The 60948-nt window shown below is 37.4% G+C and overlaps 1 protein-coding gene, 2 non-coding genes and 2 pseudogenes across 4 annotated transcripts; 4 read left to right on the top strand and 1 right to left on the bottom strand.

The window, feature by feature from the left end:
- Positions 1 to 2746: 2746 nt before the first annotated feature.
- On the top strand, positions 2747 to 4274 carry LOC113316394 (molybdopterin synthase catalytic subunit-like). 2 transcript variants are annotated; one of them, XM_026564585.1, is made up of 2 exons: positions 2747 to 2903; positions 3128 to 4274. In XM_026564585.1, the coding sequence occupies exon 2, from the start codon at positions 3208 to 3210 to the stop codon at positions 3805 to 3807; it is 600 nt and encodes a 199-aa protein (XP_026420370.1). In that variant the 5' UTR covers positions 2747 to 2903; positions 3128 to 3207; the 3' UTR covers positions 3808 to 4274. The 2 variants fall into 2 exon arrangements, with proteins under 2 accessions (XP_026420370.1, XP_026420374.1); XM_026564589.1 differs by having other exon boundaries at positions 2758 to 2903; positions 3137 to 4274.
- An 810-nt stretch (positions 4275 to 5084) lies between these two features.
- On the top strand, positions 5085 to 5166 carry TRNAS-CGA. The gene has a single exon. It is a non-coding gene; the product is annotated as a tRNA-Ser (tRNA).
- Positions 5167 to 18808: 13642 nt separating this feature from the next.
- On the top strand, positions 18809 to 18890 carry TRNAS-CGA. Its single transcript has one exon. It is a non-coding gene; the product is annotated as a tRNA-Ser (tRNA).
- A 510-nt stretch (positions 18891 to 19400) lies between these two features.
- LOC113360567 lies at positions 19401 to 20767 on the top strand (annotated as a pseudogene).
- Positions 20768 to 26910: 6143 nt separating this feature from the next.
- On the bottom strand, positions 26911 to 30024 carry LOC113316387 (annotated as a pseudogene).
- Positions 30025 to 60948: the final 30924 nt, after the last annotated feature.

The raw sequence follows: 60948 nt of genomic DNA, 5'->3' as shown, positions 1-60948 counted from the left end.
TTCTAGTTTTCAAGATTGGTTTGTTTAGAAAAGTGGTGTAAGAACCCTAAATCCTTCCTAAGAGAAGAGCCTTCCAACACTTTGTTATTTCCAATTTGTAATTGGGTAGAAATTTCAATTTGTAAAAGATGCATCTATTATCTTCTAGTTTCCAATCCTAGGATTGGGTAGAAATTTGAAGATTATTAGAGAAGAACCTCAAATCTTTGTGTCTTCCTTGTTCCAAGGGTAAAAGAAACATTATTTGAAGGTTGGTTACTTTTATTTCATAATGTTTTGTTATAATTTAACATTCTAATTTCAATTATGAGTACTACTTTACATTAGTTGGTATCAAGAGCTTTGGTTTGATTTTTGGGGGTAGGTTTAGTGAAGATATTAATTCTTAGTAGAGACTACTTATTTGATAATCAATTACATTGGGTTGTGTTTAATTTGCTTGATAATTTGTTCAGATTGGATGTTTCAATTATATAGTGATTACATTATGGCATCAACAAGAAGAATGAAAATGGATGGGAAAGTAATACTAAGTAAAATTCAAGTAAAAGAATGGTTAGATAGAATAAGACACAAGATGTTTGATGAAATGTGTCAACTAGTAGAAGAGAAAATTAAGAAGTTGGAAAGCATTTATATGGACTCATTTGAACTCTCTAATGATTATGAAGATGAAATGGAGTTAGAGAATTCAATTTCTATTTGTGGGCATGAGAATCAAGAAGTTGCCTATAAGGTGTTTGATAAAATATCTCTACCAAAATTTGATATTTTTTCAAGTTGTGAGGAAGGTGAGATTGGTAATAGTGTTTATTTTAATCCTACGTCGCCACCCATATTTGATGAAGAACCTAGTGAAGAAAGAGAAGAAGAATTTATCACCGGTTATCAAATACAAAGACTGGATGTCGTAAAAAAATACTCCATGCTTGAAATTGACAATGTTGATCAAGGGACAAGGAATGATGCATTCCAAACCACTTGTAACATGGGAAGAAAGGTAAGCAAGCTTGTTAATGATTCCGATAGTTATGTTTATGCCTATCCGAAAATGTCATTAAAGAGATGAAATTTGAAACAAAAGTTCACCCACTAACAAGCTCTTTACCAAGTATTAGCAAAGAAAATGAGAAATTAACTTATGATGATCCAACTTGGGATTCCTTTGAAGACAAGTATAATAACACTAGTCACATTCAAAGTTGGAAAAACTACTTGATGGTTGTTTGCTTCTTGGGTATGCACTTGACTATTACCACAAGAGGCTAGACTTGGTGAGTAACTATAAAGGAAGAAATCGAGGTCGAGTAGTTTCCAATAAGGGAAGAAGTTCAAGCACTAGTGAGTTCATTTTATTTTTGGAGAATTTGAAGACATAAGACCAAGTTTTATGCAAGGCGGAATTTTCTTACAACCATGCGGTAAACCGGAGTAGTGGTTATTCACCATTCATGGTGGTGTACGGGTTCAATCCAAGAGTACCACTTGACTTGTCTTTAGTACTGGATTTGAAAATGCCAAATGCTAAGGCGGAAGACTTTGTTTCTCAACTCCACCTTATACACGAAAGCACCCGAAAGCATCTAGAAGCTTCATCAAGGAAATACAAGAACAAGGTTGTTCAAGGACGACGCATGGTTGAGTTTGAAGTAGGAGATCTTGTTTATGTGGTTCTTACTAAAGAACGGTTTCCCATGGGTGAGTACAACAAGCTTAAGAAAAGGAAGACTGGACCATTTCCAATTGGAGAAAAGATAAATGATAATGCTTATTGACTCAACTTACCAAGCTATGTTCGTATGCCCGACGTCTTTAATGTTATGAACTTGGTTCCATATTGGGGTGACAAGTCTATGGATGAAGAGATGGACAATTCGAGGGCGAATTTCACTTAAGGAGGGAAGGATGATGCATAATGGTTTTTCATATATACCATTTATTTTGTATTTACTCTTTTACCCCCTTCTTTCCCTTATTTCCTACCTTTGTCCTTTTTGTTTACTATTTATTGTTTAAACTCTAGCTCTTCTAGTTTTCAAGTTTGGTTTGTTTAGAAAAGTGGTGTAAGAACCCTAAATCCTTCCTAAGAGAAGAGCCTCCCTACACTTTGTTATTTCCAATTTGTAATTGGGTAGAAATATCGATTTGTAAGAGATGCATCTATTATCTTCTAGTTTCCAATCTTAGAATTGGGCAGAAATTTGAAGATTATTAGAGAAGAACCTCAAATCTTTGTATCTTCCTTGTTCCAAGGATAGAAGAATCATCATTTGAAGGTTGGTTACTTTTGTTTCATAGTGTTTTGTTATAATTTAACATTCTAATTTCAATTATAAGTATTACTTTACATTAGATTTTAATCGGAAATGTTATTCAGCACTCCCTTCACAGCTCTATTTAGCACTCAATGCTAGGTGTTGAGAGGGTATTGGTTCAGGTTGTTAAGGAGGAATTCACGGATGGATAAAATGGTTCACCATTTGATAGATGTGGGGTGTAGATGTTGTTGAGCTGTGAATAGTGCGTTGTCGTAGAGCTGTGAATAGCATTTCGGTTTTTAATCAGAATGAACACGACCGTATCTAAACTAGCATGTGTATGCTATAAAGGAATGCCAGATCTGGCAGTCATTGAGCTAGCTGCTAGGAAGTCTAGGACTGAGAGTTAGCGGGGCATAAAGGTCTGGATTCAAGAATGAGCCTATTTGAACAGGCCTGGTCCCTGAGCGGCTGAGTTGGCAAATTCCGACCCCTCTCGCAACTAGCAAGTCAAAGTAGGATCTTATATTCTTATCACTGTTTCACTCTCATCCTCTCCTTCTCTTTCAAGTTTCAAGCCGGATTTGATTCTTAAACAGGAAGAATCGATTCGTTGTCAAGCTGGGTTTTCAAAGCTTATTTAAGGTATGAAACCATTTCCCGATTAATCTTTTCCTTCAATTTTTCAGTAATCTTGTGAATCAAACAGAGTTTAAGTTTAGGGTGTTGAGTTTCAATCGAAAACTAGGATTAGGATTCACTCCCAATGTTTAATTAAGTTAATTTTATAAGTTCATGGATTTGTTAGATATCTAATCAGATTATGCCGTAGTGTTAAAGATTGTTAAATTGTACTATATCAATTTCAGACTTATCAGGTACCAATCACTTCGATTCATTCAAATTTCACTCTCTGTAAATACCATCAAGAAGGGGAGCTTATATAGAAATGGATAGCGAAAATGAGAAAACTCTGGTAGAAATTTTGGAGGCAAACATTAAGGTTGACATTGCGAAATATATAAATTTTGTTAGTAACCCGCAATCAGGTGCAATTGCAACCTTCTCTGGTACTACACGTGATACGTTTGAAGGGAAAACTGTTGTTGAATTACGGTATGAAGCTTATGTACCAATGGCTGAACGTCAAATTAAATCCATTTGTTCTTCGGCTCGGTTGTCTTGGAGTTTGGAATCGATTGCTGTTGCTCATCGTCTTGGGTCAGTGCCTGTAGGGGAGACTAGTGTTTTTGTTGCTATCTCGTCGGTTCATAGGGATGATGCTTTGGATGCGTGTAAGTATGTAATTGATGAGCTTAAGGCTTCGGTTCCCATATTTAAGAAGGAGGTTTATTCAAATGGAGAAGTTTGGAAGGAGAATCGGGAGTTTTTGGAGAGGAAGGAAGAGTACAGCAGTGGTATTGGTGCGGCAGGTGGTAAAGTTTGTTGCGGGAGCAAGGTTAAAGAAGTTCCAGCTGCAAAGGAAAAAAAGAGTTGTTGCGGTAATAAGACTATGGTAAGAGATGAGGAAGCAGAATGTACTAGTTAGCATCGCTAATGGATATTTTAGTTGACTGGAGGCGTAACCAAATGGAAAAAAGAATACTGGAATGAACTTTACTAAAAGATTGAAAATAAAAATAGTTTGGTGCTCTTATCGGGGATCCAATTCTGGTAAGCTCTCAGTTTTATGAAATCCTTGAACTAATTTGTTCTTAATCTGTGCAATTTAGCATAATTCACCACTGTTTTTTCCCACAAAACATGAGAATATATGTTCTGGTGTTAATGCATCATTGGTGGCTAGAGTTGTATCGAGAAATTTAAACTGATTGAGTTTCTGCATTGTCTCAAGGACCTACTTATTTATGTACTTTTCCTTGTGTTGTAATAGGAGATTATATACCACAATCATGTAGGATCTGATGATCCACAACTGCAGATGCTGCACTCAGATTTGTTTTCATTTTTTGTTGTTCGTTTTCGCATATTTTTATTTCTGACTGAGTTATTTTTCTCTATGTGCTCATGTATATGAAGCCAATTTGCCTCTCAATGTTTCCCCTATAGAAAGGTAGGGGCTTGAGTTCTGCCACTGGTCCTTTTGTCCAGACTCAGTAAATCTTGAAAAGCTTAGATTTTAGGACAATTAAGATTGTTAGTATATAAACAAACAAGTAAGTAATTAGGCATATGGAGAAGCTAAGATTTTGGGACACATGGAAATAACATTTGACTGAGATTTTAGACATGTATTGTTTCTTTTTCCTTGTTGTTCTTTACATCCAGTTCTTTCTTCTTTTTTCTGGCATCTCAACATATGTCAGAATCTGTGACTTTTTGATGATCTGGTTTTATGAAGTATGTTGGACCAAAAGTTAACAAAACACAATTGCATTCAGAATCAAGTACATAGTGTGAGTGACTTCAAGGACGCTTAAATATGTATATGTGCATTTGGATACTACCTTGCACCAAGGACTTTGGACATTGCAGTCGATTATAGCTCTACGCTTCTGCAGCACTATTACTGTTACACCTCTTTCTCCAATGTTGTTATTCAGCCAGAAAATTGACTACTATTTGGTTCAATATGAAGGCAATGTTAAAAGAGGAGGCCAATGATCTGTTGAGTGCATTAATCCAACAAAAATTCAACTGAAATGACATAATAAATTGATTCTCGCCAATACTAACAGTTACCGACTAACCCACAACAAGTGTGAGATGCCAGAAAAAACTGAAGGAAAAAAATTGCTCTCTTGAAGCTTTAAATTTTGTGTCTTTGTAATAAATAAAATTAAATCGGATATAGGACCAAAACATGTCAACATGTCCGAGTGGTTAAGGAGACAGACTCGAAATCTGTTGGGCTTTGCCTGCGCAGGTTCGAATCCTGCTGTTGACGCTTTTTTGGAATGATTTTTTGGGCACCATGGTTTTATTAGGCCACCTTTCCTATAGCGATAAGGGGTGTCCTAAAACGTTGAAATGACTAACCTACCCTTAACCTAATTTAATTTAAAACCAACCTAATAACCACCTCTATATATATATATATATAACCACCACCACTTCCGATTATCACCACGGATTACCACTGATGAGTGCCAAATATTGTATTTATTTATCCCTTTTTGTTGGCATTTAACTCATCTTTTATGCATTAATTCTACATTTTATCCCATATTCTGTATTTTCATTGTTTTCAAGAATAAATATTTTTATTAATTAATTTTGCATTTTTAGGTAATAAATAAAGTCTGGATGACTTGCGGAGCAAAAAGAGCAGAAAAGTAGTGAAAAGCCGGGAGAATTCACGCAAGGAAGCCGCGAAGAATGGTGCGCACAACCTCATTTTCTACACACAAAAACGCCTCCGTTCTCAGCCATCAGATCAGTTCTCAGAAGCATCCGACGGTCGCTCCTTCATAGAGCATCAAAATCCGAAGTCTCTGCCAAGCACCACAGCGCTGAAATTCCAAGCCTTCAGATTAGATGGTAGTTGAATCCAACGGTTGCTCCCTTGCTGTTCATCAAAGTTTGATATCTCCGCCTTACACTACAGCACCTAACCTAATCTAGCACCGTTCGTTTCGTTGTATCACTTCATCCGACGGTCGCTCCTCGCTTGCCTCCGCATCACCGTCCGATCTACCTACCAGCTCCACATCTCACGGCTTAGTCTCGCTGAACATCAAAAATCGATGAAGCCGCCACACACTGGAGCACCCGAACCCTATGACCTAACCAAACACCCCCCTTCTTCCCAAAACAGTCGAGCTCTCCTTCACCACCATACCCTGTGTGCAGAACCACCTTCTCCACCGTACACCACCACCTTCTCCACCTTTGTCACCACCATCTCTACCACCTAACCTCCACCAAATCACTACCAAACACCACATCATCACTCCCTACCTATCTAGACCCCTATTCCCTCCATCTCTCACGTTTCATCCATGAAACCCTAGGCGTGAGAGGTTGATGAAATAGGTGACCTAGAGATGAAATAGGAGCATGGGAAAGGCACCAGGAGAGTCAGAGGAAGAATGGGTCGAGTTTAATTTGATGTTGCTACATCAAATTAGGTAAAAAAATCAAACCCTAGTCTACTGTTAATTTGGGAATTTTTTTTGGGTAGAACCCTAATTGTGTCTGTGGGTATAAATAGCCTTGTGGGTGTTGTTGTAAAACTTTATGCTGGACTAGCCAGTGTCCAGAACTTTCAAGTTCTGTTAATTTTTAATTTCAGTTCTTAAATTTCAATTTAGGTTTTGCAATTTACATTCCCTGTTTAGTAGTTTAAATGTTTGTTATGTTCCTGTTAATGTGCTTGTTTTAATTTCATGTTTTAATTTCCTGTTTTCATATTCTGTTGATGTTCCTGTTAAATGTGCATGTTCCTGTTGATGTTTGTGTAATGTTAATGTTTAGTTCACTGCTGTTAGTTTAATGGAATGCTAGGCTAGAAACCTTTGAAGCACTGAATTGATTGAGTAATGGAAGAAATCAGTGCTCATAGCAAGCTGATTATCTTGCCATTCCATTTTTGTATGCTTAGGTGCATTGTGTTGATTGAGTAGTGGGGAGAAACTAGTGCTCACTAGTGACAATGAGCAAGCTAGTTCTCTTCCCACTCTAGATGAATGCCTTAGCCTTGCTCTGTTAGCTTCACCATCTCCCTTGCCCTTGACCTTAGGTCTTGGTTCATTTATCTTGTTCACACTGTTTTCTTCATTGTCATCTTTCTTTTGCTGTTTAGTTTTTAGTCTGTTTAATCTTTGCTGTTTTTGCCATTCTTTTGTTCTCTGGTTTGCTTCCAATTTGGCCTAGAGCCACTGTTTACACTCCTCTTTTGCTACTAAGCCAGAAGCCCTTGTGCTGTTGCTTTTGCCCTGTTGTTGCTTCCCTACCCTGCTACTCAGTGCTTGTGCAGCTGCTCTCTTTGCACTGCTGCTGCTGTTGCTGCTGTTTTCTCCAGCTTTGCTGCTGCAGTACTGCTGCTTTCCTTCTTCTTTGCCTTGTGCTGCTGCTGCTGCAACCCTGTTGCTGCTGCTGCTCCCCTTCCCCTGCTGCTGCTGTTGCTGCAACTGAGCTTGGCTCACAGCAATCCCAAAAGCCCAAGTTCAGTTCACTGTTAGCCCAAAGCCCAGTGCAACTCTAAAGACCAAAAGCCCATAAGTTCACAGTTAATCCAAACAAACCCACTAAGCCCAAAGCACAATTAGAAGCCCAATAGCAATTTAGAGCCCAAATAGCTAGAAACAACAAAACACACCCGATCTCTGTGGATCGACCCGTACTTGCACGAGCTACAACCGACGACCGTGCACTTGCGGTATTACTGTAGGCCCGCGTTTTTATCGCTTAATTTTATACACTCCTCCGGGCCCACCAAGTTTTTGGCGCCGCTGCCGGGGACCATTTTGCACTTAAATATAACATCTTTGAGGCCTACCAAGTTTTTGGCGCCGCTGCCGGGGATCGAACCCGGGTCACCCGCGTGACAGGCGGGAATACTTACCACTATACTTACCACTAAAAAAAAAAAAAAAAAAAAAAACGATGATATATTCAAAAAAAAAAAAAAAAAAAGAGAAAAAAAAATATCAGAAAAATACAAAAAAATCAAGTACTTATCAATTCCATCATCTCTTGTTCCAAAAATAAAAAGAGAATAGTCAATGTAAATAAGAGTCATGTAAAGAGTCATCTTTTGTTGTTTCATTGTAATAAGCAAGGAGGGTGTATGCCATTGATGTACAATGCGAGTAATTGTGAAATACCTCCAACTCATTCACAATTCTCGTAAAGTCCGGACAGCTAGCTAGATTTCGACCTCAGTTCTTAGCCTGAGAAACTATCTCTTGGTGATTAGTAGTCATAACTTCAGATCTTTCTTTACACATGTGTAGATACACTTTACACTCTTATCACATGTCTTTTTTGTTATCAGTGCTAGGATTGTGCCTTCGATAGCTAGATTGACATCTCCATTTTGCTGTGAGCTTAAACTGTTTTGCACATGTCACATTTGATGGAATCTGAGCTTATATTTTGACCTAGAACTTTGTAGGTACGTTCTAATCAAACCTTCACGAGACTTCAACTCGTCCACTAGGGACACTTAGTGGTTTAAAAGGCTTAGTGCATACGCTAAATGCATTCGAGAGACCAGCGACAGTGGTATAGGTAGGATTTCCTTAGTTTTGTTTTACTTGAGGACAAGTAAAATTCAGGTTTGGGGGTATTTGATGAGTGCTAAAAAGTGCATATTTCTATATATTTTTCTTGGCATTTAACTCATCTTTTGTGCATTAATTCTACATTTTATCCCATATTCTGTATTTTCATTGTTTTCAAGAATAAATATTTTTCTTACTTAATTTTGCATTTTTAGGTAATAAATAAAGATTGGATGAGTTGCGGAGCAAAAAGAGCAGAAAAGTAGTGAAAAGCCAGGAGGAATTACGCAAGGAAGCCGCAAAGAATGGAGCGCACGTCCAAAAAGCTGGAAATGGGCTCAAGAAGAAGAAAGTTGTTCTTAAAGAAGAAGTTGGCTCAAGGTTTTCCAAGCCCAAACTCATTTCCCAAACCCATATTCTATACCCAAAAGCCTAAAACCCAAATCCATACCCGCTTGCGTCTTCAGCCGTCAGATCAGTTCTCAGAAGCATCCGACGGTCGCTCCCTTGCTGTGCATCGAAGTTTGATATCTCCGCCTAACACTACAACACCTAACTCCATCTGGCGTCGTTGATTTTGTTGTATTATATAATCCAGCGGTCGCTACAAGCTTCACTCCATCTCGCCGTCAGATTATTCTACCAACTCCACATCCCACGGCTCAGCCTCGCCTAACATCGAAATCTGATGAGCCCGCCTCACACCCGAGCAACCTAACCCTATACCCATCGCCAAACACTCCCCTCCTTCTTTCCATCGACTTCTTTCTCCCTCACCCTCTGCAACCACCATACTCTGCCACCACCATCACCTCCACTACCCCTTCTCACCACCATAACTCCCACCAAAAGCCATCATGGCTTCTAACAACCACAAACCATCATCACTACCACGTCCTACATCTTCCTCAACAACTAATTTCATCTATTTCCATGCCACTGAACCCTAGGTGTGAAGTTGGTGAAATAGGTTGATGATCTAGAAGTAATTGGAGCAGGATATGGAGCAGGAAGAGAAATAGAAGGATGGGTCGACGTGATGGAGCTGTTATTTCATCGAATTAGGTAAGATTTGGTAAACCCTAATTTTGACTGATTTGGGGGAAACTTGTAGAACCCTAATTGAGTGTTGTGGACTATAAATTGAAGGTTGTGGGTGTGTTGTAAGGGGCATCTCTGGGCTAGCCAGTGAACACCAAGTTTTTATAAATTTTACTGCTTGCAACATTAATTTGATAATTGATATTTTTTTACCTAGACTGTGTTTGTGTTTATGATGATAATGGTCATGTATATGTTCTAGTTTCATCTGCTAGGGATTTGAGGAAGCCCTAACTTACTGTTATGCATTACACTATGATTATGTTGTTCTTGATTGATAAACCAGTTTAGGAAAGAATCAAAGTTAGTAAATCATCATTCTACTTTCACATTGTATGTTATGAATACATGGTATGTTATGAATACATTGTAGTTAGACTTATAGCATGTTGATAAAACTTCAACTCATGTTAAAGCAGACCACTCTTAATCCTTTGACTAGTTGTGTCTTAACTAAGACAATTAGTGCTTTGGAGTCATACTGTAGTTGATTTGATCTTTCTATAGGAGAAACTCCTTAGATGTAGAGAACCAAGAATGGAATCTTAATCCTTGCATCTTATAAGGCAAGAATAGCATAATCTAGTGAATACATGGTGTAAGTTAGAGGTGGACTTAATAACCCTAGTAACTCAATCCTTTCTATCAACTTTTGTCACTAGCTCCTTTGAACTCAGATAACATTAGAAATTCTCCAAAGAAAACTTTAGCAAACCCTCCAAGTCCCTGTGGACAAACCCTTATTTACTTTTTCTTGCTTCAACTTCCCTGTGCACTTGCAGGCTAGTTTAGGTAGTTCTTTTCCTGACACACCAAGTTTTTGTGAAGCTGCTGTTGTTGCTTCCCTTGCACTGTTGTTGATATTCTGTTGATTTCCTGTTGATATTCTGTTGCTTCCCTTATTTACTTTTAATTTCCTGTTTTCATATTCTGTTGATGTTCCTGTTAAATGTGCATGTTCCTGTTGATGTTTGTGTAATGTTAATGTTTAGTTCACTGCTGTTAGTTTAATGGAATGCTAGGCTAGAAACCTTTGAAGCACTGAATTGATTGAGTAATGGAAGAAATCAGTGCTCATAGCAAGCTGATTATCTTGCCATTCCATTTTTGTATGCTTAGGTGCATTGTGTTGATTGAGTAGTGGGGAGAAACTAGTGCTCACTAGTGACAATGAGCAAGCTAGTTCTCTTCCCACTCTAGATGAATGCCTTAGCCTTGCTCTGTTAGCTTCACCATCTCCCTTGCCCTTGACCTTAGGTCTTGGTTCATTTATCTTGTTCACACTGTTTTCTTCATTGTCATCTTTCTTTTGCTGTTTAGTTTTTAGTCTGTTTAATCTTTGCTGTTTTTGCCATTCTTTTGTTCTCTGGTTTGCTTCCAATTTGGCCTAGAGCCACTGTTTACACTCCTCTTTTGCTACTAAGCCAGAAGCCCTTGTGCTGTTGCTTTTGCCCTGTTGTTGCTTCCCTACCCTGCTACTCAGTGCTTGTGCAGCTGCTCTCTTTGCACTGCTGCTGCTGTTGCTGCTGTTTTCTCCAGCTTTGCTGCTGCAGTACTGCTGCTTTCCTTCTTCTTTGCCTTGTGCTGCTGCTGCTGCAACCCTGTTGCTGCTGCTGCTCCCCTTCCCCTGCTGCTGCTGTTGCTGCAACTGAGCTTGGCTCACAGCAATCCCAAAAGCCCAAGTTCAGTTCACTGTTAGCCCAAAGCCCAGTGCAACTCTAAAGACCAAAATCCCATAAGTTCACAGTTAATCCAAACAAACCCACTAAGCCCAAAGCACAATTAGAAGCCCAATAGCAATTTAGAGCCCAAATAGCTAGAAACAACAAAACACACCCGATCTCTGTGGATCGACCCGTACTTGCACGAGCTACAACCGACGACCGTGCACTTGCGGTATTACTGTAGGCCCGCGTTTTTATCGCTTAATTTTATACACTCCTCCGGGCCCACCAAGTTTTTGGCGCCGCTGCCGGGGACCATTTTGCACTTAAATATAACATCTTTGAGGCCTACCAAGTTTTTGGCGCCGTTGCCGGGGATTGGTGCTGTGTTTTTCTTGTTGTTTTATTAGCTATTTTTGCATTTCACTGCATAGCATTTGCATCTGCATCTGCTTCACTTCATTTGCTGTTGGACCTGTTGTTCTGAACCTGTTTTTCCTCTGCTGGGACGCCACCAAGGAAAAGAACCAAAGCCCAACTGGGTTTTTGCAACAATATCAGAGCAGCTGGGCTATGCTTAAAAGGTAACCCATTTAAGAGAACCCGAATTGTGGGCTTCCAATTTTTTAATTGTGGGCTGTAATATTAAAGCCAATTTTTGGGCTTCTCTTATTTTCTGTTGGGTTTGTAATAATTTATTTGTGGGCTTGTTTTTTTTTTTTTTAATTGTGGGCTTGTTTAAATTCTTTCATTGGACTTGTATTTTGGACTCTGGGTTTAAACCCAGCTGAGCTTGTAACCGATTGTGGGCTTGTTTCCACTCAAGAGTGGACCTCGAAACCAAAGTTTTAAAACAAACGTCGGGCCTTAACCAACTGGGCCAAATTAAACTTTCAAAATTAAAACTTAGTGTTTCGTGGGCTGCAGCCTTCCTTCCATTCCATTAGAGGACAACAGTGGGCGTGTTCCCAATTCAAAAACCAAATTTTATTTTCTTTTTCTAAAAAAAAAAACAACAAAATTTTCTTCTGCTCCCATTCAAAAACCAAATTTTATTTTCTTTGTTAAAAAAAAAAAAAAAAAATTATTTTTCTCTCATTTCAGTTCAATTTTAGTGTTTTGAAACTTTCTATGTCTTTACACTTTTTCTTCTGGGTTGATCCTCAACTCTTTAGATTGTTAGTGTATGGTGAATTTTTTGTATATAATCCAGTAGATAAAATTTCTTAAAAACCCTTTTGTTCCTTTTGTATATATTTTGCTAATCCAATATGATCTCGGCTGAAATATGTTGGATTTTTGCCTTGAATAACGGAGTTTTAAGTCTGCTTTCGCCGAAATCGGGTATTCTCTCTCCTTTTACTCTACTCAGCATGTCCCTTTCCATATGTTGCATTTTAATTCTTTCCATATTTTGAAACATTGAGGACAATGTTTAGTTTAGGTTTGGGGGTATAGAGTAGATACCATGATAATTTGCCATAATTGAAAACGAACTCCTTCTTCTTTTTGAAAAAATTGAAAAATTTCAAAAAAAAAAAAATTGAAAAATCAAAATTCAAAAAAATTAAAAAATGAAAAAAAAAAAAAAAAAAAAAAAAAAAAAAAACATAAAAAAACATAAAAAAATGGAGCTCATTTACCTTGAAATGTTGACTCTTGTGCAAATATGTATTTTTTAGGAGTCTTAGTCTAGATATTTAGGCACCCTGATTCTAGCACAATTCACATAGTGATAAGAAATTTGCACGCGCACGATCTACCAATACATGTATGGCCTCGATCTTCAAGGTGTTTGATAGGAAGTTACGATTGCCAATCACTTTAGAATACTGAACGAAACTTGACTAGCTTGTTCTTTGGTTGGTTGGGATAGAAGATGGAGGTTAAATTTAAAAAGACAACCATCGAATTTAACTGGGTGCATCAAAAAGGGCTACCTCTTGCAAAGTGTCATGTAATCTTTTGTTTCCTTTTGTATTTGTATCAAAAGTGTGTTCTTGTGCAAAAAAAAAAAAATAAAAAAAAAAATAAATAAAAAAAAAAAAAAAAAAAGAGAGAAAAAAATATCAGAAAAATACAAAAAAATCAAGTATTTATCAATTCCATCATCTCTTGTTCCAAAAATAAAAAGAGAGTAGTCAATGTAAATAAGAGTCATGTAAATAGTCATTTTGTTGTTTCATTGTAATAAGCAAGGAGGGTGTATGCCATTGATGTACAACGCGAGTAATTGTGAAATACCTCCAACTCATTCACAATTCTCGTAAAGTCCGGACAGCTAGCTAGATTTCGACCTTGGTTCTTAGCCTGAGAAACTATCTCTTGGTGATTAGTAGTCATAACTTCAGATCTTTCTTTACACATGTGTAGATACACTTTACACTCTTATCACATGTCTTTATTTGTTATCAGTGCTAGGATTGTGCCTTGATAGCTAGATTGACATCTCCATTTTGCTGTGAGCTTAACTGACTTGCACATGTCACATTTGATGGAATCTGAGCTTATATTTTGACCTAGAACTTTGTAGGTACGTTCTAAGCAAACCTTCACGAGACTTCAACTCGTCCACTAGGGACACTTAGTGGTTTAAAAGGCTTAGTGCATACGCTAAATGCATTCGAGAGACCAGCGACAGTGGTATAGTTAGGATTTCCTTAGTTTTGTTTTACTTGAGGACAAGTAAAATTCAGGTTTGGGGGTATTTGATGAGTGCCAAATATTGTATTTATTTATCCCTTTTTGTTGGCATTTAACTCATCTTTTATGCATTAATTCTACATTTTATCCCATATTCTGTATTTTCATTGTTTTCAAGAATAAATATTTTTATTAATTAATTTTGCATTTTTAGGTAATAAATAAAGTCTGGATGACTTGCGGAGCAAAAAGAGCAGAAAAGTAGTGAAAAGCCGGGAGAATTCACGCAAGGAAGCCGCGAAGAATGGTGCGCACAACCTCATTTTCTACACACAAAAACGCCTCCGTTCTCAGCCATCAGATCAGTTCTCAGAAGCATCCGACGGTCGCTCCTTCATAGAGCATCAAAATCTGAAGTCTCTGCCAAGCACCACAGCGCTGAAATTCCAAGCCTTCAGATTAGATGGTAGTTGATTCCAACGGTTGCTCCCTTGTTGTTCATCAAAGTTTGATATCTCCGCCTTACACTACATCACCTAACCTAATCTAGCACCGTTCGTTTCGTTGTATCACTTCATCCGACGGTCGCTCCTCGCTTGCCTCCGCATCACCGTCCGATCTACCTACCAGCTCCACATCTCACGGCTTAGTCTCGCTGAACATCAAAAATCGATGAAGCCGCCACACACTGGAGCACCCGAACCCTATGACCTAACCAAACACCCCCCCTTCTTCCCAAAACAGTCGAGCTCTCCTTCACCACCATACCCTGTGTGCAGAACCACCTTCTCCACCGTACACCACCACCTTCTCCACCTTTGTCACCACCATCTCTACCACCTAACCTCCACCAAATCACTACCAAACACCACATCATCACTCCCTACCTATCTAGACCCCTATTCCCTCCATCTCTCACGTTTCATCCATGAAACCCTAGGCGTGAGAGGTTGATGAAATAGGTGACCTAGAGATGAAATAGGAGCATGGGAAAGGCACCAGGAGAGTCAGAGGAAGAATGGGTCGAGTTTAATTTGATGTTGCTACATCAAATTAGGTAAAAAAATCAAACCCTAGTCTACTGTTAATTTGGGAATTTTTTTTGGGTAGAACCCTAATTGTGTCTGTGGGTATAAATAGCCTTGTGGGTGTTGTTGTAAAACTTTATGCTGGACTAGCCAGTGTCCAGAACTTTCAAGTTCTGTTAATTTTTAATTTCAGTTCTTAAATTTCAATTTAGGTTTTGCAATTTACATTCCCTGTTTAGTAGTTTAAATGTTTGTTATGTTCCTGTTAATGTGCTTGTTTTAATTTCATGTTTTAATTTCCTGTTTTCATATTCTGTTGATGTTCCTGTTAAATGTGCATGTTCCTGTTGATGTTTGTGTAATGTTAATGTTTAGTTCACTGCTGTTAGTTTAATGGAATGCTAGGCTAGAAACCTTTGAAGCACTGAATTGATTGAGTAATGGAAGAAATCAGTGCTCATAGCAAGCTGATTATCTTGCCATTCCATTTTTGTATGCTTAGGTGCATTGTGTTGATTGAGTAGTGGGGAGAAACTAGTGCTCACTAGTGACAATGAGCAAGCTAGTTCTCTTCCCACTCTAGATGAATGCCTTAGCCTTGCTCTGTTAGCTTCACCATCTCCCTTGCCCTTGACCTTAGGTCTTGGTTCATTTATCTTGTTCACACTGTTTTCTTCATTGTCATCTTTCTTTTGCTGTTTAGTTTTTAGTCTGTTTAATCTTTGCTGTTTTTGCCATTCTTTTGTTCTCTGGTTTGCTTCCAATTTGGCCTAGAGCCACTGTTTACACTCCTCTTTTGCTACTAAGCCAGAAGCCCTTGTGCTGTTGCTTTTGCCCTGTTGTTGCTTCCCTACCCTGCTACTCAGTGCTTGTGCAGCTGCTCTCTTTGCACTGCTGCTGCTGTTGCTGCTGTTTTCTCCAGCTTTGCTGCTGCAGTACTGCTGCTTTCCTTCTTCTTTGCCTTGTGCTGCTGCTGCTGCAACCCTGTTGCTGCTGCTGCTCCCCTTCCCCTGCTGCTGCTGTTGCTGCAACTGAGCTTGGCTCACAGCAATCCCAAAAGCCCAAGTTCAGTTCACTGTTAGCCCAAAGCCCAGTGCAACTCTAAAGACCAAAAGCCCATAAGTTCACAGTTAATCCAAACAAACCCACTAAGACCAAAGCACAATTAGAAGCCCAATAGCAATTTAGAGCCCAAATAGCTAGAAACAACAAAACACACCCGATCTCTGTGGATCGACCCGTACTTGCACGAGCTACAACCGACGACCGTGCACTTGCGGTATTACTGTAGGCCCGCGTTTTTATCGCTTAATTTTATACACTCCTCCGGGCCCACCAACCACCACAGCCCATCACCATGGATTATCACCACCACCAACCACCGATTACCACCACCACCTCCTCCCACCACCGCCTATTTAAGAATGTAACAACATCAATGCAATCACAATTAAGTTCAGTTACATAATAATTTTATCGAGTATAAAAGACGCCAGCCGCAACCTGATTCTGCCATCGAACCACTCCGGAGGTATTTTCCAACAAAGCCTTCGCTTTAATTTGATTTTGATTGCTTCAATCGAATCGAAATCATCAAAATAGGGTTTTAATAGGAGTTACAGAGCCATGTTCGGTTAGGTCGACTTTCCAAAAAACCCTAGTTTACTAACCGAACTTCTTGAAAATGAAGAACACGAAGAACAGTTCGGTTCTATTGGATTTAAAACTAAGTCACCGAACTCTCTGTTCGGTTGTTTCGCAAAAAAATTTAAAATTAAAAAGTAACCGAACTCCACCCTTAGAACCGAAAAAAAAAACAAATCCAATCTAACCGAATTGTGTTGTTGTGGCCACTATGTTGAGTTCCAAAATAACCGAACTTAGCCAATTTTGTTCGCAAAAAATTTTAAAACTACAAAGTAACAGAACTTAGCCAATAGATGATGAAACTTCACATTTTTTTTGTTTGTTAAGTTCGGTAACTTCGCAATTTTATCGCAGAAACCGAACTCAGAGTTTGGTTGGTTAGTTGTTAGGTTCAAGTTTGCGAAAGAACCGAACTTTGTAAACTTATATACTCTTATATTACGTAAAGTTCGGTTAGATCAAAATTGCATGCAGTTTGACCAAAGTTCGGTTAGTTGAGAACCAACCGAACATAACGCTGTAACTCCTAGAAATTATTAGAGAGTTCGGTAACCTGCGTGTTTGGAACAAGTAACCGAACTACACTTTCAGATGAGTTCGGTTACTTGTTTATCTCACGGGCCAACCGAACTACAACTTCAGATGAGTTCGGTTACTTGTTCTTCATATAAAGTAATCGAACTGTTCAAAATCCAGTTCAAATCCGGATCATTTTGAAGATTAACAAATATTCTAGGAGAGGATGGAGATGAAGAATCAGATGAGTTTTCATCACTTGAATACTCAAACTTAGTGAATTGGAAAAAAATTTATTTTCCATGTTTTTCTCCTTCATCTTCTCTAACTCTACTCTCTCAATAATTCTACTCAACTAATAATAAACCCATCTTTTAATTTAATCTCACTAATTGTTTTTAACTAAATCATTTACTAATCATAACCTAAAATTAATTAAGAGGGTAGATTAGATATTAAATAAATAACTAAATATGGGGTGATTTAGAATTACTTCTAATGTCTTTACCCAAAATAAATCCATGGTCCCAAAAAACCATGGTCCCAAAAAATCGTTCATTTTTTTTTCTTTTTGCTTCTACTGCCATCTTTGCTTTGTTGACTGACTGACGGAGAACGCAATGGGCTCAACCCCATTGGTCATTTTCTTGGAACATGCATAAAAAACCCGGTTTTCTATAATGCATGGCACAGCTTTTTCTAGTTTTTTTTCAAACTTGTTACTGAGATTCCTCAAATTCCCATGTACATGCAGTAAAACATTGATTACAAGGTCATTAATTTCCATCACCCAACTAAATTTTGTTCATCTTATTTAAAGTTCGTCACAGCTGAGGAGATTAAAACCAATTCATCCATCAATCTAACTCCCAAAAGAAAAACCAGAGATAGAGATTCTTGTTAAAATGGGTAGTTCACCAGCTACACTACCGATGAAGCTTGAACATTATTACGTGTTCAATGTCGATGTTACGAATTATACAGTAAGTACTATCAGCGTTGAAGTGGAGGATGACAAAGTATTGCGGGTAGAAGGATGACATTATATTCGTTCTGGTAGTACTGAAACGATATCGAGATTTGACATCCCTCCGGATGCAAACACTGAGTCTACGACAGCAGTACGTCAAAATGGTCTGCTTACTGTTACTATGTCGAGGTATATGGAAAGAAATGGACCAAAAAAATGCAGAACCATTACTATCAAAACAATTAGCTAGAGATTATATAGGGTACTTTTTGTCATCGAATCATTGTCCTTGTGTGTATCTCTAAGTTCCAGCTTGTGTAATTTCTCAAAGGATTATGATTCGGAGTATGTCTTTTGTTATTGAATTTATATTTCTTCCCACTTTGCGCTAACCGTTTGGTTTCAATTTATACACAAATTTGCAAATACTTTAAATTGAGCTAACGTCGAAGAAAAATAGATGTATTTTTATGGCCTCGAGCTCAATCAGGTTTAGCTGAGGTGAAAGGAAAATTCAACGAAGTTAATCAGATATATATGATCGCATCCAAATTTAAGTACATGGCACCATGTAGTAGGCACACTCCAGACATTTGCAGCTTGAAGCATCGACGGCACTATTACTATTCCGTCTTTCTCCTCATAAATCTTGATGAAGTTCATTTCCTTCGAGTCATTTTTTACTCTGAAATTCTTACGAACAGGCCATAAATGGTTATAGCAAAAACATACTTCTTGTCAGCAATCTGGAATAGGCTGGATAGCGCCAACCATTAGTCGGACGTCCGTCAATGTCAATATGTCCGAGTGGTTAAGGAGACAGACTCGAAATCTGTTGGGCTTTGCCTGCGCAGGTTCGGATCCTGCTGTTGACGTTTTTTTTCCACTGTTTGACCGATGGTGAACAAACACTACATTCAGTAATAAAATAAATTTTGGAGAGACGAGGATGACAAAATGCTTCTGGTAAGAGGATGCCATTATGTTGCTTGTGGTACTACTACTGAAACGATATCGAGATTTGACATCCCTCTGGATGCTAATACTGACTCTACGACAGCAGTACGTAATAAATGGTTTGCTTACTGTTACTATGTCAAGGTATAGGGAAAGAAATGGTCCAAAACAATGCAGAACAAAGTCAAATAACCATTGAAGTTAAAAGTTTGCAAGTAGTTTAAATTTTAGGATTGTTTGATAAAAAAATGACATTATTCTACTTAATTATACATGTCACCCTTCATGATAACCACAACACCAAAGTCAAATAACCCTTTATATGTTAATATCCCCTCCTTGATATTAATTACTATATTAAGTAGAGAACCATTGACAAGAAAAAAATCAAAAAGCACAACGCAAATTAAGAAAAAAAAGGGAGAGAAATGGAAGGTGATCAAGAAACAGTAGGAAGAATGAAATTAGGTAGTGAGGGATTTGAAGTATCAAAACAAGGACTGGGGTGTGCCGGTATGTCAGATTTCTATTGTCACTCAAAGCCCGATTCCGATATAATTAATCTCATCCACCATGCCATTGATAAAGGTATCACTTTCTTTGATACCGCAGATATTAGTAACGAAGGTTTACTTGGAAAATCACTTGTTGGTATAAGAGATAAAGTTGAAGTGGCTACTAAATTTGGAATTATATATGAAGATGGGAATTCAGAAATTCGTGGTGATCCTGAATATGTTAGAGCTGCTTGCGAAGCTAGCTTGGATAGACTTTAGACTGATTACATTGATCTTTATTATATACACAGAGTTGATACTACTATTCCCATCGAGGTTACCGTATGTGATCTGTACTTAACTTTCTCCTGTTGTATTTGTTTTTTAAAATGACATTTTCTATGGTTATTGCTAATTTCATGTTGAAATTTTCTTAATAATATCAAAGATGGGGGAACTTAAGAAACTAGTTGAAGAAGGGAAGATCAAATACATAGGACTCTCTGAAGCATCGGCTTCGACCATCAGGAGAGCACATGCTGTTCATCCAATAACAGCAGTTCAACCAGAATGGTCATTGTGTAGTAGGGATATAGAGGAAGAAATAATTCCTACATGCAGGTGAGGTGATATATATATTTATTTTCATCAGCATCAGACATTTCCAGAAATATATAACCGAAGTTACTTAAATTTATACAAGTTCTGATCAAAATTTTCTAAAACCCACACAGAGAACTTGGTATAGGAATTGTTCCATACTGCCCTTTGGGAAGGGGATTCTTTTCTCTAGGCCCAAACATTGTTGACAACCTAGCCGACAACGACTTCAGAAAGGTGTGTTTTTCTGCATCTGCTACGTTTCGATCAGAGTATTGCATATATTGGATATATACATACGCCCCAGTTTTTGGATGCATGCCTAGCTAATTGTATAACGAATGCTATATGATTTAATTTCACAGAGTCTACCGAGGTTTCAACCGGAGAATCTTGAGCAGAACAAACATATGTTCGACAGAGTAAATGAAATGGCTCTAAACAAAGGGTGTACACCATCCCAACTTGCTTTGGCGTGGCTATATCATCAAGGAAACGATGTTTGCCCAATTCCAGGCACAACCAAGATTGAAAACCTTAATCAAAATATAGGAGCATTAGAGGTGAAACTTACAACATCAGAATTGGTAGAAATCGATTCTATTGCTTCGGAAGATGCCGTGAAGGGTGATCGATCCCTACTAGGAATCCTTGCAACTTGGAAGGCATCAGATACTCCTATTCTGTCCTCCTGCTAAAGAAAATGAAATACGTGCATTTGTATGGATTTCACTCTAGCCGCATGAACTACCTTTGTGTGATTGTTATGTGCGTTTCTTTGGTGGCTCTAGTTTCTGTTTGATTGTGTGTGATCATGGTGTATTTCCTTTGTTGTGTGGCTTATTTTTTAATTTCGTCCCATGTAATTTGATATGAATTTTCTGCTGGTTAAATTTTATATAATTACTAGTAAAACATTGAGTGCATCCCCGATCATAATCTTCTATTTCATCCATTTTTAGTAAGCCCAATCTAGTCACATAATAATTGCCACAAACTTCTGTAAAGAAATGGGAACATAGATAGACCCAGTGCAACATAACATGCTCCCAAGTCCCAACACTGAGGACGCAGCGTCACCTGGATTAAAAATTGATATGACCTTTCAAATTAATTAGAGCATCTCCAATCGAATGAGTAAAATGTAAGGATTAAAGTTCTTAGATTAGTATGACATCTAGGATTTAAGAATTTTTTCACCCAAGTTTTATCTCCAATGCAAGGGTGGGGGTCATAGAAAAAGATGACATGACTTATTGGGGGTAAAGGAGAAGGTGGAAATAAGACTTTTTTCATGACCCTAGGTCTTAAGTCCACATCATCTTTTGTCTTTTAATTTAAGAATCATTTTTTTGGGGACCATAGGTTTTTTGAGAGGACCATGATTTGATTAGGCCACCTTCCCCATAATTATAAGGGGTGTCCTAAAAGGTGGAGATGACTAGTTTACCCTTTTACCTAATTAAAATTATAACTAATCTACAACTTCTTCTTCCTCTATTCTTACAATTTTTCTTCTTTCTCTTCTTCATCAATATATAATCATCTAAACCTGATCGTATACAAATCTAATCAAAATCATCAAATTTTCATCGTCGTCGATTCATTGAGTTTTCATCGTCGATTAATAAATCTTTTATAAACAAACCTATCCATAAATATTTTCCCACAAACCCATTACTTCTAATTCGTTTTTGATTGAAATTTTGAGCCGTAGTCATCAAAATATGTTGAATTTGGAGGTTACAGTAGTAAGTTCGGTTAGGATAATTTTGAAAAAAACCCTAGTTTTACAACCGAACTTTTAAAAATGAAGAACACGAAGAACACTTCGTCTAAGAATTTTTTTTTTGTGCCTAACCGAACACCTGAGTTCGGTTGAGTCGCAAAAATAATTTCAAAACCGAACTCTTCTCTATATAGCCAAATGTTGAGTTCGGTTTAATCGCAAAAAAAAATTCTAACCGAACTTTACTCAGAAAACCTATATAATGAGTTCGGTTAACTCGCAAAATAATTTCAAAACCGAGCTCTTCTCTGTATAGCCAAATGTTGAGTTCGGTTTAATCGCAAAAAAAAAGTTTTTTTGCGAACTTACCGAACTCTGTTGTTTAAAGTTCGGTTACAACGTGGTCGAGTCGACTGAACCGAACAAAATATGTAAACTCAAGCATAGTAGTTCTGTTACATTTGATTTTTCATCAGCTAGCCGAACAAACAAAAACTCATTAAAGCTCTGGTTCGGTTGCCTGTGATTTTGGATTTATTAACCGAACTGCATTTGCAGAAAGTTCGGTTACATGTTCTTCATATAATCTAACCGAATTTTTGTTGACCTGGTTGAAATTTTTTTGTTATAATTTTGATTTTGAAGATATTTTAGGCCATTTATAACAACATTCACTAAGTAATTTTTCTCCATATTTACCCATCTCAAAATAATTTTTTTCTCCATCTTCTTATTCTTCTATCACTTTAGTCACTCAATAATTCTACTTTTAAAAAAAAAATCTATTAATTTAACCTTAATCAATGACTAATCACATTAACTAATCATTATTCAAAAATAATCAGGAGGGTAATTTTGGTACTAATATAAATATTTAGATAAGGGGTGACCTAGAATTACTTCTAATGTCTTACCCAAAATAAAACAATGGTCCGCCAAAAAAAGACTGGTCCCCAAAAAACCATTCTAATTCAAATAAAAAGTGTAAGATAGTAACTTGTAGATTGGAAATGAAAATTAGATAAAAAGTGTTTTACTTTTAATTTTTTTTGTCATGTAGTGAATAACCCACAAATAAAATGTATAAATAACACCTCCACATAGGATGACCTTGACCTCTAGCATTGGAGATGTTTTAAGTAAAGCAAGCCAGTAGGTGGTGTAAGTGTAACTAAACATGCAAGTTTCCATTCTGACAATCAAACAGTACCCGACTTCAAAATAAATAATAATAATAAAAAAAGTTACCATTCTGACATCCAGATTTGTCCCCATTGTTATTTGAGCGATTCAACCTCGTAAGTTTGGAGAGTCGTTATTTAGGCGTTAACCATTTACTCACCTTATTGGAAACATACATCCAACTCCAATTTTCCATAATACATGACACAACGTTTTCTAACGATTTTCAAAGTTGTCAGCAGTATCTGCAAATTCCCAAGTGGTAACCATTAATTACCAGTAATTATCAGGTCATTATTTCCCATCACCCAACTAAATTATGCTTCGACATAAAGTTAGGCAAATGCAGTATACTCCATCCGGACTTATGTTTTTGTTTACTCAAGTGGTTTTCTGAGAAATTCGACCTTGTGAATTGTTGATTAGGAAGTCGTCATACCGATTGAATTTCGTTTAAAATAACAGTTCATTTACACAAATTTAAGTTCTCTAGCCATAAAATCGTGTTGCCACAAAAAATAAAAATTGTTATCTTCACAATTTACATGTTCACATCATCCTGAAAATTGTGTAGGCTTCGCATAATTCGCTGAAATATTTGAATGGCTCGAATACATACACGATTCCATCATCGGGCTACAAAAAGGACCTCCAGATGAGATTTCAAAACGGGACACAATCAAGGCCAATAACACTCGGGGATGTACATAGTATATTCAGTCAAAACCTACCAACAGATTCCCCAACTCAACAATCGTGAGGGTCAAGATGTTTGTTACTAGTACTAGAATCTTAATTTGCACTTTCAATGAAGAATTCTTGTATTCAATCTTGTTGGAAACATACATTCAACACCAGTTTTCAATAATGCATGGCACAACCTTTTCCAAGGATTTTCAAACATTCAACCCCAGTTTTCAATAATGCATGGCACAACCTTTTCCAAGGATTTTAAAACTTGTTACTAAATGGTACTCCCTCCGTACCTGGTTTTAAATTTCGTCCCACAAATAGATGAGTCATTTCACTGATCAGGGGGTATTTCTAAAACTATCCTTTTAATTGATTATTGTTACTATAAGAAATATGTATAATTTTATAGTCATGTTTTTATTCGTTACGTAGGTGTTTTAAAATGCTTTTCAACGGTATAAGGTTTACAAAAAAACCGTGGTATAGTTTAAGAGATAAATCATTTCGAAGTTTTACAAGTTATTATCCATAAGGGCATACTTGTAAAAAATACTTAAACATGCTCTATTCCTTGTCTTAAAAATTGTGCAAATTACAAATGGCTAAACTAACGTGGGACGGAGGGAGTACTAAATATCCTCAAATTCCCATGTACATTAGGTATCAGTGCATTAACTTCCATCACCCAACTAAATTACGTGTCTATCTATAAAGTTAATAGCTGAGTTTGAATACAAATTTATCCATCATTCTACCAAAACCCAGAAGACATTAAACCAGAGAGATTGTTTCTTTTTCTTTTTTAATATGGGTTGTTCATCAGCTATAATACCAGTCAAACGTTACTATGTGTTCAATGTCCACGTCACAAACTATGAAAATGTTTTTATAAGAGTTAAACTGGAGGATGACAAAGTGCTTCTGGTAGCAGGATGCGAAATCAGCGGATATAGTCGTGCTGGTAGTGGTATTACTACTGCTGAGAGCAACTGCAGTGGTGCGAGTATAACCAAAGACCAAAGAGGAAAAAAAGGATCAAATTTTGGGTTTAGTCTGGTGTGTGACGCTATGGTGAAAAAACTAAATTTGGTCAGACGTACATTATACGTTCGCCTGGTGTGGGGCGTGGATTATACCAACGCCTGGTGTGGGACGGGGACTATACGTTCGCCCGGTGCATAAAAATTCAAAAAAAAAAAATAATAATAAAAAAATTGTAAAGAGTGGGGCGGAGGTATAAACCACACCCCACACAAAAGAAAAAAAAAACAGGCGTGCATTATACGTTCGCCTGGTGTGGGGCTTGGACTATATAAACGCCCGACTATATTTGGGTTTGGTCTTGGTCGCCGACCAAATTTGGTATGGGTTTTTTGTCTTTGATCAAATTTTGATCGATGGTCCGTCCCACTACGTCTATCCACTGGACCAAATATTTGGGTTTAGTCGTCCATTGTGGACGCTCTGAAAGAACAATATTGAAATTAGAGATCCCCGAGGATTCAAACACTGATCCTGTAACAGCAGTAATTTTGTTATAATGCTGTGCTTACCATTACTATTTCGAGGTACACAGCGCCAGTTCGACCCAAAAAATACAAAACTATTGCGGTTAAATCTTGTGGCTAGAGATTATAGTTGGTGTATGGGATGGTACGTAATTTTTAGACACTGAGCAAAGTATGAAGACTGTTTGTGCTTAATGTTTTTCACATGGTTTTCCTACTCGTTCTTTTCAATTAGTTTTAAGGATTATGTAAGAAATGATCCGTCTTATGTTATTGATTTTTATGTTTTTCGTTTTTGCTCTTAGCTATTTGGTTTCAATTGCGCAAATTTCAAGTAGTTAAATTGTAAGATAGTTTGATTGACAAGGATTAGAGGACAAATCCTCCTCCAGACAGCTTCAATTTATGCGGGTGACCATTGGCTTTCATTGACTAGGCCGGCACAAGACAACTAGGCTTATGTGGGTACCTGTCAATGCTTTCATTGCTTAAACCAGAAAAACCTTCTTACATAATTGATACAACGAGGTATTTCTCAGGTACGATTTTTCCCCCCTTAACGGAGAAACTTCATTATTGAAAAACGCCAAAATAACTACAAAAACAAGTTGAGTGCACCATGCGTTGCATGTCGGTAAATGCTAGAAGTTTTCATTTTTGCAAAATTTAATAACATAACAATTGAACTTTTGTAATAAACCAATGCCTAACCAAGAAATAACATGATAATTAGTAAACCAAGTTCTTCCATCTAATTAGCAGCAAGGATTATGCACACGTCAATGCGAACAATTAACTATTACAACAATTCATATATTCAGATAGTTGAAACTCAAAATGAAATATCAGGCTGAAGTTGTTCATTGCTTATTGTTTGCAGTCCCAAGCTCGCACTGATCGATCATATGCTTTGGATATTACCGCGGAAACATACTGGTCGAACTTATCTCACATAACACTTCCAGTTACTAATCACGTAGAGGTACATTAAATAACGATTTGAAGCACATGACCGAGTGATAGCCATATTTCTATCTTTGTATTTAGTGTGAAGTGGAGCCAAAAGAGATTATCAACACCCCAGACAGCTTACGCTCACACTTTTAGGTTCATCAACAGAAGAATGAATCTTCCTGATCCCTGAATTGAATCTACAAAATTATCACAAATGGTCATGTTTAATAATATCGAAATTTGAACTTTCCGAGATATGAGAAAATAAGAAAAACTAAAATCACAGTCAACAAAATGATCACCAAATGCAGCCGTTGTTTTCTAATCAAGCCATTAGGAAAAAGGAAATTGATACAATAGCTTGGTGGAAAATGGGGTTTTAAACTACTGAATGAAAACCGTGAGTAATTAATTACAACCCTAATTGTCAATTTAGAGAAAATTTCAATAAACCCAATCAAACCCATATCAAGAACTCAAACTACTAAATCAAAACTAACTGATGCTATCTTACCAATAGTACATGCACGATTGCACCTTTCACATTATAACTGTGAATTTTGATTTTGTACCTAGAAATTGTATTCGTGAATAAGTGCTTTGGGATTTTATTAGAAAAATCATCATCTTATTCTTCATCATGAATTGCTTGAACCAAGCTCAAATATTAGTTGCAGGGTTTTTCTCAGAAAAACATTAATGGAGGGGATTAGGTGTTTCTGGTTTGAGGGAGCAAGAGCGATAAAGTTGAAGGGAGAAGAAGAACCACCGAAGAGATGAGTTATATCGGGGGTGGTTTTTAATTACGAATAGTATTTGAATCCAACGGCGACAACTAAAAACGAATTTAACAAAAATACGTTCACCGACGAAAAATACGTGCATACACCAAAAAGTTGTTAGCGTTTTTGATTTGGCTTGTTCTCTTTCAGGACCTGTGTCATTTCCATCCGTTCATTGGGCGATTCAACAGAACACAAAATGGCAACGTTGATAATCCCTGTCAAAGCCTCGCATAACTTGGCCTCACTCTCACCATTGATCGGAATTTCATTGTTGTTATCATTACCTTCGTCATGGACTTGAGAAAGCGACATTGTAGAGTCGACGTGCATTACCCGATCTGGACGGAGAGCTTTCTTAGCAAAGGTATGCAGGCTTAAACCATCTGCAAACATGTCATCCGTGGGTCTCTTTCCAGTACCATGATCCCGTAACTGTAGACATCTCTAGCACCATGATCCCGTAACTGTAGACGTCTCCATTAGTCGAGACCTCGCTACCCATTCCATACTCTGCATATATATTAAAATAGCAATAATAGTATTATATATTAATTAATTGTTTGGAATCTATGATTATATTTTTTATGAGCTTACTAGAGTGAGAGAAAATATAAAACCTGGAGCAGCATAACCAATTGAGCCCCGTATCCCGACTGAATTACTGGTGGTATGGTGCTCAGCTTCAACATTGATGATGACTCCACCTAGAAACTTTGCGAGGCCGAAATCACCAACGTGAGCGTTCATGTCATCGTCGAGTAAAACATTGCTTGGTTTTAGATCACAATGAACTATTGGTCTCTGACAATGCTGATGAAGGTAATGCAGTGCAGAAGCAATATCAATAGCTACGTTTAGCCTCTCCATAAAACTAAGCGATCTCCTCGATGACCTCTGAAGTTGTTGGTAATTTTCTGTTGGATGCAACCAGTACTCGAGACTTCCGTTTGGCATGAATTCGGAAACCAGAGCTTTGAATTCATTTCCCTTGAAGTCAATGCTAGAACAAGAAGTCAACATTTTCACGAGATTTCGATGGCGAATGCATCTCATTGCATCACATTCAGCTATGAAACTTTTGGATGCTCCCCGTCTTTGAAGATCTAGCACTTTCACAGCAACAACTGTTGTCTCCTGGTTTAGCATTAACAATCCTTTGTAAACAGATCCGTAACTTCCGACGCCAACTAAATTTTCTGCAGAGAATCCATCTGTTGCTTTAAGAAGCTCTTTGTATGAAACCTTTTGTAACTTATTATTCACCGGATTTTCTGAAGACGAAGTTGAACGTCTCATTGTTGTTTTTCTCCTCCAAAGCCATATGAGAAAGAACCCTAGAAGAATTATGCAGATAACAGTTCCGAAGATTATTAGAAGCAGTCTCTTGAGAGGGGGTCGCTTACTTAGTTTTTTAGATCCTGTCTGTCTTGGACAACTTGGTAAATGTAGTCTAGGAATTCCACCACAAAGCTTTTCATTTCCACGGACTAAGGATGCCCTTAACGTCTTGAAAATCCCTTGTTTCGGTAACTCACCTTCAAAATCATTGAAAGAAATATTCAAATACTCGAGTGCAACAAAAGACTCCAAATACTCCGGAATTCGACCAGACAAGTTATTGGTTGATATGTCCAAGGACTGAATTCCCTTCAAACTCTTCAATGATGGAGGAATAATACTTTCGAAAGAATTTCCATTAAGATAAAGTGTTCGTAAGCCTAGACAATTCTTTAAAGAGCTTGGAATTTCCCCCGATAATTGATTATTTGATAAGTCGAGGAAGACAATCCTTTCCAAATTACCAACTTCTGAAGGCAAATTACCAGTCAAGTGATTCCAAGATAAGTTAAGATACACTGACAGTGATGAAAGACCAATGAGTTGTTTAGGAATTGTACCAACAAGTTGATTTTTTGAAAGCCCCACTACTCTCAGGTTGCCGCAGCTGCCAAGACTTGGCGGAACGGTACCTACTAATCTGTTGTCGTCCAAATATAAACTTTCTAATTGTGTATTGTTGCAGATGTTTGATGGAATGGGTCCAGAGAGTAGGTTATCCCCAGGCCAACTTCCAATATATTAGTTAACTTTCCTAAAGAATCTGGAATACTTCCTGTTAATTGGTTACTTTGGGTGTTCAATCTGTTTAGGCTGATCAGGTTTTCAATTCCACAAGGAATTTCGCCGAAAATCTTGTTTTTTTCCCATGTACAATTGGGTAAGCTTTGTTGAGAGGTTGGCTATGGTATCCGGTAGTTTCCCGAAAATTTATTACAACAGAAGGAAAGGACGTCTAGGTGACTGCAATTTGATAATGAATCCAAAAAGCTAAGGTCATCTACTTCACCGGTTGCAAAACGATTATATTCAAAATTTACCTCTTCGAGATCTTGCAAGCTACCCAAATTGGCCGGTACAGGTCCAGTGAACTGATTCTCATAGACATGTAGTGAAGACAATCTTGAGAGATTGGATAGGGATTTTGGTAGCAAGCCACCAAACCTATTTTCGCCTATAAGAAGAAATTGGAGATTAGGGAGAGTATATCCGATATAGGGTGGAATGGATCCGTGAAGCTTATTATCGGCTACACCAAAAACAGTGATGGAGGAGATGTTAAAAACTTGGGGTGGAATACTGCCGGATATATTATTAACGGATAAGACAAAAAATTTTAATCTGGATAACTGACCAATTTCTTGAGGAATTTCGCCGGTGAAGTGATTGTTTCTAAGGCGGAGTACTTGTAAAAACGACAGATTTCCTATATATGGAGATATGGACCTCCCAAACTCATGCTTCTCAGATCCACGACAGTGACCCTGCTTGGATGCCGACGACTACATGTAATTCCTGTCCAATTACTGCAGTGAGACGATTCATTCCACGAACTTAATACTCCGAGTGGGTCGTTTATTTTGGCTTTGAAAGCAAGTAAGGCTAACCTATCAGTTTCTGCTATGAGATGTTGGGATGTAGGTAAGAAATTCAAGGTGGATAAAACAAGGGTGACACAGATGACCAATATGAAGCTCATATTAATTTGTGTGTATACGGTTTGATTATAGTAAGAAGAAAAGATTGCGATGAAAAGGTTATGACAGAGAGCATTAATGGATGGTATCTCTCATTTTGTATCGAGTTTTCATATATATATATATATAGGTTCATTAAAGATTCTTAATAGAATTTAGGGAGGTTCGACATCCACAAATTCTCCTTCGAGCAGTGACAATTAGATTAGAGTCGAGAAGTAAGTTTTGACAAAAACGAACCCAAACAAAAATGAAACAAATATCTCGAAGTTTTTTCCGAAGGAAATATTTGATAATTTAGAGTCGAGCAAAACCTGTGAAAAGAAAACAAAAGCAAACAAAATTTACACAAAACTGGTTAAAAAGACCAAAATCAACAATTCCTGGGTGAAATGGACAGTTAGATTTTGATACTGTTTAAATGGACAAAAATATAAAAATAGGCAGGATGCAACCAGTTTTATCGTGCCCATCTTCAAATATTTTTTCTTATTTTTAATTTACACAGGATGTATCCAGTTTCATCCTTGCTATTTTTTAAATTTAAGCTAGGATGAATCCAGTTTCACCCTTACTATTTTTTTTTTTTTTGCCATTTCACACAAATTATTTTTTAGTCGTCCATTTGAACGTGATTTAAAAATATTTGGACAAATGACCCATTTTCCGTAAAATTTAATGATAATTTTCCACACGGAGATATATATGTTATCAACCACACAACAATCAAGACTTTAATGCGTGGGATGGGGAGACCAAAGACAGACCCATCGTCAACCCAGTTGAGCACGGCATGGAACAGTCTTATCGACACGAATTTCAACTCTCTTCCCGGAGAAAATTCCTCCTTGGTGCCATCACCAGTCACCTATCTGGCTCAACGCAACTACTGCGTATGCTTGAATTTTACGTTTGATTATCAACACCAGTAAACACCATTGACTGAGCTAGCTAGTCAGCTTCAATATCTACCTTTCTTCTTTTTTTTTGAACAAGAATATCTACCTTTCATGGGCAAAACAAAATAGCTTTTTGACTTGTTGACTGTGTAGTAAAAGAAACTTGATTAATAAAATGAAGTTTAATATTCAAATAATTTCGAACAAATACATATTCAAAAATACGAGTCAGCAGCACGTCATAACTGTCTGCTAAGTGACTCAGTGTTACTATGTCGAGGTACAGGGAAAAAAATGGACCAAAAAATTGCACAACTATAAACTACTAGAACACCGCTGCCACGGTGGGGAGCGCCGACCGAAGAAAAACGAAATACCGCTTCCAGTGACATCAAAATAACATTCACCTGCAATAAGATCTCTTTTAGTCAAGTAACAAATATAGATAGAATGTTGAGAGTATAATGAACTGACTTGGCATAAATCTATCTTGGCTTGACCAAAATTATGTTTGAATTTACTGCCTAAGTAAACAAAAAAGATTTGGCCAGGGGTGGCTTGAGCCAGTCCTAGCCCGGGCGGGCATACGTCCGCACCTGAAGAGAGTGCAGTGAAAAAATTGCAAAAGAAAAAATATGCATGCCACAATTGAAGAGAGTGCAGTGAACTGCCTTCAAGATTGACAAAGTTTATGACAATGGTATGATAAGACCATATAACAAGTGTTGTGGTCCAATACCCCAGCTTTAGCCATAAGGACGACACTCCGCACTTACTAAAACTTTTGAGGTCAAGCTTCACTGTTCATTGCGCACAATGCAATTTGGGTTCGTATTCGAGTTACATACAAACTCCAATTGTGCATAGTGAAATTCATTTTCACAACAATAGAAAAGGCAAAAATAAATACAGGCAGCGCAAACCTAAGTAGATTAATAGTGAAAGCTTAATATCTGTAATTACTGTCGATTATACTTCATATTAGATTTATGATAAGAGACAAGATCAAGATAAAATAGAGAAGGCAAAGATTAAAGTGGTTCATCCGCTGATAAAACCTTCTGGGGGTGAATTATATTGATCACCAGTACTACTGAGATACATTCACAGTTACAATATGATTCCTATTTATAGGAATAAAGGGAGAATTAGTAAACCCTAAAGATAATGACAAAATAACTATTTCGACTAGGTTTAGTTTATCTAGCTAGATTACACAAAATTTGTTGATGTGAGGGCAAAATATCATCTCGCTACGTGGCGCGAGATTAGACGTCGTAGCATCCTACTACATTACTACCAAATACACTATGTACACCCAACTACTTAGTCTTATCTTGTCTGGTCAGCCCTAGGGGCGTATTTGTAATTGATGTAATCTCCTACCATATAAAGGAGAAAGAGAAATAACTCAGGAGGGATCTTTTGGATGGTCTCTAGCTAAGGCTAGCCTAGCCTCCTTCTTCTTCCTTAGAGTTCCATGAGAGCCTCTCCAATGGAGATCTTGTAACACCAATAAACATAGTGAAATCCGTGGATATAGGTCTCAAGAGACCGAACCACGTGAAAAGATTTGTGCCTCCTTTACTTTCATGTTCTTTTATCTTCTTTTATGTATGTTTTGATGGTTAAGATCATCTTGGGGTAGTAGTCAGATTTTATGCTACTACATTTTGGCGCTAGAAACTCGTGAAAGAACATTCATACTTCATTGCCAGCAAGTTCTGTATCGGATTTAGTTGAGATCCAGGCGATCTAAGAAACTCCAAGGGTATTCTGTCAAAAGAAGAGATGAATCTCGGACAACAAATGTGTGGCTCCTCCAAACGAAGCTTAGACAAAAGAAAGAAAAGCGGCGAAATCTCTACAGCAGATTTCTCACCAACATCAACTGGGAATTAAAAATTTTCCTCCTCTCTCTTCATCTTCTTCTTAATATTTCAGATCTACAAGATTTAAACAAAAAATTTCAGACAAATCTACTACAAAAACTAGGGCTTGTTCTTTAATACAAGTCTGATTTTGGTTCAAAATCTTTATTAAAAGTGATTTTTGGTTACAGATCTACAACCAGTAGATCCTACTCTTCAAACCCATTGAAGATTTTTTCAAAAAACACTGATAATCAATATCTTAGCCTAATTTAGGGCTTTTATCTTCGATATTTCTTCATACTGCTTCACATAGAAATTGCAGCACGAGTTTACTAAGATTTCTCACTTGATTGAGTTGCTGTTTCAGAAAAATGGTGATGGGCGAAGTCGCATCGGAGAAGCAACAGCAAAGAACCACTCGGAGAAGAAACCTTCAAAGGTGCGTAGGGCTGGCCAATTGAAGTCAGTCACCAAATCTCATCGTCCTGCCTCTCAGGAGCTACATCGGAGAAGCTATTGAAACTAAATTGATGATGTGCGAGATTGCATCGGAGCAGTAACAACAGCTGCTAACCTGCTAGCCATCAACAACTTAGCCTGAATTGGGGCTTTTCTCTTCACTCTTTATCTTCGTGCTGTTCAACATAGAAATCGCCGAACGAAGCCAACTCATATCATGACTACTAACCTAATTGGCTTGTTGTTGCAGAGAAACAATGGTGGAAGAAATCACACCGGAGTGATTCAACAACCTGGCGTTCACCTCGAGACCAACTCGTGTAGAACCATCAGAATCAATCGAGCAGACTATTTCGCACAGCTCAACTAGGAGCAGTCATCTTGTACAACTCAATCCCGAGCATCAATCTCGGACAGAAAAGCAACAGACCGATGCTGGAACAAAATCCAGCACGATGGGGTCAACCAGAGCATGAACTCGGGGCTTATTTTTTCAATCTCTCTTCGTACTCTCTTTACATTGCAGTAGCCAAACAAGTCTATTCACATGACTACTCACTTGATTGAGTTGCTGTTGTAGAAAAACGATGGTGGAGGATATCACATCGGAATCACCAGCTCGTGTTCCACTCGAGACCAACTCGTGGAGATACCACCGATACAATCGGACAGCCTAAATGGGAGCACGATGGAGTCCAACCCATATCGTACCAGAGGCAACACGATTAAGGTCGTGAAGAAGCAATCGGAAGAAGCCAGAGCTCGGACAGCTCAAATTGCAACAATCATCTCGTACTGGGAAAGTAACCAGCACGAAGGGAGCCAATCAGAGCATGATCTCGGACTCACCAGCCATCTCGGACAGATCCCAACTAGGAGAAACGATCAACACGATCGGATAAAGAGCACGAACTCGGATTCATCAGTTCATCTCCGAGCACCAATCTCGGACAGGCAATCAACAGGGCAACCAGAGCATGCACTCGGATTGCACCTCGACACCATACCAGGAGCACGAACTCGGACTCAACAGTCCATCTCCGAGCGGCAACTCGGACAACAAACCTTTTTTACCTTATCTAATAATTAGTCTTTTGGTTTACAATAGCTAAATGACTGATTCCTATATACTTAAATAATTGTTCTTTGAATCAAAAGAATTTTGATAAATTCCATGAACAGCAGGTGAACGATAATATACTCCACAAAGGCATTCTTCAATGGAATCTATCTTAGATGGTTCATCCATGCTCGCCATGCTTATCTCGGAGCAACCATCTCGTATTGGCAAAGCAATCGTCACAGTGGAGTTCAACCCATATCGTACCAGAGGCGATGTCGGGCTCATCAGTGCATCTCCAAGCATTATTAGGACAACATTCCTTCTCATATCTCTTGATTTCACACTTGACATGCCATAATGTGCAGTCCTTTGATTAATAGCTAAATGCTTACTATCTAAATACTTAAATTAGTATTTAAAAGGAAACCTCATGACAAAGGCTATAAAGCTAAAGGACGATAGGATCTCATACCTTTCTTGCCAGTCTAAGGAAAAAAAGGACACTTTCTAACTCATATATTGAATATACATATGCCTAAGAAAATAGCTAGTCGCACAGACTCAAGCCGATATACGCATCGCACTGGTACATCCAGAATTAGGTGTCGCAACCTAGCGCGCCTGCTCCACAACGAGCTTTACAATAAATGACAATGCGACATCATATCTCATAAACATGAGCATAAAATGTTTACATAAACTAAATGCTTTAGAATTATTGAATGCTTTTAACATTATGATGTATTAACATTTCATATTTTGCAGCAAGTCTCCATTATGGTTGGAGAATTCAGTTAAGTCGGACCGATTATCCGTATATAGTAAAGTCAGATTAGTTGAAATCCGCATAAAGGCATGCCTATCATGCATTAGGAACTAGCATTATGCTAGATAAAGTTAGAGCTGGATTAGTTGAAATCCGCACAAAGGCATGCTTATCATGCACTAAGTTTAGAGTCGGATTAGTCGTAATCCGCAATAAAGCTATTATTGTGTTTCTGTCTTCTTGCATGTACACTTGATGTATGTATGGTATATCTGCTAGTTATATATATGTGTTTTCCTACAGGATTAATTGGTGTAGCATACATACATCCTCCTCTTGTTCTATATGTATGTGTTTGCTTGCAGGAACATTTGATGAATGTTGAAAGAATGTGATATAAGTATCTTGCTCTTGTCATATTTGTGTTTTCCTGCAGGGTAATATGAAATTTTTCCATCACAGATGGTAATTGAGGAACGATCCCCACCCGAGAAAACATCTTCTCGAAATGGTAATTGGGGCACGATCCCCATCCGAGAAAACATCTTCTCGAGACCATTACGAATGGTATCTGGGTAAACCAAACCCTCGCGCGAAAAAATATCTTCTCAAAACCATCACGATGGTAATCGGGCTATGAGCCCCATACGAGAAAACCTCTTCTCGATGCCATATGATTTATTTTCATGTGATTGTTTTATTCATTATTTTGATATGTTGAATGCATGAATTATATATGTTGTTTGCAGGTTCACTCACCTAGTATTGTTCCATCACGAATGGTAATCAGGATACTAGTCCTATGCGAGGAAACATCTCATCCGGACTATCACGAATGGTAACAGGGGCATGACCCCTATGCGAGGAAACATCTCCTCAAGACCATCACGAACGGTAAGGTGCTAGCCACACCATTCCATCCTCAAACAGGATGATGCGAGCAATTCTCAAGCTACCCGAGACTGACACATTGACCTAGGGTAATGCCATCTCGACCACGAGTCAGATGATATTTTGTACTTCAGGAGGTACCCTGTGGTTGACTCACTTTAGGTTGAAGTGCGAATCCATTATCAGAGGTATCGCCCTCACTATAGTTAGTGCCACGAGCCGACTATGGGGCAAAAGCCTTCCCAAAGAGAAGCATTGTACATAATTTACAAATATATATTCGTAAAGGACACATATTCGGAATCAGAAGGATCCTTGAAATTCTCTCGACTTGTATTGTAAGAGGTTATCTGGCCAAATAGGAAATTGATCATTTCTCGGACTTATAGTCCATAACATGTCCAAGGACGAAAGAGATACCACTACGGTGTAACCCTCATATAACATCGCACACAAGTGCAACAAAAAAACTGTAGGGAGTTAGGGGCAAAACCTTGACTTTGGCTTTCAAAAACCAAAGGGGACAGTGCATACCCTCAGTACCTTCAAGAAAGGTTTAGATCCTCGGACCACTGATTGAGGCAATCTGTAAGCCCTCGGGAAATATTTCGTATTACCATCTGAAGGCATTTCGAGTCCCCACAGACATAAGCCTCCAATTGGAGCACGAAGTAAGACCTCGTACACCTCTCCGAAGGCATTCAACAAAATCTTACATCCACACGATTTAAGGCAAACAGTAAGTTCTCGGGGCAAGGCTTCAGACTACCATCTGAAGACATTTTGAGTCCCCACAGATATGAGCATCCGATATATCTCGGAACCAAAACAAGACCTCGGACTACCATCCGAAGGCATCTGATAAATCTTATAGCAACACGATTTGATGCATTTAGTAAGTCCTCGGAGCATGACCTCGGAATGCAATCTCAAAGTCATTTGGCAAAGACCCCACAACGATGTATCACGCATAAGACTTTTTACACCAGTAGAAAGCTACAGGACTCGAAGCTTATCCATACTCAACTTATCTCAATTTATTTCATTTCATTAAATCTATTTTGGATTTGTTCAAAAATTCACCCTCTCAAATGCTAACAAGAGCATATATATATTGAACTGCCACACCTATAAGGAAAAACCTTCATCGCTCGGAGCAAGGAGCAAAGATACAGAAGCAAAGGAAAACAGCTAGTTTTCTAAACAGCTAACATTTATGACTCGCCCAGGAGCAGCAGGTACCTATGTTGGTCCCGAGAGACACCACCACGACTAGTCATCAGGAACTGATGCTAACCAAGCCAGACAGAGCTGGAGCACAAACCTCCAAGGAGCAAGCACAACGATCACAAACACGAGGACTGCCTTAGAACTTCACATAAGAACAGGGGCAAGTATTAATACTTTAAAAGCTGGTTATATTCTTCTGCGAAGTTCCTTCAGCAACAACAAAGAGCCATGAAGCTCGGAACACACACCACCAACTGAAATGATGAACTAACTCCAGCAAAGAATCAGTGAACAAGAATTCAGAGCGACCTCGCATTGCTACTTAGAATTGCAACTCGCACATCTACATCGCTTAACACAGATCATGGATCGTGAAGCACAAACATCGCAGCAACCAACTTGGACGACCCCAACCAAACACTCTGTAGAAGTGAAGCCTAACTACAATCCAGATCAGAACCAAGCATGCTCAGATATCTCGCTCAGCCACTTCTCTCGCCTTCAAAGCCATACCGATGTTGATTTGCTTAAGGATTGTTGTTCCATCAACCCTCAACCAATTGAGCAAAATGTGAGGGAAAAATATCATCTCGCTACGTGGCGCAAGATTAGAAGCCATAGCATCCTACTACATTACTACCAAATACACTATGTACACCCAACTACTTAGTCTTATCTTGTCTAGTCAGCCCTAGGGGCGTATTTGTAATTGATGTAACCTCCTACCATATAAAGGAGAAAGAGAAATAGGTCAGGAGGGATCTTTTGAATGGTCTCTAACTAAGGCTATCCTCCTTCTTCTTCCTTAGAGATCCATGAGAGCCTCTCCAATGGAGATCTTGTAACACCAATAAACATAGTGAAATCCGTGGATGTAGGTCTCAAGAGACCGAACCACGTAAAAAGATCTGTTCCTCCTTTACTTTCATGTTATTTTATCTTCTTTTATGTATGCTTTGATGGTTAAGATCATCTTTGGGTAGTAGTCAGATTTTATGCTACTACAGTTGACTGGATCTTCTTCTTATCTTCTATACACGTGCATTCAGTAACTGGATTCACGACTACTTCGGTTACACTTAGGTTAACTTAGTGCCTATCATACTTTCCATACATTCCAACACTTCAAGTCACTGGACAAAAGACAACAGACCCAAAAGTAAAGACAGTCATCAAGTCAGAAATAGTCCGGGCATACTTCCGCCCCTGACAGAAACCTGCTCATGTTATCTGGAGAGTGTTTTTTCATGTTTATGCAATATTATGAATTTGGGAATCATGCTAAAGAGTAGGTCAGGTTACTAATTTTTGAAGCATATCAGAATTTTGATAGTAAGTGATGGTTTGCTCGCACAAGAGTCTGTTTTTGCCCTGAAGGCAAGCAAAGATAATTAATGAGTATTGGGTTAGTCAACACCAGCATTTGTACCTCGGTATAAATATACAACTGCTGGAGAATGTTAAAAAGCACAACTGTAGTTGAAGGAAATCCTAAAACTACACCCCTTGAATAATCTATAGACTGAACAATGAAATCATGATGAAGAACACTTATAAGAATTTTATTAAGTTTTAGAAATCAATACAAAGAAAGAAGATAAAACCCTAACTTGGGGAGCAAATAACTTTCTCTTTCCTAAAGTTCTATCTTAACTCTCAAAAAGATCTCTCCCTCAACATCGTGGTGGCTGGTCCTATGTATAGGAGTTTACATAGTGGAGGAAAACTAATAAAGCCCATATTTTCATATCTGACGTGCAATGTTCTCGCACGCTTATGTTGGGTCTTCTCGCACGTGCTCTTTAACTTCGCACAGGTTTCACACTTTACTCGTGACTTTATGACGTCATTAGTTTCGTCATCCGGAATATGCTATGTGTGAGTGAGTTCTCCCACTTATAATGATACCGCTTCGCGTGATAACTACGTGTGCGATATTTTACCCCTACATTTTTCCTCTTCTCTTAGCTATCCTTATTCTAGAAAGAGCGATGAGAGAAATTCTTCTTAGTCACCTCATCGCGCCCTTGCATAGCATTTGCCGCACCCTAACAACTTTTCGTATTATCTTCAACCGACAAGTTTCCGGATTTTCAGTGCAACCGTTCACACGTTCTCATCTTTTCACTTTTTACTGACACGTCTCCTCTTCCACCTGGTCCAACCGGTCATCTTCTTTCCTATTTAATCTTGCTGGAGAGAGGAATTCACCTTTTTCTTCCTCACCAAACTTTTTCATTTTTGCCTTCTCTGAATCTTCATCTTCATTCTTCCTGCTAGTGTTGGCCTTCTATGGATTCTTCACAAATGTTCATTTTATTTCTTCTATTATTTTCTCTGTAGTATATAGTTTTTCTTCGATTCATGTTTTTTGCGCTGTCACTGTTGTTCTGCTACTGTTCTTCATGCACTGCCATTATTGTTTTGTTGCTCTTATTGCTCTGTTGTTGTTATTGCTTTGATAATTCCCATACTGGTGCTGTTACAACAAAGTTCCTTCCTTCGGATCTCGTTTCACCGTTCCAAACCCTAATTCTTCTTCAAGGTCCAAAGATGATAAATCTCTCAAGAGGAAGCATTCACATAACAAGGTAGTAAGAAACACCTTATTCCTTTTAAATAATATTGTTTCCTCTGTTTCTTATCTGCATTATTATTCGTAGGATGACGCGAGAGATAGCGAAAAGAAACCTAGAAGAAGCAAGCAACCTCTTGCAATTAATACTCACATGGCTCTACCTAGTTTCAAAAAGAATCCTAGTTCCACAAAACAGGTATCTTCTGGTGGGACTGCCCATGTCACTCAGGCGAATACAACCACTTCTGATCAAGCGAATACTACCACATCTTCACCATCCATTACTTCTTCTCAAGCGAACACTATCGGATGTTCGTTATCCTCTACTCCTACGGATAGTTTCGTTCAGAATCCTTTTAAGGACCTTATCCTTTTAACTTCTCCGAATCTCTCTTTCTTTTCAAGAATAATTTCCACTTCCCAGGAATTGAGTGCAACCACTCAGGCTATCACTTTTTCTACCGAGGAAGTCATTGCATCTTTGCAAGATATGCCCATCTCTGCCTCTTAGACTGTTCCCACATCTACGGACTATCCTATCTCCTCTCCTTCGACCATGAGTACAGTATTAACCACTTATATCCTCTTCGCACAGCTACTTCATCTCAGGCGAAAATTATCACTTCTAAGGCATGTGCCTCTGATGGGGATGGTTCAGGAACATGATCTCTTCTTGATATTGTCCATCTCGCACGTTCATCTTCCAACGATCCATCACAACTTCGCCTGTGCGAGTTTCTCGTCAAGCTATTGAGCGATTATCCTCCAGATAAATTAACTAGGAGCGAGATTTTCGCTCAACTGGACCCAACAGTTAATGTTGCTTTGAATGTGCGATAAAATAAGACATCAACTCCACTTACTGTATCTATCAGTGTTTTATCAACCGCCCATTTTTCTGATTTCTTCTTCATTACAATGTTTTCTCCTCGCTCAGCTGTGACTGTAATTACCAACGGATCTGTCCTCTTTAAATTTTCTGCTGGAATTTCTTCTAATGCAAATGTAATCTCCACTTTTTCTCATTCTTTTAATGAAGATTCTTTTTCCACTGTTTCCACCTTCCTTCCTTCATAATTTCACTTGTGAATTCTACCTGTTATTCTTTCTTGAAAATCTGCATCAGAGATTGACGTTTTAGTTATAGAATTACATTGTATATCTCTACCTCTTCCTTGTATTGTTACGATTCTTGCTTTCTCCATAGATTCTTTATTATTCTTCTGTACTTTCTCCAAAAATTTCATATCTATCTTTTGAAGATTTGGTAACTTATTAACAGGATTTATCACCCAAAGTTGTTTCTGGTGCCAAAAATGTAGTTGCAGGAAATCCCACAACCAACACCCCTTTAACAATTTCTAGATCTAAACTTATTTAACATGAAAATGAAGATAAAAATGATGGAAATGTAAAATAAGACACAAGATTTACGTGGTTCGATCAATATGATCTACATCCACGGGGTTAGGGTTCACTATGATTGTTGAAATTACATTTGGATTACATTGAGACTCCATTAATGAGTATTTAGAGCTCTAGGTTGGTGGGAAGAAGATGATAGCATGCCTCTAGTTTACAAAATGTGTGTCCCCTTTTTTAAAATCCTTTCTCTCTCCTGCCTTTCTATTTATATAGGTGTTTACATAGTGGATGACAGCTAATAGGTAGTGGGGTACAACTAAGAAAGCCTTTTATTTCGGATCTAACTTCTGCCTTATACCTGTGCTAAGTTCTATCGCACTTGTGCTACGTTCTCGCACGGTCTTGATGTTGATAATGTCGCACACTTGATATGTTGTGCGATATTTTGATCCTACATTTTGCCTCTTTTTTCTTGAATATTGCTTGAAGAGCGATCTTTAAAGAAAAAATCCACCTTGTTGTAGTTGTTGGTGCGAGATGCGTGATTTTGGAGTAATCTTTGATCTTTGTTGATGAAGGAACTACGCGAAAGAATACTTTTCTTGAAAAGTACGTACTTTCCTCTTGTTAGAGCATAGATCGGTAAACCTCGCATGCGTTGCTATCTGATTAAGATTTTTGATTGTGATTGTAGTAAATAGGATTCGTTTCAGACTTGTGAAGGAAATGGAATTTTAGATTTAATAAAATTATATATACAAAAATACTAACAATGGGTGCGAGAGGTAACCAAGACACTAGATTCCACTATTATGCAAAATTGAATGATAAATATTTCAAAACTCTATTCAATTCTTAAGTCCTCTTTTATCTTTAATTCACTATCAATCATACAGATTCTCAAACATTATTTATAAACCTTAAGCATAGATTATCAAGAGATTAAACCAAGCATAACCTATCAAACTGAATAACAAATAATTAAGACAATCATTCAAATAATTTAAAACTCTGCAAAAGCAACGATTAGGTGAATTATATAATTAAATGAAATAGTTACCCATTGTTCATGTGTGAATAGCTTCATCCATTGCCTTGGTTACGAGACAATTAGCCGCTCATCATGTTGGAAAACCTCTCAAAGAATTTCATTGATGCTCAAAAATGGTTTACAAATGATGAGAATATGAGAAATACAATAAAACCGGGTTTGTCACAATTATATTTGTTACAAACCAGAGAACTACGACCCTCAGTGACAAAATAAGACTGCTGCAGCTGTGTCGCAAACGATGTAGCAAATAAGTCTGCCTGATTTACGACCCACAGATGTGAGTCGTTATTACTGTAGAAAAACGACTGCTGGTGCAGGTCCGTTCTCCGTGTTCTTCATGTTCATCAGCAGCAGCTGCAACAGAAACCGAGTTTGGGAAAACTCGAATTTCTTCTTCTCTGGCTCTCCTCAGCCCCCCCCCCCCCCCCCAGACTATCGACACCCCTTCTAGGACACCCAGGGAACCTATTTATACCCAACAACGACAAGAAATCACGCTCATTAACTCTCCATGATCCTCCATTACTCGGTGTTAAAAGAAAATATTTTCCTAATATTTTCATCCCTGAAATGATTCTCCATGCGTAAACAGCTTCTGATACTCCCTTATTTAGCTTCTACACGCATCTTCAATGACTAAGTGTCATCCAAACACGAGCAGCACACATCAAACTTGCTGAAAATCCGTGAATATCGTTTTCAAACCCGTGTTTCCCTGATTTCTTCCACGTGATTATCCAGCCAAATTCAGTCGAAACAATCACCCATACCAGCTCTGTTATGATATATTACATCTTTCCACAAAGTTTCAGCGATTTAATCGCACAAAATCACGTCCAAATGCAATCGAGAAAATCTGCCAGTGAAGAGCAAATATTTTCCCGCCAAAATATTTTTTTGAATTTGTGAAGAAGGTCACTCCTTATCTAGTGGTCGCCCCCTTATCTGTTGCTGGAGTCCGAATAACACATGTCCCTTGGGGTGCCTTTAGTAATTTTTCTGGGGTGTTTTTAGTACTCTATCCTAGGGTGTAAAACACCACTTTTCGAGCCAATTTCGCCGCAAGAGTTTATTTTTCCAAAAACATCTACAAAAACATAAAATAACACAATAAGTATTTAATCGAGTCTAACAATACAGAACATTAAGAACAAAATAGACACATAAATGCGTCTATCACTATCTCAAGCATGTTTGTCAATGTTAATGATCAAAACTATAAGTCTTGATTTCTAGCCTACATAGCTAAGTCTCGGACTATGATAGAAAAGTGTAGTTGAGCTCAAGGACTTCATGGCGATTCATCATACAACGACGATGATCTATACAAGGAACCGTGGAACTTCATCAACAAAAAGGTATGTGGAGACTTGAACTTATCTGTCACTCAAAAGTCTATCTCTTTTATCTCTTACTTCTTATGAGACAAAAGTCGTATGCTATATAGACTAGATCATACACATTTGACATTTCGAGCTGAGCATTCATTGCTTATCTTTTATCTCAAAATCGTGTGTTGGTAAAGCGTTTCGCTTTGATCAAGTTTATCTTCACCTAGTGACGAAACTCATGAAAAGTTTCAATCACTTTGAGAATTGCTCTGACGTGAATCGGACTGTGAATAACGGATACATAGCGTCCTCTGAGAATGTCTCAATGATTGAAATGAGAGTTTAGATTACATAACCATGTATTCTTTGAACCGGAGTTTTCGAACTTTGTTGATCAAGAGAAATCGGGAGGATTGTGGAATTGGCTTGCCAAGTCCGCGAACCCATTCCGCAGACTCAGTCCGTGAACTGTCGGAAGTTCTCGACCGAGAATTTCTGCTGGATCTTCCAAAACTCGTTTGTGTGCTAAGTCCGCGAACCCAGTCCGCGAACTGGCAGAAGTTCTCTTTCCTAGAATTTCTACTGAGTTTGGAAAGCTCAACCGATTAACTTAATTCCGCGAACTTGTTTGTGAACTTAAGAGGTTATGATCTAAAGATGTGCTCTGAATATGAAACATTAAATTACTAAGGAATGCTTTATGCAAACCGTGGCTATAATGTTCATGAGTCGATTCAATCGAATCATCTTTTTTTCAATTGTGTCTTGTGTAGTTACATAAGATCTCATAGCAATTGAACAACTCCTTAACTAGTTCATTTGAGTCAATTGAACTAGTTATGGTGAAGAAGAACAAGGTTAATATGAAATGCTCATATGGTTAACCTTTTGGGTTACTATGTTGAACCAACATACACGTACACGTTTGGGAATGGTTTTCACGAACCCATCAAACGTTTACCCAAGTGTGTGTGACAAGCTAAGTTTTCTAACTAACGGTTGAGAAATATTAGCTTGAATTTAAATCAGGTTTTCATCTAAGAGTGAATAAGGATTGCTTGTAACTAAGGAAAAACCCGGATTTGAAGGCTATATAAAGGAGACCATCTAGCATTGTGCAAAACTAATTCCCACACGTCTGTGTGCTACTAGTGCGCCCGCTAGAGTCGATCTCCATTAACCTTTGATTTTCCTCTCTAAAATCAGGTTAACGACTTAAAGACTTCATTGAGATTGTGAAGCCAAACCGATACTACTTTATCGTAGTTGTGTGCTCTGATCTTGCATCTTCTATCGTACGCGTATAATCGATTGATTGGCTTGAGATCGTGAGAGTTCTACGATAGGCAAGATAAAGAAGTCACAAACATCTTCGTCTCACTGTTTGTGATTCCTCGACAATCCACTTGTGTAGTCAGAAAGGATTGTAGAGAGGTGATTGATTAATCTAGGCTGTTCTTCGGGAATATAAGACCGGATTATCAATTGGTTCATGTTCACCTTGATTTTATATTAAAAGACGGAACAAAACCTAGGGTTTATCTGTGGGAGACAGATTTATCTTTGATATACTTTTCTGTGTGAGACAGATCTGTTTATTATCAAGTTTGTGATTTTGGGTTGCAAAAACTCTTGGTTGTGGGTGAGATCATCTAAGGGAATCAAGTGTGCAGTATCCTGCTGGGATTAGAGGCGTAGGAGTACAATTGTACCTTGGATCAGTGGGAAACTGATTGGGGTTCAACTATAGTCCAGTCCGAAGTTAGTTTGCAGTAGGCTAGTGTCTGTAGCGGCTTAACATACAGTGTGTATTCAATCTGGACTAGGTCCGGGGTTTTTTTGCATTTGCGGTTTCCTCGTTAACAAAATTTCCGGTGTCTATGTTATTTCTTTTTCGCATTATATTTTATATAATTGAAATAATACAGGTTGTGCGTTCGTGATCATCAATTGGAAATCCAACCTTTGGTTGTTGATTGATATTAATTGATCCTTGGACATTGGTCTTTGGTACCGTCCAAGTATTCCTTGTATTTTATAAAGATTCGTTATTGTTTTTAGCTTGAGTAAAAATCAAATCAAGAGAGAGATATTAACTCCTTGAGATACTTTTGTCTAGATTGAGTCTGACTGTCTAGTTGATTCTCTAGCAAAGTATTTCGGAGTTAGTCCATACAGATTGTTAAGCGAAATATTGGGTGTTGTTGTTAGACCCCCGCTTTTTCAATTGGTATCAGAGCAGGCAAACACGTTCAAGACCTAACAAGTCTGTGTTTTTAGCGATCTGACTCTATGGACAGAAATGTTATCGCTATTAACGTACCACCAACCCTCGATGGATCAAACTATCTATGGTGGAAAGTTGCTATGCGCACTTTTCTTCAGTCGCGTGACTTCCAATCATGGATATGTGAATGGCTGTGAGACTCCCGTTGTTATGGAAAGAGATGTTGTTGTACCAAAAGATTTATGTATGTACAATACTGCCAAGTTAGTTATTGCAAGGCAAAACTCCGACGGGTTGAACGCCATCCTACATGCTGTTTCCCCAAACTTTAGACATCATGTGATCTCATGCACTACGTCTAAAGAAGCTTGGGATACTTTAGAAAGCGTATTTGAAGGTAACCCCAGTGAAAAGGAAGCTAGGCTTCAAAACCTTAATTCCGAGTGGGAAGACCTTTCTATGGCAGAAGAAGATTCGTTTGACGATTTTTATCACAAACTGTCTGAAATTTTTAATGCATCACGTGCATTGGGTAGGACAATTCCTGAAAAGGAAATTGTGATGAAAATCCTTCGATCGCTGCCATCCAGATACGTATCTAAAAGACATGCCATCGTTGAAGGAAATAACCTTAATACTCTTTCACGAAACACACTGGTCGGAAAAATTAGAATTTCGATCGCGAATATATGGCAAGAGACGATCATCATTTGCTTGGAAACCGTGTCACCTCTCCTAATCATAAATCTTGTCATCCAAAGTTGACGAAAGAGAAAAGTAAGAATTGCTTTATTTCTACGTTGTCTTTGTTTATACAAAAACTTAAGAAGATCCTCAGACGTAGTAAAAGAAAGTCTCAAAAGGAAACTTCGTTAGTCAATATAAAGGATAAGAATACCAAGAAGAGCCGTACTAATGAAACTGGTCTTATGTGTGTTCAAGCCTCTTCGAAAAATCCTGAAACGGAAATAAGAGAGATAACTAAAGCATGGATGAATACTCATGATTATTGTCCTGAGGAAATCTATGATTGCTCTCTCAGTCTTTTTGCTGAAAATCATTCTCATGATTCCTTCATGACATGTCCGCCTGTGTTGGATCAGCAAACCTCTCCTGGTTTTGTGTTGAACTCCAGGAGTTTATCGGAAAAGAGTCTACCAAATCACTCCGTTCAATTGAGTTCACCTCAGGATCATCTTAGCATGTCAAATCAAAAACAGTCCTTCCTGGTTAACTGTAGTATGCTGAAAACAAAAAGGAAGTCTACCTTTCATCAAAAGGTGTTTTCAAAAATGGTGCAGAATTTGCAAAGATCTGCAGTCAAGTTTTCTAAAACTCTGATCACAATGGATAAGCAGAAACCTAGTGCAATGGGTGGTTTCTCTCTTTGCAATGATTATCCCAGTCGAATCTTGGATTGGAGGCCTTATGCTCAGTAATCTTGTTGAAAAATGATTCTTTTGTTCTCTTCCTCTTATACAAGAGTCATAATATACAAGGGGACTGTAACATTTTTTTTTGTGCTTTTTCAGGTCTTGTTCGTGAATGGCTTCAGTTTTTTTTTTTTTGATAACCAACTTATGTTAGGATTTGGTAAAAAGGGTGTTTTTGGAAATTTTACACCTGTATTCCTTTTAAAAGGCTCTACCTCTTCAGCACTCTCATTTCATCCTCTCTATCATGTCCTCTTCTGACAATGAGATGTGCTATGACAAACATGTCTCTTCTTATGATGAGAACCCTTCTGTCTCTCAGTTTGATAAGCTCTCTCTAACCATGAATCTTGTTTTGAAACAAGTTCGTTCTCTGAAAAATGAACTTGAAGTGTCTTCCAAAAAAATTGAGGAGAAAATGGATAGTCTTGAATCAAGGATTGACCTAATCGAAGATGAGCTTGAAGAATATAGGGAATCCGATAAGAATATTCAAGGTAAGTGAAATGATTGATAAGAGGTATAGATACCTAGTATGTCTTCTTTTTGGATTAGTTGGAAGAATAACTAGTGCTTTGAATAACGATGATTGTGACTACACATAGCTATTTTTTCCATCTTCTTATTTTATTTTTTAGGTTTATTGGTATTAAATTCTAAAAATATTTGGAGGATGATGTTTACTGCAGTATTTTAATGGTTTGTGATATTTCAATATTTTTATGGGATATGTATTGTTTACGTCCGTGAACTTGAAGGTCCCATATTGCAGTCAAAAGTAAAGTCGTTCATAAATCGGTATTTGTATTGATGAAAGGACGAATGAACTTTTGACATATACAAAAGTTATGCCTATGCAATCATGTATTTGATGGAAAATAGGATAAAATCTTTTGTTCAACAAGGATAAAGTCTATTATGTCGTTATGATGGAAAATAAAATAGATCCTTGTATGTTATCCACGGTATTGATCTTCATTGATCCATTTTATTATGTTTTACCGTGAAGGATCCATTGTGTGTCTTATGTTGAGCACCTTACAACTAAGTCGATTTACCTTGGCTTTGTTGGTTGTTCCATAAAATGCTATATGTCGAGCATTAGGAAATAAATTAATCAACTAGTCTGGTTCTTTAGTTAGTACTCCATAAGTCCTCTTTCTTATGTTGAGTACATGTACGGTTAAGGTTGTCATACTCTATGATGAACTTAGTCGGGGTTCCATAAATTCTCTTATGTTGAGCCCAAAATAATTAAATTAATTACTTCGGTGATTAGTTTGGTTGTTTGTATTCCAATTAGATTAATTATAGGTTCTCTTGTAATTAATCTAGTTGAGTTTTCATATATTCCACAAGTTCTTGTGTTGAGTATATGAAAGGCTACACTATCATGTTCTTTGGTTAATGTAGTCATATATTCCGTAAGGTTTTCCATATGTTGAGTATTTGAACGGTTAAGTTAGTCATCTCCATATGATTGACTTAGTCGTAGCTCCGTGAGTTTACTTATGTTGAGCACTTTCAATTAAATTGATCACTTTTGTGGTTTGATTTAGTTGCGTATTCCAATTGAATTAATCATGGGTTTACTTGTGGTTAATTTGGTTGAGCTTTGGATATAGAGAATCATTCCTATGGTTTTTGGTATCCAATAAAAAATCCTTATTTTCGTTTGAATTTAAGGTCGCTCATGTTGTTCTCTCGGGAATGACATCAAATGGGGGAGAGTTCTTTTGAACTTGTGCTTAATAGTAATATCTTGCGGGGAGTGCGGCTGTGGAATTTTATAGGGGTTATCTTGTATCTTAAAACTCCTTGATGAATGTTGTTCGGCTATTAGATTGCATCTAAATTAAGTTGGTATGTATTTTTCTTTTGTTCATGAAATGTCTCTTGTGGAAATTTGATTATGATCCAATTCTTGTACCTTTGCCAATTTAATTGACAAAAAGGGGAGAAATATTGTAGTTCACACTACAAATACATATGGTTTTCGGATCATTGTGTAAGGGGGAGTGGTTTCCATGATCGAGATGGAGTATTGACTAAGAGGGAGTGATACATATCACCGTGGTATTATTGTTAAAGTCATGATACAATTGGACTTTGATGTTATATAATAATACTATGACTCTGTATAATAATGATCGAGAATCTCGATTTCTCTCATTGTTATAGCTACGGATCTTCAACAACGATGGTTCTAAAATTACAACCTTTGGGATCATTGGAGTACTTGGAAGGACGAAGATTTCAAGGAACGTTGAAGATTATACTATGGAATAGGAGGCGCTAAATTTTATCTTTTTTTTGTATTCCATATGTATTAATATTTTTGTCACTAAAATTGAAAAAGGGGGAGATTGTTAGAGCATAGATCGGTCAACCTCGCATGCGTTGCTATCTCAAGCATGTTTGTCAATGTTAGTGATCAAAACTATAAGTCTTGATTTCTAGCCTACATAGCTAAGTCCCGGACTAGGATAGAAAAGTGTAGTTAAGCTCAAGGACTTCATGGAGATTCATCATACAACGATGAAGATCTATATAAGGAACCGTGGAACTTCATCAACAAAAAGGTATGTGGAGACTTGAACTTATCTATCACTCAAAAGTCTATCTCTTCTATCTCCTACTTCTCATGAGACAAAAGTCGTATGCTATATAGACCAGATCATACACATTTGACATTTCGAAATGAGCATTCATTGCTTATCTTTTATCTCACCTAGTGACGAAAGTCATGAAAAGTTTCAATTACTTTGAGAATTGCTCTGACGTGAAACAGTATGTGAATAACGGCTATATAACGTCCTCTGAGAATGTCTCAATGATTGAAATGAGAGTTTAGATTACATAAGCATGTATTCCTTGAACCGAAGTTTTTGAACTTTATTGATCAAGAGAAATCGGGAGGATTCTGGAATTGGCTTGCCAAGTCCGCGAACCCAGTCCGCAGACTCAGTCCGCGAACTGTCGGAAGTTCTCGACCGAGAATTTTTACTGGATTTTCCAAAAATCGTTTGTGTGCTAAGTCCTCCAACTCAGTCCGCGAACCTAGTCCGCGAACTGGCGGAAGTTCTCTTTCCGAGAATTTCTGTTGAGTTTGGAAAACTCAACCGATTAACTTAAGTCTGCGAACTTCTTTGTGAATTTAAGAGGTTATGATCTAAAGATGTGCTCTGAACATGAAACATTAAATTACTAAGGAATGCTTTATGAAAACCGTGGCTGTAATGTTCATGAGCTAATTCAATCGAATCGAATCGAATCATCTTTGTTTCAATTGTGTCTTGTGTAGTTACATAATATATTATAGCAATTGAACAACTCCTTAACTAGTTCATTTGAGTCAATTGAACTAGTTATGGTGAAGAAGAACAAGGTTAATATGAAATGCTCATATGGTTAACATTTTGGGTTACTTTGTTGAACTAACACACACGTACACGTTTGGGAATGGTTTTCACGAACCCAGTAAATGTCTACCCAAGGGTGTGTGACAAGATAAGTTTTCAATCTAACAGTTGAGAAATATTAGCTTGAATCTAAATCAGGTTTTCATCTAACGATGAATAATGATTGCTTTGTAACTAAGGAAAAACCCTGATTTGAAGGCTATATAAAGGAGACATCTATCATTGTACAAAACTAATCCCCACGTCTGTGTGCTACTAGTGCGCCCGCTAGATTCGATCTCCATTAACTTTTGATTTTCTTTTCTAAAATCAGGTTAACGACTTAAAGACTTCATTGGGATTGTGAAGCCAGACCGATACTACTTTATCGTAGTTGTGTGATCTGATCTTGCATCTTCTATCGTACGAGTATAATAGATTGATTAGCTTGAGATCATGAGAGTTCTCCGATAGGCAAGATAAAGAAGTCACAAACATCTTCGTCTCACTGTTTGTGATTCCTCGACAATCCGCTTGTATAGTCAGGAAGGATTGTAGAGAGGTGATTGATTAATCTAGACTGTTCTTCGGGAATATAAGACCGGATTATCAATTGGGTCCTGTTCACCTTGATTTTATATCAAAAGACGGAACAAAACCTAGGGTTTATCTGTGGGAGACAGATTAATCCTTTGAGAGACTTTTCTGTGTGAGACAGATCTGTTTATTATCATGTCTGTGATTTTGGGTTGCAGCAACTCTTGGTTGTGGGTGAGATCAGCTAAGGGAATCAAGTGCGCAGTATTCTGCTGGGATCAGAGGAGTAGGAGTACAACTGTACCTTAGATCGGTGGGAGACTGATTGGGGTTCAACTATAGTCCAGTCCGAAGTTAGTTTGCAGTAGGCTAGTGTCTGTAGAGGCTTAATACAGTGTGTATTCAATCTGGACTAGGTCCCAGGGTTTTTCTGCATTTGCGGTTTCCTCGTTAACAAAATTTCGGGTGTCTGTGTTATTTCTTTTCCGCATTATATTTTATATAATTGAAATAATACAGGTTGTGCGTTCGTGATCATCAATTGGAAATCCAACCTTTGGTTGTTGATTGATATAGATTGATCCTTGGACATTGGTCTTTGGTACCGTCCAAGTATTCCTTGTATTTGATAAAGACTCGCTATTGTTTTAGCTTGAGTAAAAATAAAATCAAGAGAGAAATATTAACTCCTTGAGATACTTTTATCTAGATTGAGTATAACTGTCTAGTTGATTCTCTAGCAAAGTATTTCGGAGTTAGTCCATACAGATTGCTAAGCGAAATATTGGCTGGTGTTGTTAGACCCCCACTTTTTCACCTCTATTCTTTTGTGAAGTTCTGAAGCATGTAGAAGTAATTAGAAGTATCATCCCGAATTATACGAAGTATGAAGTATCCTTGAAGAAGTATAAGAAGTACTAATCCTCGAAATATAAGAAGTATCCGTCCTTGAATGCGATTAAGAAGTATTGCGAACTAATCATGCGAAATTATTGCTCCATGTTCTTTGCCTCATGCTATGTTGTAATGCAAAAAATAATTTAGATTAGTATTCAACATTTCTTAGCTGGGGAAAAATATCACATAGTTAGTTATCATGCGAAGTTATCATATTACATTACAAGAAAAGTTGGATTAAGCGACCGGGCATTTTTGGTTGGAAAAACCCATATTGAGTCGCTCTAACCCTTAAAGCGACTTAATTTGTCTCTCGCTCTCGAGTTGCAAAAGGTGGGATTTCTACAAGTCTAGAGCAGCTAGGCAATCGCTTTAGTAATCAAGCAACTATCATGTAGTGTCTTTTTTCTTAATTGCTTCATGGCTAGACCGACCTCCATAGAGCAAGCAAAATAGTGATCGCTTTAAAGCTAGACCAACCAAAATACAACAAGTAAAACGTTGATCACTTCATAGATAGACCAACCATAATAGAGCAAGTGAAATACCTGAAGTTGGTTGCTTACATTTTTGAGCTACCAAATGTTTTGCCCTGAAGTTGGTTGCTTACGTTTTTGAGCTACCGAAGTTGGTCGCTTACATTTTTGAGCTACCAAATTTTTTGCCCGGAAGTTGGTTGCTTACATTTTTGAGCTACCCCCGCTACATCTGTTGTTCTGGTGCCGGAAGTATCTGGCCTATTTCGATTTAGATAATCCTAAATTGAAATTAAAATTAAAATTACAATTAAAATTGATACTAAAACAAATTATGAACCAAATTAAAAACTGAATCATGTTTTATTATATCACATAGATCAATTTACATCATTTCTTTAAAAAAAAAGACAATCTTTAGAGGAACAAAAAGATCAAAAATACAAACTAATCATTTCTTTAAAAAATGATGATTACAATTTCGTTAATTTTGAAACTAAAGATGAACACTCCTTCGACTTTGTAGCACCAAGCTCATAATAAGAGATTCATATTGCCATCATTCTTGTGTTTAAGTTCCTCTCTGATCATTCATCATTCAAGTGTAAAGAAACCAGCAAATCCTGAATCTCCACAACTTGTAGTCTGCTTTTTGCCCAAATGGATAGATGCAGTTGGAGGATACTTGGTAATTAACACCTGTGGAATTGCCAAGAGATTCAAACAAGTTAGTTTCCAAGAGAAACACAAAGAGGCGAGATTGATTTTATGAACTTAACAAACTGCAGAAAAAAAATGAACCATAATAACAAAAGGCGAAATGCACAGTTAGTTCTTACATATATGATCTTTGAGAAACTTTTCATTGTTTGGTTGAAACTGCAAAGTTTAAGGATCACTATCAATTAAGCCAACCTACAAACCAACCTACAACCGCAAGATGTCTAAATCTGAAATGAGTAACAACGTAAAATGTAAGGTTCAAATGACTACAGGTCCAATAAGGAACAACAAACACGGGAGAGGTACTCGCTATAAAAATACCCAATATACTGTCTAGTAGCATTTTAGAGGCCATACTAACCATTCTGAAACACCTAAAAAGGCATAATTGTGCCTTTTCAATATGCACTCTCGTCTCATCTGCATCAACATGTATTCAATAAAACATCAAAAATCACCAGCAAATTTTACCTAGGAAAGTTCTCTCTTAGCTTCTGAATAGCTGGAGGAGCAGCTAAGGTCGATATCTGATAAGTACACATAGTCATCAATAAGAACTAAATATAAGAGATACAACTATTTGACATTTTATATATTAGCATGCATAAGATAGAAATCCTAGTGAGCGACAATCATTTTGATGGTGTTCAAGAGATCCAAACAGCATCATACAATCTTGACTAATCACTTACCACACCACAAACACCAGAACAATAAAACAAGAATCGAATCTCTTTGCACATACACAATAGATATACAGAACAAGTGAATTACCTATTACCTTTACTGAACTTTCCATGGTGATCTGTCCAATTGGTTTACCAAGTTCTGCATTGAATAGTGCTTCGCCGAGAGCTCTTGCAGTTTTCTTTATAGCCGAAAAAACGAGCGACTGACGGGCAAACCAAGTACCTCGCATAAAGGGTTCGACAACGATCCATGTCGCCAAGTTGCAGCTCAATCTCAATATATTTCTTAAAAATCTGTTATTGATACGGATAATGTTAGTGTGAGAAATTTAGGATACAAAAATAGATATACAGAACAAGTGAATTACCTATTACCTTTACTGAACTTTCCATGGTGATCTGTCCAATTGGTTTACCAAGTTCTGCATTGAATAGTGCTTCGCCGAGAGCTCTTGCAGTTTTCTTTATAGCCGAAAAAACGAGCGACTGACGGGAAAACCAAGTACCTCGCATAAAGGGTTCGACAACGATCCATGTCACCAAGTTGCAGCTCAATCTCAATATATTTCTTAAAAATCTGTTATTGATACGATAATGTTAGTGTGAGAAATTTAGGATACAAAAATTTCAAAGTTAAACATAGTTTAAGGATCGACATAGAGTACCTTATCTTTGGGCGCCACTCCAATTGCATATTGACTGCTCTGCCTGCTCATATCTTCTTGCTTCTTACTCAGCTGCAATACTTCTCAATCTATACACTGACACCACCACAAACATCATAGCAGCATCAGACCCGTCAGCTCATGGAAATAGAACACCAACTACTCAATATACTCATTCAACCATCTTGTAAACCACTCCATTTCTCCTCATCTGATCACTATCAAAGCCATTGCAGAAGTAATATCCAGTTACAGTACTTATTATATAAGCTAATGAAGAAACATATTATCCTATAAAGTTTCAGTATAAGCTTAAAAAAGATAAAGACCATTACATTAGTAACTCAGACTAATAAGCTTTAAACAATTAAAGTATAGTCAGGATCTTTCAAATTTTATCTGTAAAGTGAGTATCAACAAACAATGCAAGGTAAGTGTATTAACGTATTAGTTGAATCATCATAATACATATACGAGAACAACATAATCAGTTTGCATAAAAACAATAAAGACCATTCACATTTCCTGGCTCTAACAAAGCATATCTGAAATCTTTCACTCACAGCCCCACCGTACCAATGATTTACTCTTAAACTAAAAATATGCATTTTACCCTCACTCAACACCTGATAACATCAACAAACAACATATATTGCAGTACAAAGAAACATGGCTTGACCTAGTCTAGGTAGTAACATAGGGTGCAAGATCAGATATCAAGTAGACTTGTAACTGCAAAAGCATTAAAAAGACAGTGAGGATTAGTATTGCATAATTGAGGACACACACTATTTGTTTGAATTCAAATAAGCAGTTCTCTTTCAAAGTAATGTGCTGGTGAATATCAAAGTAGTCCCAAAATTTAAAAGGAAGCAAGAGATATACCCTAAGTATTCCTAAATAAATTTGTAAGTCCTCCTGGATTCATGAATTTTAGAAATATGTCTACACAGAAGAAGCACATATTTCTTAATAGCAGCTTTTATTGTAGAAAAGGTTCTGAGATTTCTATGTATTGCCCTATAATGCTATCTTTGGACTCAACAGATAACATAAAATCTTAAATGAAAGCATATTTCATGTAACCATTGCAGAAATTAATCAAAAATTAATCAAGGAACTCTCTGAAGTCTAGAAAATCCAACCAGAGATGAAATGTGCCGCATGTTATCATTTATAGTTCATACTTCTGTATACCTGCTCAAGGTTCGTATTAGATGATAAGTGTGGATACATGGAAATACACTAGAGCATTTTATATGGTTGGCCATAAGCAGTCTAAAAGGCTAGTACGTACCAGTAACACAAGTTTAATATACCCACTAGGATGTGAAAAGTAAAATTAGTGATCTAACAATGTGATCAATAGTAATATTGACAAAGAATCACTAATTCACAATATAGTCTTTTTTACATACTAATGAACTCGTCTGCCCTATTAAGCTAGCATCTTAATAACAACTAATAATGAACGTAAGCACAATATTACGCGGCATGGAATGAAGTTTTCCCAGATTAAAACATATAACAAATGTTCCTGCAAGCACTAAAGTGAAATGAATGATGTACTAGAACCTAGCCGCAACCTACCCAACCAAATCCAATAATACTTCAACTGAAGTTATAATTTAATGAAACACTTTCACATGGAACTAGTGTCCTTTAGGGGTGGCAATGGAATAAAGGGACAATATCATTCTTTGTTTACATTTTAGCTTAACAATATTACTATAACCAGCATCAAGCCCATTGTTGATTAACAATGGCAATTGTAAAACACTACCACAATAACACTGTACCAAATACAAAAAAGAAAAAAAAAACTAGCAGCTAACGGTGGATTTCACACAATATTACTTGGTACCCATAAAAAAAAGAATGCAATCAATTTATTTGTAAAGGACGAACAAATTTTATTTCTCCATATATGCCAATGGTGATCTCAAGAATACTAACTTGTATCATTCGATCATTCTTTTATATCTACATACTCTATTGACATACTAACGAACCCCTTTTCCCACTTAACATACTTGAAAATATTAATGCACATGGACATCAAAGAGTAAACTAAGATATAGTATCATTTATGACAGAAAAACAGAAAATTCCCATTAAGGCATTTCATCAAACAAGTATGGTGTATCATCTGATTCAATTAATAAAAGAACATATTTAAGTATAGAATTCACATTGCATTGTCAAAACTCAACCAAAAATTAGCTTGACAGCACTGTTATGGCCATACTTTCCAATTAACTTATAACACCAAAACACAATCACAATTTTATCAACAAGCCCAATCTTATTTTTGGGGTTAGAAAATGGATTTTCAACAGAGGGAGAGATATAGTACCTGGAAACTGGAAGTGATGGCAGCTGCTCGGATGATGAAGGTGATGCTCTCATCACTTACTTCAGTTGTTCTGCGACTCCAGCAATCACCCAAAACACCACCCCTAGACACCACAGAAAACCCCCAAATCTCCATCAATCGAGCTTATGGAATGAACCAACAGATCTGTTATCGTTGAACCGTTTTCATTCCCATCTTAATTTGTACCCAAATCCAAAAGCTGTTGTTGCGAGAAATTGAAATAATTGGCTTGAATACAGTCCTTCGACAAATCGAACCCCAATTTCAGTCCTTGAGGTCTCCATCTCGTTGGTAACTGCTTCCACATCTTCTTAGCTTCATCAATCCATATCAGTACCACCAATAAACCCGAGAACATCAGAATCAATCAAATCTCTTCGAGTCTTTTCTTTGCTCAAATCCGTCAAACCCATTAACTCAACATATCAGACCAACAACACCCATCGTCGAATTCGTCACCAACAGCTCCAGAACCATTTTCCTATCACCACCAGAATTCAATTCCACAACCACTAAATCATCTACTGAGATAATAGGGTTGAAAAAATTGTTTCGATTTCGTTGAAGAAATAATATTGGTTTTACTGAAATTTGGTTGAAGAATTAGGATTTTGATTTTGAGGAGATCTTGAGATTTGGTTTCGTTTCTTCACCAATGAGGATGTAGGGTTTCTGATTTGCTTCATACTGAAACAAATCACTGGTGAAACAAATCTTGAGTGAGGGTTATTTTTTTCTGAGGGAGGCGCAACTTGAAGGGTTTTTTTTTTTTTCTGAGGGAGGGGCAGATGAGAGACGACAAAAGTGGGTGAAAGAAAAAAAATCAAAAGAATTTTAACGGACAAGATTCGGTAGGATGGAGTCATACGGATTATGAAATTTTTTGGACGGTGTAGATTTAAGTTAAAAGTGTCATACGGATCAAGGAAAGTGTGTTTTATTGTGCATTGTTTTTGTGTTAATACGAACTCATGTTTTCGGTTCAATTATCAACCTTCGACATGAAAAAAAATCTAAAAAAAATATTAATAAATTTAGGACATTGTTATTGATATTTTGATGTAAAAATATCCAAAAAATGTATAAGAATGAATAGGGAAATGAAAAATGAATTCGATAATTGGTGTGTTTCATTGTGCTTTCTCTTTGTGTTTTTGTGCTTTCTCTTTGTGTTTCTATTTTGAGTTTCGACTAGCCGCATAGGTCATGGAGCAATTTTGACAAGTCATACAGGTCATGAAGTATCTTTAGTTCACACTGGTAAACTCAGGTTATAAGATTCCTAGGGTTATGACTTCAAAATTATCTGGATACATCATCAAAATCAATAAATATGAAGCTCGATCTTGATTCGAACTTCAAATGTGCTATGACAACAGACAAACTATGATCCAAGAAGCTCCGGGAGGGTTCTAACTTCAAACTTAGCATGATACATCATCGAAATCGATAAATATGAAGCTCGGTGTTGATTCTAACTTCAAATGTGGTACAACGACATAAAAATTATGAACTTAGAAGCTTCGGGAGGGTTATGACTTCAAACTTAGCTGGATACATCATAAAAATCGATAAATATGAAGATCGGTGTTGATTCGAACTTCAAATGTGGTATAACAACATACAAACTATGATCCAAGAAGCTCCGGGAGGGTTGTTACTTCAAACTTAGCATGATACATCATCGAAATCGATAAATATGAAGCTCGGTGTTGATTCGAACTTCAAATGTGGTATAACGACATACATTTTACAATTTATCGCCACGGGAGGGATCAAACCCTAGTTATTCTGGCATATTATATGCAAACCCTGGCTCTGAGATCGAAATTTGGCCATGAGTGAACTACTATAAGTCGAAAACTTCGTAAGAACGATGAATCCATCCATTTACATGTAAGATTCCTTTGTAATATACCCTAAAACCTTAAAAAATATATGTTCTGGCATATTGTACGCATATCATGGCCCCGAATTCGAAAACTGGTCTTGAGTGGACTATTAGATACGCAGTCTGTCTCTACTTCTATTTTTTCGATCTCGATTTACAAATAGATTCCTGATTATAAATTAGACCGGCCTTGTTATCTGAAACCTACTGTTTGGTTTATACAAGTGCATCTCAATTGATCGAATTAGTCAATTTCGCCACATAGTTAACTAGATTGGTGATCGCTTCCCTTTCTCATTATTAGAATCATCCACTTTCCTTTTCTGAATTGGTTGTCGTTATACCTTAGTTGCTGAGACAGGTTTTTAGCAGCCGAACATACTTTGAATTGCTGATACATGGTAGCCTGAAGTAAATAGCTACTAACCTACTATTCCACTCGCTATGTAGTACTGGGAAAAATGCTAGAGCAACCCACAAATTTAATTAGTAGCTACGATTTAATGGGAGCATGTTAATAGCAGCCAAAGTTTTTGGTAATTGCAAACATGGTTGCTTAACTATTAAAGCGACCAAAATTTTGAGAGCTTGCTAAATTGGTCGCTTAAACCAAGTTTTCTTGTAGTGTTATATGGGAGCGAGAACACCGCACACTAGATCCGAAATAAAAGACAATATTAGTTGTACTCCACTATATGTGAGCTGTCATCCACTATGTAAACATCTATATAAAGAGAAAGGCAGGAGAGAGAAAGAGAGGACACATTTGTAGAGAGAGAAAATAGTTTATGATTATTATTATTATCTCCTTCTTCTTCCTTCACCAACCTAGAGCTCCAAATACTCATTAACGGAGTCTCAATGTAATACAAATGTAATTTCAACAATCATAGTGAACCCTAACCCCGTGGATGTAGATCACATTGATCGAACCAAGTAAATCTTGTGTCTTATTTTACATTTCCATCACTTTTATCTTCATTTTCATGTTAAATAAGTTTAGATCTAGAAATTATTAAAAGGGTGTTAGTTGTAAGATTTCCTGCAACTATATTTTGACGCTAGAAACACTACCTGCTACTTGTTCGATTGAAGAAGATTCAAAAAAATTAGCTATCGTTAGAATTGAATTCACTGGATCTACAAAGTTAAGGGCAGAAATGGAAGCTCAAGGATTTTTTTGCATCTCCAAACGATAAACGCACCTTAGTAGTTCGGGAAGAGAAATAGAGATATTGAAGAGCAGAAGCAGAGGCGACGAAATTAACATAGTGAAATCCACGAGAGGCTACAAAAGCAACTCATCCAAAAAAGGACAAATCTCTTCTCCCTTCACTTATTTTGTGTTCAACTTTTCAGATCTGGGAATTTTCAGCAAGACTTTTGGGAAAAACGTTATTAAATCAAGGCTTAGAATATTTTGTGTCATCATACTCGCTTTGAAAACCCGTTTAACCGATTTCAAAATTAAGGAGACCAATAATTCAATTGAATTTGGGATTCCCCTTTTAAAACACAAATATGTTTCTGATTATAATCTCTATTTTCTGATGATAATTGCTATTGTTAGTTAAATTGATTTGTTGCTTGAAGCTATGAGGAATTTGCTAACAAAAATTGCCAGAGGCGAAAGCATCAGGAAAAGGGATGTTCCGCAGACAAACAGAAAAAAAACAAAGAGTGGACAAAAAGAAGTAGCAGTCGAAGATCAAAACACCAGACGAACGTCTTCGTCGAGAAAAATATACAGTGCGAAGACGTTCCTCATAAAAAAAAGGTTCATCAAGGGAATGCCCATATAATCCAATAAAGATCAATTATATAAAATATAATGCGGAAAAGAAATAACACAGACACCAGAAATTTTGTTAACGAGGAAACCGCAAATGCAGAAAAACCCTGGGACCTAGTCCTGATTGAATACACACTGTATTTTCCGCATTATATTTTATTATGTGTTCGCCTTAATATGGATTATAATCTCTTAGGGCCTCTCCACTCATGGCCAATTGGTTTTGAGTTGGATGCCCATATTCTAACATGGTATCAGACCAGGCTATTTGTGTCGAGTCATTTGACCACACATTTACTCCACGTCACCCGAATTATTGTCCACGTGTTAGACCCAACGAGGCTACACGTGAGGGGGCGTGTTCAGATTATTAGT

The sequence above is a fragment of the Papaver somniferum genome, chromosome 1, assembly GCF_003573695.1.
Source record: "Papaver somniferum cultivar HN1 chromosome 1, ASM357369v1, whole genome shotgun sequence".
NCBI lineage: Eukaryota > Viridiplantae > Streptophyta > Magnoliopsida > Ranunculales > Papaveraceae > Papaver > Papaver somniferum.
The sequence above is the reverse complement of the archived record's forward strand: the minus strand, read 5'-3'. Positions and strand labels throughout refer to the sequence as shown.

Bases quoted from the DNA above. Each gene is read 5' to 3' on its own strand.
- LOC113316394 (XM_026564585.1), top strand. From the start codon at position 3,208: ATGGATAGCGAAAATGAGAAAACTCTGGTAGAAATTTTGGAGGCAAAC.